General features: G+C 34.8%; 1 protein-coding gene across 1 annotated transcript; it reads left to right on the forward strand.

Annotated features, from left to right (window-relative positions):
- Positions 1-35,647: 35,647 nt before the first annotated feature.
- LOC137398852 (serine-rich adhesin for platelets-like) lies at positions 35,648-45,362 on the forward strand. Its single transcript, XM_068085026.1, has 4 exons — positions 35,648-35,876; positions 40,347-40,457; positions 40,812-40,925; positions 41,062-45,362. Exons 1-4 carry the CDS (start codon positions 35,648-35,650, stop codon positions 45,360-45,362), a joined length of 4,755 nt encoding a protein of 1,584 aa, XP_067941127.1.
- Positions 45,363-72,089: the final 26,727 nt, after the last annotated feature.

The following is a 72,089-nucleotide window of genomic DNA, read 5'->3' on the forward strand; positions in this document are numbered from 1 at the left end:
TAACAATTGACGTTTCATTCTGCATTATGACCTAGCCATTGCCTGCACATTAGGCTATTGATTTTCTCTATGAGTATAGCAGTTAAAGTGCTTGGAAGCGGTCTGACAGCTGATATTGTCAGCAATGTATATAATCATGTATGTAGTATACACTGCGTTTCCATGACGCGCATAATTCACCAATTTGAGCCAATCCGCAAGTTATCCGCGTCATGGAAACGGCATAAATTTGCAAGCTAAGCGAGTTTTGCGATTCGCAAAACTTTATCGAATCCATCGTGCTTGCGAATCATGGAAACGACACTTGCGATTAAAACACATTAGAATATCGATGGCTGTTACATTAAAAATGTGTTCATGCTTCAGTCGTTTTTATGTAGATTTCAGCAGTCTCGATGTATTTAGAGAGTCATTAATTAGGCTAATACTTGACCTATGAGGTCAATTATGAGGCTGGCGTTAAATCTGCATCTGCAGGTGTTCATTGAAACACTCCATTGCAAAGTAACTCAACTTGCAAATCATTCGAATTATGTGAATCATGCGAATTATGTGAGTCATGGAAACAGTGACTGTATTATACATGTAGTTGTATAGTTGAAAGGGCATAAATGAACTGGTAATACATTTTTAGCGCTGTCTAATAATGAATCTGGGCATAAGATAGTCAACAGTAAAAGACCTTTCTGTTACGATAAGTCAAAGTTACTTAGTCATCATATTACTATCTTATCTTCCTTCTGCTCTCTCGCATTCTTCCTCTTGCTCTTTTCGTCCTTTGCACTTTCTTTCCCTATCTTTCTTTCTTTCACTCTCTCTCTCTAGCATGCTTTGTCAAAGCTTTCACTATTTCTCTCTCTCTTTCTCATTCTCTCTCTCTCTCTTTCTCTCTTGCGCTCTGTCTCTCTCTCTCCCGCTATCTCTTTCGCGCTATTTCTTTCGCGCTATTTCTTTCGCGCTATCTCTTTCGTGCTGTATCTCTCTCTCGCGCTATCTTTTTTGCGCTATCTCTCTCTCTCTTGTTATTTCTCTCCTTCGCACTATCTCTCTCCCTTGCGCTATCTCTTTCTCGCGCTATCTCTCTCGCGCTATATCTGTCTCACGCTATCTCTCTCGCGCTATCTCTCTCGCACCATCTTTCTCTCGCGCTAATTTTCTCGCGCTATTTCTCTTTCTCGCGCTATTTATCTCTCGCCCTATTTCTCTCGTGGTATCTCTCTCGCGCTATCTCTCTCTCAGGCTAACTCTCTCTTGCGCTATCTCTCTCATGCTATCTCTCTCAGGCTATCTCTCTCATGCTATCTCCCTCTCTCTACTGCTATCTCTCTCTCGCGCTATCTCTCTCGCACTATCTCACACTATCTCTCTCACGCTATCTTTCTCGCGTTATCTCTCTCGCGCTATCTCTCTCTCGCGCTATCTCTCTCTCGCGCTATCTCTCTCTTTCTCGCGCTATCTCTCTTTCGCTATCTCTATCTCACACTATCTCTCTCACGCTATCTTTTTCACGCTACCTCTCTCACGCTATCTCTCTCTTGCGCTATCTTTCTCTCACGCTATCTCTCTCTTCCCCTATTTCTCTCTCGCTATTTCTCATGCTTTTGCTTTGTCTCTATTTTCTCGGAAAAGTTTTTATTGCTATTTTACATATTATAATATATATATATTTCACAAAGTATGTACATGTATGCGCATCCCTCCCTCCATAGATTTTAAAATTTTGATATTAAAATTCTGCATTAGAAGGATTCAACTCATGACTAGCGCATTGACAAGGATCTTATCCAGACGAACGCTCTACCACTGAACCAGCACAAGATGGTTATCAGTTGCGTTATCTTATACTGCATACCCCATGCGCGTGCTAATTATTTTAGCCTTGCATCCACGAGTTACGATGCTTCTGTTCAGAAATATTTTAAGACCTAAGTATACGCAATGCGATGCTTGATCGTCTTTTTTTGTTAGGGCTAATTTATTCGGCCCCAGGATATCGACAATAGTTTAGTTCGAACTTGAATTTTGTGTACTGATTATATACGTTATTAAAAGATATACGCCGCTGAACTTGCCATGGCAATTTATCCGTATCCGTTTTACAACATGTCTGGTATTCGTTAAAGTAATAACGTTTCGCAATGATGAAACTAATGTGAAAAAATTGAGGTTTACTAAAATTCATACTAAAACTTCTTCAAGTGTGTGTTTAGTAAACTAAATTCATTTAAGTTAAGTTCCGCATTTATATTAAATGTCTGTCTGGAAGGTAAAAACTCTCTACGTAGTACATTGTAATGTTATATTATCTTGGGCGCGCAGAGCTCAACCACAAAATTCCCTAAAGTCATGGTAGGTAGGCTTATTTATAATTACCAAGATTAACATAGTATTTTGGCACTATTTTTAATCCACAAGTTACAATGCTGCTGTTCTGAAATATTTGGGAACCAAAGTATAAGCAAAGCAGTGCTTATTTGTCTTCTTTCATTAAAGGCTTCGTTAATTTATCTCGAACTTAAAATCTGGCGATTTTTGTACTGATTATATACCTTTACAGTTTTATTTTTCTTCCTAATTCATTTCAACAAAACACTTTTTTCATGATATGAAATTTAAAAGTTGCAGTTTTAACCTGTACCTGAACAAGTAATAACCAAATTAGTTCCCACGCGACAAAGCAAAAGTATACCAACTGAACATAGTCAAAATAGAATGGAATGACCAAGCAAATTCTACACTGAAGTTGTTTGTGGATTCGGATTAGTTATGCATAACATAAATTCTCCATATCCACTCATAACAAGGTTCAATTACTATATCTGAGATCAAGATCAATTTTTCTCACGCGGGCAATTATATTGAAATTTTTTGGGACCGAAGTATATCCAACGTGATGCTTCTTTGTCTTCTTTCGTTAAAGCAAATACATGTAGTTTATCTCAAACCTAAAAGTTTGCGAGTTTTGTAGTGATTATATATGTTACCACAATATATAAGTTGCATCGACATTTCGTAGTTTACATACTTGCTATTTATTCTACATCTATATTTAGTTTGCTACTAATTTATTCCAGCTGCTCAGAAAACTTTTCCCAGCTAGATTATGTTTTTGGATTCTGATTTGGTACCTTGCATTGCACAATCATTAAATACGAACAAAAGCTTTGTTCGTTTAAAAAATCGTTTAAATTATTTCTTTTAGTTAAAATTAAAACATCTTTGTTTGTATGAATATTTTTAAATTCTTTATTTAATGTTTATTTTAATAGCCATAAAGTATATTAACAAGCAAAATTTCCTTTCCTCAACAGACAGAAATGGCAAGTTTGCTAAACATGCGTTTCACAAAAGTTTTTATCAGTTCTCGCTTTGAATAATATATATTTAGATTCACATTCTCTTATTACACTCATAACCTTCTTATAACTTTTTAAGTTTATAATACAAGTTTTAAAAGTTTGTTTCATTATGGTTATTATTTCAACTTGCATTTCTGAAACATAATTTGAGTATCATGTTTGAAGTTTAAACATTATCCATTTTCCTATCACTGTTATTATTGCTTAGTTTTCAATCTTTATTATTAATATTAATTTTTCATTCAACCACTTTTGGTAGACATTGGTCTAATAAAATTTTAACTACAAAATACTACCATATTCTGTCATATTTTTTGTTAATCTGTTAAATACATATATTCTCAGAAGTTACACATTGTCTAATGCTTTCAAATAAAAAAACCTGTTCTGCACAAAATCATTTTCTCATGGTATGAAATTTGAAAGTTACAGTTTGACAAAGTTTTAAAACCTTCACAGTTGTTTTTATTGTTCTCCTAATTTTTTTCAATTACACAAAACGCTTCTCTCGTGATATGTAGTTTAAAATCTAGAATGGGAAATGTTGTTTTATGTTAAATACAAATTCATTTTCTGCCCAAATACTTGTTTATTATTCGGGCAACGCCGGGTAGCACAGCTAGTTTAAACATAAAACATTAAAATCTCTGAAAATGATGCAACAGCTAACACTTAGTTTAAACTAATTAAATTGAGTTCTATTTTAGCAACTGACATAAATTTACATACAGCTCACAAAATAACAATTAGAAAATCTTTTACGCCAACATAAAGATCATAGGTTTAAGTTTAGAATCAATTTTAAACATGAAGAGAGTTTTGAATTCAACTTTACTTTACTTTACTCCACTTTAATAGCAACAAGTGATCAGATTTGCTATTATCAGCATCTTTCGGTTAATCATTAGATTTGCTTATTGAGGAGTTCCTCAGCAATCAGCCAATAATCCAAAATTGTTTTAGACAATTGGAAAATATGCCTTTAGAAAACTTTCCGCAGAAGCAAAAAATGAATGGCGCTTAGCCTAGCATGATCTTTATTAACTTTTGTAATAAAAATCCGATTTTATTGCTTTTTGCTTCAGCAAAGTGTAATTGTCAATGATGTACAATGTCAAACTGTCGAAACAGTGCAGTATTTTACTTAATTTTCTTCTAGCAACTTCTCTTCTTTAAAATCATTACATAGAGTTTAAACTCAACTGTCTACTTTAATTTTAGCTACTCTCTAATCAGGTTTGTTTTGTACTTTTTGTTCACCAGTTTCTTCTTTATCAATCTATTTTTTGACAGTTTAAACGCTTTAAGGCAGTTTTTTTACATTTGCAACACATTACTAATATTATTATGATTACACAAGTTATTTATCTATATCATTTATTTAAACAAAATTTCTTTATAATCTCTTCTTTTATCTCTTGTTTAATGATCGCAGTGTCACATTTTTACTTTTTCAAAATCTTTTGCTATACTTGTGTACCTCCTACTAATCTAAAAACATTGTGATGGTCTTAAAGCAATGATCACAAGATGTCCTTGACCTGAGATATTGTCTAGACAGGAATGGTAGTTTTTACTTTCATCAAGCATATTGACTATTAACTGTTAACTATTAACTATATTAACTATTGTAGAAAAGACTCAATTAGCACAACATTATATTCATCATTTTGAGACCTTTTGCTAGTTTCTGTTAGTTGAGCCCTATTTAACCATCCCAAGTTTCAAAGAACAGTAAACAAAGAGTTATACAATACTCTTTCACATTTTCTCTCTCTTTTTCTCTTTCACATGCTCTCTCTCTCTCTTTCACATGCTCTCTCTCTCTTTCACATGCTCTCTCTCTCTCTTTCACATGCTCTCTCTCTCTCTTTCACATGCTCTCTCTCTCTTTCACATGCTCTCTCTCTCTTTCACATGCTCTCTCTCTCTCTTTCACATTCTCTCTCTCTCTTTCACATGCTCTCTCTTTCACATGCTCTCTCTTTCACATTCTCTCTCTTTCACATTCTCTCTCTTTCACATTCTCTCTCTTTCACATGCTCTCTCTCTCTCTTTCACATTCTCTCTCTTTCACATTCTCTCTCTTTCACATTCTCTCTCTTTCACATTCTCTCTCTTTCACATTCTCTCTCTTTCACATTCTCTCTCTTTCACATTCTCTCTCTTTCACATTCTCTCTCTTTCACATTCTCTCTCTTTCACATTCTCTCTCTTTCACATTCTCTCTCTTTCACATTCTCTCTCTTTCACATTCTCTCTCTTTCACATTCTCTCTCTTTCACATTCTCTCTCTTTCACATTCTCTCTCTTTCACATTCTCTCTCTTTCACATTCTCTCTCTTTCACATTCTCTCTCTTTCACATTCTCTCTCTTTCACATTCTCTCTCTTTCACATTCTCTCTCTTTCACATTCTCTCTCTTTCACATTCTCTCTCTTTCACATTCTCTCTCTTTCACATTCTCTCTCTTTCACATTCTCTCTCTTTCACATTCTCTCTCTTTCACATTCTCTCTCTTTCACATTCTCTCTCTTTCACATTCTCTCTCTTTCACATTCTCTCTCTTTCACATTCTCTCTCTTTCACATTCTCTCTCTTTCACATTCTCTCTCTTTCACATTCTCTCTCTTTCACATTCTCTCTCTTTCACATTCTCTCTCTTTCACATTCTCTCTCTTTCACATTCTCTCTCTTTCACATTCTCTCTCTTTCACATTCTCTCTCTTTCACATTCTCTCTCTTTCACATTCTCTCTCTTTCACATTCTCTCTCTTTCACATTCTCTCTCTTTCACATTCTCTCTCTTTCACATTCTCTCTCTTTCACATTCTCTCTCTTTCACATTCTCTCTCTTTCACATTCTCTCTCTTTCACATTCTCTCTCTTTCACATTCTCTCTCTTCCCCTCTCTTTCACATTCTCTATTTCACATTACACCTTCCACATTAAAGTATAATATAGCTGCCTTTTGACATCAGACAGTTTAAGTCTACGCTTCAAATATATTTTCAACTACATTTGCATTGCTTCCGTAGTTTGCATGTCTGTGTATATGTTTAAAATTAGTAGCCTTAATTACCTTGACAATTTTGTTTAGCTGTGTGCATTATACCTGTAAAAAGCTCAAAACTGCAGATATGAACTGCCTGCTCCTAACACCGCTGAGCTGTTTATGTATTCAAGCATATCAAGGAAACTCCTTAAATAGTTAGCTTTGTTAGATATAGCTCATCATCTAGTGTATCTACAAGCTTTCGTGTAATCCGCTAAGCGGTGCGTAACGTAGTTAACATACCTGAAGTCTAGAAACTAGTCAACCTTGGCATTTCGATCAAGTCTGGTAAGTACAAATATTACAACAATATTTTGCAATAGAATCAAGACAGAATAAAATTTAAGCTATTTAACCCTTTTGATGCCGTAGACGCATAAATACATGTTCTATGGTCAAGTGCCGTAGATGCATAGTTTCGACTTTCTCAGCAATTGCGTATTCACCTCATTCTATTATTTGTTGACGACATAACCCACTGTCTTTAGGACTTTTATGATATTGGCAACGTTGTTTGAAGATATCTTTATAAAATTAGCTAAAAATAATGAAGCCATTTTAAACTTTTGTTTGAGAACTACTAGCCTAAAAACGAACAATTTTTTTGTGAGTTCATTAAGTACCGCGCTCGAGTCAGAAAACAGGTAATTACTTACGTTCATGACGTTATAACCAATTCAGATTTAGATTTTTGTGATTATACAGATAATTAAAGTATCAGCAGAAACTCTGATAGTGGTGAAAGTAATATTTTCGTAAGCGTAAGGAACATGGTGGAGGATCATCTTAGCTTCATATCGATTGCTTCACATAGTTCTATCATCGCACAAAACATAGATACATTGATTATTTTGCATAGCAGTGCTAGTTAAAATGTTGGCAAAATAAAATATTTTACAAAAGATTTTCTAGACAGAGTTTGAACTTGAAAAAATATTGTATACATATCATGAAGCAATATCGGCAATTTTTGGTGAAATGGCTGGCACTAGGCCGACAGCTAAAGTTGTACATGGATGGCACTGAAAGATGGGCGGCAGTGAAGGGGTTAAAATAATACGTTCTTATTGTCAACTTAAAGAACAAATGCTTTGTAAAAACCCAAGGATGAGCCTAAAAAACTGGGGTGTTATTACGCTTGTAGAAAATATGAATGTTGGGCAACAATAGACTTCCTGATAGACACTATAAACAGGATAAAATGAAAATTGGAACTATTTACTAATAATTCAGCTAGGCATTATTTTTGAAGAAAAACAAGTAAAATTTTACAGAGCTACTTGTAATGTTTCTAAACATCTTTACTATCTTCCTTAGCAGCTATTATTGCCATTGTCAATATAAATTATCTTTATTAAAGCTTCAGCTTCAATTTTTGAAAGCTGTTTTTCAAAGGTTGTCTGTAGTATTTAAAATTTAATTTAAAATAACATTTCAGATGTTTTTAAACTAACTTTAAAGGGCTTAAACATGTTTTTTCAACTTTATGCTGTTCCTCTGCAAAAAATGCTACTTTTTAAAAAAGTTTCTGGTAATATTCACTTCATATTCAAGGAATAAATTTAAGACGTTCTGTGAGCTCGTTTTACAACTAAGCATAGTAAAACAATTTGTAATATACTCGTGCAAGCATTTTTAAAAATCTGCTAAATGTAAAACTGAGAGCTAAAGTTTTCATAGCACAGTATGAGACAAGCCCTGGTTTTGAGTTTTGGGTTTTTGCACCCAAAACAAAAATAACTCCATTCCGCTGTTTTATTGCTCATCAGTTAAAATATTTTTGTATTGTCTCTACACTACTAACATATATAATAAAGTAGTTTATTGGCTATAGTGCTGACAAGTTATTAATGTATGTAAGTGATCACCTTAGTAGATACTGCAAGGTATAATTTATATGCTTCATTTTTTTTTCATTCTTAGTCGTCATTGCAGAAGAATATGAAATCAAACCCTTAAAATTCGTCAGCTGGAAGATCAAGGATCTGCAGGTTAGGTTTGTGAAACCCTTCACAAAGATGGCAGCTGCTACACATTTATATACACCCTAGCTGTACAACCAGGCATTGCTCGGGTAATAACAAAGTCATTGGACAGAAAATTTATTTGTGTGTATTTAACATATAACAACATTTGGCATTTAAACTTTCAAACTACATATCATGAGAAAAGTGTTTTGTGTAATTGAAACAAATTAAGAGAGAAAATAACAGAAGTGTAAATGTTTTCAAACTTTGTCAAAAAACTGCAACTTTCAAACTTCGTATCATGAAGAAAATGTTTTGTGCAAGTCAAATAAATTACAAAAAATAAAACAACTATCAAAGGGCTCAGATATAAATGTGAAATTATTAGCAAGTAATAGCTAAATTAAGTTGATTTTGCTATATACAATTACAATAAAGAATGATTCGGTAATGATACAATTATTACGAACTGAAAAAAAACAAAATCAAAATCCTGAATACTTTGAATTAATAATAACGATTCTTGCATAGAAGTGTGTGTTTAAAAAAGTTACTGTTCCACCAGAAGATATCCATTAAAACTTTTAATACGACGATATTATTACCTTTCGATACTGGTACAAATGTAAAAATGAGATATCGTACTTTGTCTGACCAAAAGGAGCAAGAATGTCGAGGCTCTTCTCACAAATACAATATATTTGTCCGCATGAGAAGAATTGACCTTGACCCCAGATATAGTAATTGAACCTTACAAAAATATTTGTTAGCAGACGCATCGTAATGCGTGGCCACATTGGTAAAATAATCAGTGTGCGTTAAAGCTATAGCTATAGCCATAGCTATAGCCGGAGAGACACACATACGGGCAGACACATCAACTTTGAGAAAGATATATATAGATCTAAGTGAAACAATTGTACACGCTATTACCAAGAAGGAGAGCATAGGAAATTCAACCAGCAACACATGACTCAAGCACGTAAGCAATTTTTTTCAGCCAAATGGAGAAGACAGAAAAAATTGAATGAAAAAGCAAGTAAACTTTAACAAAGCTCTGCAACGTGTCTTGGATTCAAAGACCCTTTTTTGCCTAAAAGCAAATCAGGCGCCATCTTGAATAATGATTGTTCGAATAAATACTAACTATGCCAGATAGAAAGTAAGATAGTACATTTCTTCACGTTGGCTAAGGTTACATGCACACTAAGTCAACTAAATTGCTCCTTCCATATTTATGACACTTTTACATCAAATTACATGCGTTCTGTAATTGTACATGTACATTAAAACTACAAGCGTGCATCCTTTATATATGAAAATGAGGGTTAAAAGCATGCACATGTATTATGTATATACTGCAAGAATTTGTGTGCATGTTTGTTTGCATGTATATGAACACTGCGAACATTTATGTACAAACAGGATGCATGACACTAGTGTTTCATTCATATTTAGTGAATGTATGTTTTATGTTTTATACACATCTGTCCTGCAAGTTGTTTACATACCATACATTTCTGTTGACTAAATGCATCCAAATTGCCTGCATGTATGTAAATTTTTAAAGCAATTTTGTATTCATGTAAATCTTTTACATTGATGTACAGTGCCTGCATAAGCAATACTTAGATGAATATAAATTGATTATATAAATTAATGTTACTTGCATTTAAATATATGTGCAATGCATACATGAATGTTCATTACACACATACAGGTGCAGTAGTTACAAACAGCCTTAAAGTAGATAATAAAAATTGGAGTCATTAAAATTAACAGTAATTGAAGTCGTGAATGGATCAAATTAACGCATTACTTGTTCAGTATTCTTACAAATTCCAAACTATCTCTAGTATCATTACTGATAGTAAGGATACTTCCTAGTAATAACTGACCAACTACGTGTGAAATATCAAAGTTTGCCTACTTCACTGATTGAAATAAATGTTGACATGATTTTTACTCTCTCCCTCCCTCTCTCTCCCTCCCTTTCTCTCTTCCTCTCTCTCTCTCCCTCCCTTTCTCCCTCCCTCTCTCTTTCCCTCTCTCTCTCTCCTTTCCTCTCTCCCTTTCTCTCTCCCTCTCTCCCTTTTTTTTTCCTCCCTTCCTCCCTCTCTCCCTCTCTCCCTTTTTCCCTTCCTCTCTCCTTCTCTCCCTCTCCTCATTTCTTGTGTTTTTCATTTTTTACGTTTTCCATTTTTTGTGTTCTCCATTTTTTGTGTTCTCCATTTTTTGTGTTCTCCATTTTTTGTGTTCTCCATTTTTTGTGTTCTGCATTTCTGGTGTTCTCCATCTTGTTCGCTTGTTCTCTTTTTTGGTCTTTTTATCTCTTGCTTTCTATGCGGTTTCCTCTCTCGCTCTTTTGACCGCTTAGTTTTTCGCCCTTTCGACATCTTGCCCTCTCATTCTCTTGCCCTCTTGCCTTTTCGTCCTTTTTCTTATCTCTCTTTTCTCTCTCATTTTCCTATTTTCTCTATCTTTCTTTATCTCACTTTCTTTCTCTCTGTCGTTCTCTCTTACTTTCTTTCTCTCTGTCGTTCTCTCTGTGCTATGTGGATGCAGCCTTAGGGCACAATTTTGTAGCAATTGGGGTATACAGCCAATATGATACACAACTGGTAGTCGAAAATATATCAGTAAGATAAAAAAAGGAAAAGATAACCTGATTTTTGCTAGTGAAAGCTACTAGTAATATACAGGGTGCGTTAATTGCTCAAATCCAATTCTTTCACTCACTACTATTGAGTAGCCTTAGGCCATGTAAATATTTACAATTATAGGGCATACCATGAGAGTTTCACACTGGATTGATACAGCTTGAGACAACCAAATTGATAATCTAAAGATAGTAATTCAGACAAACCTTCAAAATTGAGCAAATTTTAGCAGCGCGAGTAAGGTATGCATTCCTAACATATATACCTAACATATTTGTATTTGAAATTTCTTAACAAAAGGTAAATAAAGCATCAGACTAAATGCAAATTTATGTCAGCAGAGTACTGAGGAATGGCTGGTAAAGCTTCGTCTGGGGTTTAGTAGCATAGATGCAATAAGTAATTTTTAAAATGAGCTTTTTTGTGTGAACTAAATGGACCATCTATGTAATAAAGTTTTCTTATATCCATCGTTTTTTTACATCATTAAGTCATTTGTACATGTGCTCGTTCACAAAAAAGCCGCCATATTTGTAGAAAACAATCGTTTTTCTTTTATTTACTAGTACTTTTAGGTGTTGTTTTGATACTTTAATAAAAAAATTGCAAACAAAAGCATCGTTTTCAAAACTTCATTGCAAAAGCTTTGTGATTTTAACGAGAACATCGTCTATAAAAATGGCTGACAACGATAAAACGACGTCACGAAAAAACAAAGGATAATAAATCAGTAGATCTAACCATGCTCTATATGGGTAATTTTGCAATCTTTACTATAATAAGAGCCTGTCTGCTTGTTTATCTGTAAGCCTGTTCAATGTCAAGGTTAGAAGTTTAGATAAAATATTTCGATAATCGTTATTCGAATTCGTGACATACTGCTTGGTAGATCAACACTCTAATGTCCTCCCCTATTGACTGCCTTGTAATTCAGAATAATTGCTGCCATAGTTACTTTCTGTAAGTCAGTTTCGTTGAAAGAAGAAAATTTTTTCTCATTTTTGAAATTTTTTATTTAGTTTTTAGGTGCTCGTTTTCTGCATCCCATCATGCATTGCGTCTTTTTTTCTCTTCGATCAGACTGTTCCTTATGTAAATACATCCCAAGCATTTAAATCAATACAAGTCTATCAAAGAATATTATGTTATCATAGGCAAGTTTAATTTGAATATAAATGTATAAAAATAAGTCGGAGGTAAAATAATGACTCATCGAAAGATATTTCAACTTCAATATACATAATTAATTACATTTCGATTGTTACTTTTTCTTTTGTAGTCATCAGTTTATCAAGTTATCAGATATTCTTGTAAAGAGTCATAGTGCTTTGTTTGATTAATTGCAGAGCCAAAAACAATAATAAATACTTTAAGTAATTACGTATACCATTAAGACAAACAAATAATATAAATTATATGCTAAAGCAGGCCCGTATTCCCTGGGGCGGCTGGGCAGCTAAGCCGCACCAACCTTTTAATGTTTTTTGGCGGCTAAATACTAAGAATTGCAGTCTAAACTCAGTCACTTGGAATTTCCAACAACTAATTTACTAGCAACTAGTGTTTTATATTGTCTCCGTGGGATCTCGCCAAATGAGTGATCTTGTGAGGCTTTGTTTAGACTTGGAAACTGAAGTTTATTGCTTATAGTGGGGTGTGGGGAAGACTCTCAAACTTGCATTTCTCTTATTGTATAAAACCTAAACAACATAGAATCAAAACATTGATGAGGAGCACTATGGGACAGGCTCATCTAAATAATCTTTTAATATTACACATATATAAAAATGTTGATATAGATACAGACTCAGTTGTGAAAGATTTCTGCTATGGACACATTGATAGAACAAGAGCTATTGTAATAAAGAATTAATAGCTCTTGTTCTGTCAATTTCCCTTACAGAAATCTGCCGTGCCATGTGTTTTATATCATTCGTTGAATAATTAAAAAGTTTTGCCTTCCTTGAACCATAAACAATATATTTTTGTAGATTTTGATGCTTACAGTTGATTGCATTTGTGCATACTTTGATGGTTGGTCCAGAGCTTCAAGGCACTGCCCCGAACCCCATCGGGAGGCTTACACCGCTTCCCAAACTCCCAGGTGCTCATAACTAGTCGCCTAATATTTGCCGCCCCAACTTGCAACTAGGTAATACAGGCCTGCGCTGAAGCTTACAGTAATACTTCAACTTACGAGTGCTCCAACATACGAGACACTTGAGATACGAGCCAGCTTTTAAGCAAGTTTTAGCACTAACATACGAGCCATGTTTGAGATACGAGCACGTGAGTCAGTTGCCAAGTATGCCGGAGGTGTTTTATGAGAACAGCATCACTCTGTATTTTTCAACTGCTCAGGTTATACTTTTGTACCGTGTTTTTTTGTGTGCGATTTTGAGTGCAGAATCATGTGAATTAAAAGTACTCTGCGTTGACCGAAAGTTTGCCAGTAAAATGAAAGGTTATGCAAAGAAAAGGCGAATGATAACAGTTGATATTAAATGGAAAATTATTGAAAAATATGCAAAATGTGTATGCGTGATCGAGCTAGCTCAGCAATATGACAGAAATACATTCACAATTATCAAACCGAAGGATTATATTCAGGGCATTTAGTTTGCAAAAAGGACTGGCCATAGTTCCTAAACGGCGCAGCGATCTTCACGACCGCTGATGGAGAGACTGCTCAGGCATTGGATAAACAATTGGCCGGTGACAGCGTAACGGAAACGATGCTATATGAAAAGGCCGGTGCTATCTAGGAACACTATAAAAATAGACTTTCGGACAAGTTGGCTAGTGCTCGTGCATTAACCTTTTGTGACAACACCTGCGTTCGTCCTAATCGCAACATGTTGAAAGGGCGACAAAGGCAAACGTCTTTAGATAGGATTATCTTAAAACGGCCGGTTAGTCGTGAAAGCAAAACAAAGGAAAAATTAGCTAACCAGCGAGAAACTTAAAACTACGAACGCCAAAGAAATTTTAATTACTTTAAGTTAAAAATGAAAGTTTGCTTTTAGGTTTGCTTCTACGTTTGTCTTTTAAGACATTGATAAATTCCAAATTTATCAAAGTCAACTGTTGTAATGAAGAATAACTTATATCTCCCTCTCTGGCAAATGCTAGCATTAGCTGCTATTGTATGTATTAAATTTTACATTTTAATTATTCACATTTCCTTGCATTATTTTTAATTGTTGCTTTTTGAAGGCATTTGATAAATTAGGACAATAACCAACATGTTATTTCTGTTACAATATCTTGTTTTGAGTGTTTAATTTGCATTTTTAGAGTATGGAAACCAATCAATATATATTTAATGGTTCTATATATAAATAAATTGCACCAACATGCGAGTAAATTAACATGAGCTCAGTCTCGGAACGCATTAAGTCGAAGTATGACTGTATTTTTAAAGCTGAAAGCAATCATACAAAATAAGGATGTTTTTTTACTTTATCATAGAAGTAGAGGTGTTAGTAGAAGGGTGGACAAGGCAATGCTTAGTTTTGTCTATAGAGTCACAGAAATACGCTGTATAGCTCTATACAGCCATGTTATATATATTTGTGTAAACATCAAAAAGAGATGTTTCCACAGTTTCTTTGTAATGTTGATACGGAGCTAGTTAATTTATAACAAGCTTAATAAAAATATGGAGTTTTGCTAGCCTATGTACAGGGTTAGTGTCACTATTGTAAACAGCTAATACTTTTCACCTGCATTGCAACAGTGGCTATGCAGATGTTTTAGTAAACACCTGCATAGCAACAGTGGCTATGCAGATGTTTTAGTAAACACCTGCATAGCAACAGTGGCTATGCAGATGTTTTAGTAAACACCTGCATAGCAACAGTGGCTATGCAGATGTTTTAGTAAACACCTGCATAGCAACAGTGGCTATGCAGATGTTTTAGTAAACACCTGCATAGCAACAGTGGCTATGCAGATGTTTTAGTAAACACCTGCATAGCAACAGTGGCTATGCAGATGTTTTAGTAAACACCTGCATAGCAACAGTGGCTATGCAGGTGTTTTAGTAAACACCTGCATAGCAACAGTGGCTATGCAGGTGTTTTAGTAAACACCTGCATAGCCATTGTTGCTATGCAGGTGTTTTAGTAAACACCTGCATAGCAACAGTGGCTATGCAGGTGTTTTAGTAAACACCTGCATAGCCACTGTTGCTATGCAGATGTTTTAGTAAACACCTGCATAGCAACAGCTGCAATGCAGGTGTTTTAGTAAACACAACCAGTTAAAACACTGGTTTGAGTAAAGAAATGAGCCACATCCTTGAAGTCTCACCTATTAAAGACACAATAATTACATTACATGTGATATAATAAAGTTATTTATATTTTAATAAAGATGTTCTTTTGCGGATGGACGCAAGGCATTATAGTACACCTATGTTCTTGATGGTTCATTAGCGATGTTGAGGAATTCTGTCATTATGCATTTGTAGGTTGCATGATACCAGCTGCTTGTTGTAGCTATTGTTATAGCCCAGGAGGTTTAATCTATATTTAGCATCATACTTTTGATATAATGCTGCAGTAAGAAAAGCTTAGGTCAAGCTAACTTTGCGCTATATATTTATTATAATTTGTTCTTTGTTTAGCTGTTTATTACACAACCATAGCTTATGGTTATATAAACTAGGTTTGGAAGGCAACAGTTCATTACATACTATGAAAGTGAATAAACCACATTTGTTATAGCTTGTGTTATTATTTATACATGTAACTATTATTACTGTTATACTTTCCTTGTTGTATCTACATTTTAATTCATTACATACTATGAGAGTGAACAAACTACATTTGTTATAGCTTGTGTAACTATTCATACAGAAGCATAACCACTTTCATAGTTTTGTTTCAACTGTATATCAAATAATCAACAAACTGTATCATAATTGTATATTCAATAGATGTTCAGTAAAAAGGAAAAAAATATTTTTATTCATATAAATTAGGTATTTTTTACCTACCGATGAGCATTTCTTTTGTGAAGTAAACCTCTGTACTCAGTTCTTATAAGCTGTACTATCTTTTGTGTACCAAATCATCTGACTGTCACTACAAATATACACCGCTATAACTTCAACTTTATGAAGATTTCAAACGATATGAATAAGTGAAAATAACTCCTCAGCTTGGCGAGAAATATCTAGTCAAGCTTTATTTAATTCTAATAGAATTTAAAAATTAGCCTAAGTAAAATTAGTCCAAGTCTAAAAATTCATCAAACATTTGTGTGGTTTAGGAGTTGTGTTATCATTCTTTAAATAAGTTTTCCTAATTGCTTTTGAAGTTTGTACATTTTAATCGTGTCTTTGTGTTTGTAGATTTATCACTCAGATTTAATAGTTACTGCTAGTTTGGCAATTGATGAGTTTTCACAAATTGAAATATAGTTTTCAAAATATTGATTGACATATTTTCTTTTTAATTCTCATAAAATCGTTGTTTGTAAATTTATTTTGTAATTGATAGTAGAGTTTTCCACTGCCGATATTCACAGACGTGAAGCGCACCATAATAGTAAAATAGGTAAGTGTTGTTTTCACAAAAATAGAGTTGTTTACACAATCTATTTGTAATGTTAATACATAGTTATATAATATACATTTATTGAAAATATGGAGTATTCTACACCAAACTTATTTCTAAAACAGTTTACATGTGATAACATGCAAATGCATGAGTTTTCTTCCCATAATAAACTGTCAACCATGAGGGCGGAATAAGAATATTGCAAGTTATCCACTCTGGTAAAAAAACATGATTTGGATCAAAAGTGTTAACAAATATGCTTCGAGTAGTTTGTCAAAAGTAAAATTCTAAATATGACAGTTTGAGCAGATGAGAGCAGGTGTGAGCAGTGATATGTAAGCCAATAGTATTAATTGTCATATCAGAGACTGTTTTCTGTACAAATGTAATGCTCAGAATTAACGGCTAAAGAGGTCAACGTCTTGTGGATAAATCACCTACTAATGAAATTTGATATTGGTACTGATATAAAAATTATACTCAAATCCTCAAATCGTCATGTTATTTTATACTTTTGAAAAAATATTTTTTCTGCCTTTTTTCAGTTGCAAGCCTCAATTTTAAAGCTTTAGACGCCAACTTGAATATTTTTTGCATCGTAATTTTGACAAGTATGAAATGTAATAAAATTATTTTACTTTAAAACGGGAAGCGATGAGTAACATACGATATCTGGTTATGCCTACATTATTCATTGTGGATATGAATCAGCTAGATCCGCATTGACCAATCGCGAGGCTTATTTCAATCAATATATTAATGGCAGACTATTTATCATTGTTTACAATTTCACATTTTTGATAAGTTTTATTGGCCTTATTAAGTTTTATCATCTTTAAAAAAATTTCACGTTCAACTTTCAAATTCCTTAGAAAGACTTTGCTGTATTTTTTATAGGTTTTCTCTCTTTTAGCGGTACCCTATATCACAATACTGCGGGATGTGTTCTGTAGTTTTTAGCGACATCCGCTGCAGGTAGCTTTAGTGAAATTTACCATGAATAATAGCTTTAAGCTTTAGTAGTATTTATTGCAGGTTGTTTTAATCGCCAGTGGATTTTACTGCAATCCATAGTTTTTTTGACGTCATCAAGCTATTTGCACATGCGCTCATTCACAAAAAAGCTGCCATATTTGTAGAAAACGATTGTTTTTCTTTTATTTAATAGTACTTTTTGATGTTGTTTTGATACAACAATAAAAAAATTGCAAACAAAAGCATTGTTTTCAAACATTTATTGCCAAAGCTTCGGGTTTTTAATGATAAAACTGTCTATAAAGATGGCCGACAACGATAAAACGAGGTCACGAAAAAACGAATGATTATATTTTAGCTTTAGTGACACGTACTGTGGGTAGCTTTCAGCTCCAGTGACAACCACTGTAGGTAACTTTTAGCATTAGTGATATGTACTACTGGCAACATTTGGCTTTAGCGGCATGTACTGCAGGTAGCTTTTAGCTATAATAGTGGCATCTGCTGCATGTGGCTTTAAGCTCCAGTGGCATCTATTGCAAGCGCCTTTTATAATAGTGATTGGCATGTTTATCTCACTGCTTGCTCAAGGTTGCATTATCAAGCCGATTGCGAAGTCACATGATCAACTGACTTGCACCACTAAGCGCTGCGCACGTCATGCCATAGAAACTAAACTGAAAGTCTTTCAAGTATGTGCAAACAGCCTCGACACCAACCGACAAGTGGTCAGGGTGACTAACAAGAGAAGTGAGCTTCTAAATTGTGTCAACTGATATCAGGAGCTGACTTACGTTTTTCTTTTATGCGTCTGCACATCTCATAAGGAACTTGTTTTGTTAACAGGTAGGTTGCTTTCACTGTAGAGAGTTTATATTCAATGTTCCCTTTTCACCTTTTGGGATCTGCTAGCATTTGCAAGTACATGTATAACTGGTATCAATGCTTTTAAAATTAATCTGGTGCTACCACATGAAATGACTCCCGCTTGCATACTTGCAGATGTATTTAGTTAGTACTTGACTATTGACCCTAGTAACATCTCTTCGTGATGTGGCATGTTAACGCTTGAGTTGATTCAGGCTAATTATCGTCTGCTTAAAAAATTGATCACACTAAATTGACTTCATCGTGCAATTCGATGATGAGCCCCTTGCCATCAAAAAGTTGTATGGATCGTCTCCAAACATTAGCTTGGACCTCCCATTATGTCTAGCTAAAGCTTCTAATCATGTAAACCCTTTGTTGATCTACCTTTATAAGAAAATGTTTGCCGACTATTGGAAAAGCATTGGTCAACAAATATAATGTTTGTTGACCAATGCTTTTCCAGTGTATATTATATACTGCTTAGTTAAATAATTTTGGGTCAGTAAATAGGCTATTATATCCAGTAATATAGCAGAGAAAATTTGTCACAAAACATACAGCTGCTGCTAGAGTAAAAATTGCTGCCTCGATAAGTTCATATTAAAAATTAGCTTTCCAGCTGTAATGCCGCTTGCAGCAGCAGCGGTAGGCTATCAGCGGTCACCTTACACATATCAAAGCGTTATTTCAATTCAAACAAAGATAAAGCCCGCTGGCGTTGAATACCTTTAGAAATGATTTTGAAAGTCAGTGAGTGTATTGAATTGTTAAGTTATTTCTTAAACAAAACTGCAAGCAAATATGTTGATTTGTTTTCAGATATAAGTCATTACTCGGTATTCAGACAAATCAATGTGGAAAAGTTGAGCTGTGTGATGTATTGCAATTATCTAAGTAACATTTTATAATCCACAATGATAAATCTCACTTCGTCATTGACTGTCAGTTAGTCTGCGTGAATGCTACGGGTTTACACATTTTTTGGTCAGTTTTGTCCAAACTTCACACGTGTGTGCTCCATGTCTTTCGCAGAGCCGTCAAAGGTATTTGGTATCTGCTTCTTAGAATCCTCTTCTTAAACACTCACTTGCGATCTCGCATGCGTGCGTGTGTGTCGGTTACATCGTTTTGGCCGATTTCGTTCAATCTTTACGCGTATTTACTCTGAGCTCCCAGAGCAGCTTTCCACTCAGACCTCTATCACTTGTTTCTAAGAACCAGCTTCTTGAACACCGACCTGATTAAAAACTCAAAAATGCGTCTTGGTATGCATTCAACACAATTGTCCTCAATGAATACTGATCATACATTAGATTAGTGTTATGAAAGCAGTTATACATGCTGTGAGCAATATAGTTGACAATGAAGAAAATCCCGGACAATGCCTCATTTAATACTACTTGAAGTATTAAATGAGGCATTATTATTATAATTATTATATTATTACTCGAAATAAGCCATTTTAAATTTATAAAATTAATAATCTTCAACCCTACAGACTCCGTCTCTATCAAAGTTGTTTTTAACATTAGGAAAACAGTTGAGCAAACTGCAATTAGTTCAAAACAACCTGAAAGTTGGTGTAATAAGTTATGAAGGCAGCCATTGGTTCTTGTAAGACTATAAAACCCAAACAGACAATCTGAAATTGGTTTTAGCTTACATTGGACAGAAATAAAAACTTTTTATCAAAAGCAAAGACAATGTTATACCAAGCTACAGAGCTAAAAAGTACAGTCAATGCAGTCCGAGACTGCCTAGCTGTATCGTGGTTCCATTTAGAGACAGGCCCTGTCAGAGGATACGCTAATGAACAGCAGTTCTTTTAACTCTAAAGATGATAGCATAAATTTCTACAATTTCAAATATGGGATGTGGAATGCGGGATTTATTCACGGCTGAGCAGTTCTTACTGCAGCTTATTCAATCATGCGTTATCCAGGATCTGTTGCTGGGTCAAGATATTTTGTTAGTCACGGAATAGTGCTCAACTTTTAATGTTTTAATTTAGACATAGCGTAGTGACACGCCCGCCCCGTATGGTGCTGAAATACCACCATAGCGTAGTGACACGCCCGCCCCGTATGGTGCTGAAATACCACCATAGAAACAGCCGTGCCGCTCTCGTTCTGTTGGGATTCAGTGCCACTGTTTAGAAACGAAAGACCCGTGTGATGCGCTTTCTTTGTACCATGGAAATGACCTTCGCAACCAACAGAGTTGCACTTGCGCATGCGCATGCGCATAGGCATAGGCCTTTTAATGATGTCCCACAACCGGCAGCTTTGGTACTATCACTCCCATGTATCGTTACACTATCACTGTATAAAAACCTAGTGATAATATTTCTCTCTGCTAGAGAGGCGTAGCAACTTGCTGACCAGCTTATAGCCCAAGCTGTTGCTTATCAATTATTGATATTATTCCATACATTCGTTCATTTGCTGCTTGGGCTATGAAACAACAGAGCAAGCAGACAGCAAATTTCTTATTGATCGGGTACTGAAGCTGATGCCGATGGAGTTCAGATCTTAGCCACTTCCAGTCCTTATCCTAGCTCAGCCTTCATTATTTTTATTTAGCCAGCAAATCTTTCCTACTATTGGCAAAATCTTCTGTGAAAATACACTGAAAGGCAGTTTTCGTAAATCCTAATAGATTTTTCGTTATAAAACCAAATTATATAAATTCTCATTAAAATGAGGAAATTATTGTCTGCGGAGTAAACACAGTCATGAACTTTGCTCATTGCAAAATTAAGTGCGTAGGGCTACAAGCTGTCAGTTTGACGGAAGCAAAACAAATAGTCTACACTTGACGGTGGACTCGCCTAACAGTGACTTGGAGTTGAGGCGCCATGTTCAAAACTATGAAAAGTATCAAAAACAAAAGTTTATGATCTATGGTACATACGATTGGTAAATAAAAAGAAAATGTCAAAAACGTGATTATAAAAATAAGTCTAAATGTGTAACATCTACCGCTGTGTACTTTATGGTCAACTAACATTTTTTTACATGCAAAAGCTAAAAGGTATATGAAAAAGTTTAAGTTTGAAATTTTATGAACTTGTTAAAAGGTTTACAAATACCATTACAAGCAAATAGAAAGGAAAGAAAGAGAAAAAGTGAAGCAGTACATCACAGTGTAAATAACCTATAACTATGCAATACAGCAACCTACTACCAAGTAGGTAAAAAACCATGAAAAATTACATTTTACTTACCTGAGATTGTCTACTTTTAGCTATCTATTACCAAATAATGAAAGTAAACACCTGCCATCATTTCCTATGAACTATAACTGGTGTGAAAACACTCAAATCTCTGAAAAAAGAGGGGTGTTCACTGTGCCCCCCCCCACGTTACCCCTATATTGTTTATCAAAGTATTGGACTTATTTAATGTCAGAATTGCTAGATGAAGGGCTCTTCAGAACGTAACCGTGTAGTTAAGCAAGGACTCTGTACCTGTACTCTGTAATTCTGTGGGCTGTGTAGATGTATATTCAAAGCTCAGGCTACAAAATGCTAGCTTATGTGCAGGGTTAGTTTTAGTTTGGTAACTAACATGACAACAACTGCTTGTGCTACAAATCAATTTGTACGAAGTGTACAAACTATTACTGATTTATATGTGTGCTCAACTTCAAAGAAGATTTTGCGCAACAATGTTTTAATTGAATGCAGCAACCTACTTTAAATCTACCAGAAAGAGAAGATAATTCTGCTAAGGTTTTCAGGTTTTACAAAACATAAAAAAATACCAAAAAACTTTTTAGTATTGATTTTTTGTATTTAATCTTTTAAAAATACATGTTTCATCTTATTCAGTTCAAAATAGCAACTTTGATATTGTAATAAACTGCTAACAGGTAATACATGTAGGTTAAAATTCTAGCTGAAAATTTGTATATTTTTAATATGACGTTGATGGTATAAAATGGTCACAGGAGTTGTGGTTGTTCCATGAGAGGTGATTTCTACATCAAAAATCGTTCATAGCTCAAACCAGTCTCAAGTATTTTTCAAATTTGGCCCAATCACACTGACTTTGAATTCTGAAGCTTTACGACACCAATCTCGGTAAAGGTGATCAAATATCCAAACAAAAGTTCAGACATAGCGACCTCGAAACAGGACAAAAAGCATTATAAATAATAGAACCAACATAAAAAATATTTTTTTTGCGTTTCATTGAACTTTGTTTTTTCTTATACATGTTTCAATAATTTACTAGTTTATAGAATATGTGTGCATGTTAGTCAGAACTACAAATTACACCGTACGACTAAAATTTGCCACGTTATGCAAGCTCATCGTTGTAAAAATTCTGTTCCTGTCTGGACCTTAGACGAGTGCACATGAACTCCCCAGATTATCATTGTTTTGATTTATTGCGTTATGAAAATAGTAAAGAAATTAAACCTCATTTTGCCTTACTTCATTTGCATCCTTAACGATGAAAGCAGTTTATATTATGAAAAAATATGAACAATAATACAGATAAATATGCTTTGTGACCGTGTCACTAAGTTTTAGGCACTCGGTTTCAGTATAAATTTTCACCATATTGATTATGTCTGCGGGTTCTTTCTCTCACGTGTTTGATCAGTTTTTCAATTGAATTGTTTTTTTTCAACATATACTATTTGTTACATTTGAATATAGTACAATACTGTGCAGTTCATACACTTTAGAGTAATTTATTTGTGATTGTCCAACTTACACTAAAATTCTGGCTCCCTACCTCTTCAAAAACGATCAACATTGTTAGTCAGAGATGTCCTGCATATCGCATCTGAATTTTTATCGAATATAGCTACTACACGTACAATCATCATAATAATGAAAACTTCTGTTTAGCCTACCATAAAACCTGTCACTCCAACAGGTTTTTCATGATATTTTTTCTTTCTGTATATTATCATTTATAATGGTCTCTTTGATGAGCTGTTGTCCTATGCAGTAATGTAGGTATCTAAGAGTGGCCACTAAAATCTGCATTTATAAAATGTGTATTTGAACAATGCCCTTTCTGTTTGCTAAAATGTGAGAGCATGTTAATAATCATAACAGTGTATTATAAAAGTAATGCGATTTGTTTACGCTATAAACAAACATTTGGTATTGGCTCCCACCGTTGATCAATGCCTATGGCAACCGCGTTACCAATGGAGAGTTGATTATGGCAACCTAGCACATTAGGAGATAAGACTCTTTCAGTTCCAGTTAGTCAACCACTGCCTTCACACTGTCTAAGCAATAATTAACTGACAGCTGTTGACTGCGTTCCCTCTACAGCGCCAAATGCATTTTTACTAAAATTTCAGAGTTGTTCACCAATCTCCAGTTGCCTAAATCACTAAGGTTAGCTCTTCCTGTGCGCAAAATATTATTTTTATTATATTAAAAATAATCTAGAAACCCTAATTTTTGGGTTTTATTTCAACTTGGGGATGCATACATCTGTCAATTGAAAAATTATTTTTTAAACTTTATAAAGACTAACTATAAAAATAATCTGCCGAGTACTCGACGCTTCATGGGTATTAAAAATTTTTTTACTAAAATATTTTTTAGAAAAATTTTAGTAAAAAGATTTTTTGCTAAAAGGTTTTTTTAACTAAAATCTTTCAATTTTTAAAATAGTCTTTGAAAAATTAAAATAAAAGATAAATTAATAAAACAATAATAATAACAGAGGATTTTATGATTATTTTTTTGGGAACTGGGGAATTGATGTATTGGTTTAGATGTAAAAATTGGGGTACGTTTTATTTTACAATTTTCGCTAGCTATTTCAGTTTGCTAAAAAGCTTTAATTTTTAAAAACTTCAATTTCTGTCTAAAAGAAGTTTGCATATCAAGAAAACATCAACTGTACGTTATTTTGCTAAATTGGCTGAGATTTGGTGAGTTCTGTTCAAAAGTTATTTGTAAAAACCTAAACACCAAATTCATTGGAAATACAGATGAACACATCTTTCGATAAAGCTTGATATGAATTAGTTGACAAATTTGAAAGGCTAATAATCGCTGGAGTTATTGCACCTTGAAGTCAACGTGTGGCTGATGTTTAATATATTTCCGTCTGGGACTAGCTTCTGTGTTATTGGTTGATCATGTTATTGGTTGGTTCTTTTTTATCATTTTTATAAATTATGAAGAGCATTGGACTGGCCATTAGAATAGTTCTTGATTGAAGTAGAGCCTAATATATATACAAAATTAGTGCCGTAAAATTCTTTAAAATTCAACTTTATTGGTCAGTGTTCAACCGGTTTTTACGATTTTGAAAAAAAGTGATTTACTATCATCTTTGAGCCCATAATGGTTTTTCACTGTTGCGCGAATGCCTTTACATTTTGTTTCGATATAGCTTGTCTTCCGCCTCTTTCCAAAACCTGTCTGTTTCATCTCCCCATCTCTTGTTTGGCTTTCCTTTGGTTATCTTTCCATGTTTCGGAGTCTAATCTGTGATCCTGAAAGTCCGTCTGTTATTTGTCGTTCTGCTAACTTCTTTCCTTCAGTTTGAAGAAGGTACTTCCCTTTAGTTTGTGATCGCACCCATCCCTTCGCTTTTCTATCCTTGTATGTCATGTCTAACATGGCTCTTCCCATCCTTCTCTAATTCAACTTCATTAATAAGAATCTTACTAGTAGTGGAGCTAATGTATTCACTAAAACCAGATGGGGAACCAAACTCCTATTCATGCAAACATTATCTTGAAAGGCTTATAGATCAAACTGTTAACTTGGGGAAAAATATTTCCCCCTCTTCGGAAAGTACAAACCAATAATGAGGAAATTGGATTTTCCCACAACTTTCCCTGGAGCAGTTTCGCTATGCGGTTGATGTAACCAGAACAGCTGAAATGGTTTAAATAAGCGTATGAAGCACTGCCAAATCCTAATATAAGCTCGATGCGTCAAATCAACAGTTCGAGGTGTGCATGAGAAATTCCATGGCTCAATACTAGCAGCATCTAAAGTTTGCTATAAAGGAATAATTTGTTTAGAAACTGTGAAAGCTGGCGAACATTTGCATTATAACTTGTGTTTACGATGATTTCACTTCAGGAAGTAGGTACCATACTCTATGGTGACACTTGGCATCACTTTGATTTACACAAGTTTAGAAGTTTGGGCACAACGCTTTGACCAGTTAGTATAGCAATAAGATAAACTAGTTAGTTTTTGATTGAACAAAGTGTTGAAATAATTAAATATGTATTTCCACAGTGCTGCGAATGTTAGTTGCTCTATAGGTTAGTAACAGTATGTGTTAGTACTAGTATGTGTTAGTAACAGTATTTGTTTTTAAGAGTGTATTTTAGTAATAGTATATGATAGTTAGCCACAGTATATGTTAGTACCAGTAATTGTTAGTCAAAGTATATATTAGTCACAGTATAAGTTAGTCGCAGTATGTGTTAGTCACAGTAAATGTTAATCACAATATATGATAGTCACAGTAGATATGTTACTCACAGTATATGCTAGTCACGATATATGTTAGCCACAGTATATGCTAGTCACAATATATGTTAGTCACAGTATATGCTAGTTACAATATATGTTAGTCACAGTATATGGTAGTTACAATATATGTTAGTCACAGTGTATGATAGTCACAATATATGTTAGTCACAATATATGTTAGTCACAGTATATGCTAGTCACAGTATATGCTAGTAACAGTATGTGTTAGTACTAGTATTGCAAACATATACATAGTTTCTCAGTCTTGTAAAATTGGAGCTCACAAAAGAACAGTAGTCCATATCATGACTTAACATCCACAGATTATTGTTTTGAGTAACCATGGAAACACTGGATAGAGTGCAAAAGACCACCAACAATGAATAATTGAATGCTAATGTCAATATTGATGAGGCCCTGACGTCGGGTGGAATGATCAGTTTACTTGTACAAGTTACGAGCCTCATTTCTTGGACTATAGCCTCTCTGTTGCTTACCTCTAAGGCTACAGAAGTAGAGTTGAATGTTTGTTTCATTGAACTCTGTATAATTGACTTTTCTTATTGCTTCATTACTTGTACTCTTACCTGAGCCTAAAGAAATCCCTTTTAATTTCTACATGTATAACTCAAATATGTATAATGTATAATGTATAACTTAATCAAAATGTGACACGAGTCAGTAGAAGAAAGCACTCGTGGTCATTAAATACTATAGCTACCAAAATGTATTTTCTAACTTACAATATGCCTTGGGACTGGCAAGCTTACACTTGTTTACGGTTTAGCAGTCAGTGTAACTATCATAAAAACAGAGACGCATTTTCGACGTTGATTCCACAATACTTCGGTGATTATCGATGATAACGATGTTCGCGCTATCGCAAACCCATCCACGTTTACATCAATGACGTACTATACTCTTTTTTTTTTTAATTTTCACAAGGCAACTTTTTTGTTTTTGCATGCTGGAATCAATTAGTAAATCCGCAGCAGCTATCATAAATGGAAATAAATAAATCACGCTATCTGCGACTGCTAATTACTATCGCTGAAATGGTTCACATTGTAAAGGCTGTCATCGATGCTCGGCGAAATATAAGCATTTTTTAAGCACTTAAGCACTTCGACGATAAACGTCGAAGTGGAAACACTGTCATATGGAAATATAGTATGAACCAGCATTTAGCTGTCTGCGTATTAACCAAAAATTTGTTATTAGCTTTCAACTCATCACATGCTACAGTTTGCAGATGTAAGCATTGGGATGAAAACTAACAATGACTCAACTTATGCCAGTGCACCAACAAAAACATGCACATAATTAGGATGTACATGAGAAGACAACTCTAATATTGCAGACAAACACAGCTAACATTTAACTATATGATGCCTCCACCATTTCCTTGTTTAGTTAGACAATTATTTAGTTTTTTTTAAAGTCTTTAATTAGCTCTTTTCATGTTTATGCAATTAGGCTTTGCGGTAAAAATTGGAGTCGTACCATCTTTACATTATGCCAATATTGATTTTCGAGGTAGAAAAGCTGTTCAACATCATGAGAACAATGGAAAAATGACGCAGTACTTTTGCATAATTTATGGTTGGCTAGAGATGAATGCTAAAAATTTAAACCATGGGCTAACTCGGTGTAACAGGGAGGATTTCTTTTCATTACCTAGTTATGGGGCAAGCAAGATTTTGTCGGGTGTATAGGCTTCAAATCAGTAGCATTTTTTATCAGCTTTTGTTCACTATGACAATAAAATAGTCAATTTTATAGCAGTTTGTCAAAATTGTGATATCCTCATCATATTTGGGCGTGTTCGAAATTTTCTCTGTCACTGCAAGATGTGAGGAGCTTGATTTATCTACGCTAGCCGAGTGCCATACGGAGTTTTCGCTAGGCTTAGCCAATCCATAGTTTTGGCCACAAATGTTTTTACTAGCTAATAAAAATACTTGAATCTCTCAAACAACATGACAGATGCTTACCTTCAGACAGGATAGTCATAAAACTGAAATATTAATCATGATTTGTTAAACGTGTATTTATAAATGTTAGTTAAACGCTTATTTCTTTAGTCAGTTGCTTTTTGCTGGGGATAATTTTCGAGGTCGAAACATTGTAAAGACCTATTTTTAAATACATGATAATTTTTACACAAAAAATTTTTAAATAAATAAATTTTAAATACTTGGGTGAAACGCTCAATTAAGATGTAATTTAACTCAGAGAGGAGGTTGAGTGCTGGTATATGAGAACAAAAAAGTACATTTATGATTCATTTTTTGGGATTTGTATAATTTTGAATTAGGCAATGTTTTATAATTAATATTGTTTTGAGCATATGATTTACAAGACAGATGAAACCTTTTTGTATCTGTTTTCATCCCTTTTTCAACCCTTGTCAGTTTAAATATTTTGTTCAAGTAGAAAGTCAAAACATTTCATCATATAATTATAAGGACAGCAAAGTATTCAGTATCTTTAGATAAATGTATAATTGTTCATTACTTCGTCAGCAGTAGGTCTGGCTGACTACCGGAGCTGGTTGTGTTACGCTCTGGTTCACACAGTTTAGGAGCTCCGACAACTATTGAAGGAAAACACCACACACATGAAAATATTTTTACTCAAAATGTTCTGGTTCAGTATATAGTACTAGCAATAATGCACAAATGATGTGTTTTATCAAGCTAAACATCCCAGTTTACATTTTGACGGTCACAGCAACCAGTGAATATGACAACCACACAAGTGGCAAAACAAAAGACCAAAAACTAAAAGAAAAATCATGCATCCGATGTGTGGCTGTTTTGACTAACACTTTTTGCCGCTTGATGTGTTTATTGTAAAGAAAGTATTTATGTAGAAGAAGGCAGCCAGCTCGGCCACTCATTTCATAAGCCGAAAGGCCGTCATGCGTAACGATGCGTCACGCGTAAGGTGTAATGAAGCTTGATGCCTTTGTTATCAGCGGCTTAGAACTAGTTTAGACTGGTTTGTATGTAAGACTAATATAATTGTAATCTGAGAGCCATTAGTTGACCCCAGGGCACTAGACTGTTGGTCTGACTTTTTCGACACAGGTTATATTTCCCCTCTCACTTTTCGCTTAACTGTTGTTCGTCATGTGACCTTACCAGCTATCTTATTTACCAACCTTAGATAAGGCATTGAGATAGCATATACTTTAACAGCATAGCCACCTGCTTTTGCCTTTCAAATCGGATAACGCAATTTTCGTAAGCCGACATGAAGCAGAAAGGCTACAATGAGTACAAGTAGCAGTAGGCCTTCATGTTAATAAAATTTTCTTAGTGATTTATGTAATGTTTTACAAAACCCAGCCTTGCCATGCATGTTATCGCACTTTCTTCAATCTGTTGTTGTTCCGGTACATTGCTGGCCGGTCGTAATGCAGCGATGAACAACTTTTATAAATGTACAAATAACCAATGATGCGCGAGCCACTGGTGTGTGAACCAATGAGATGACAGCCAATAAGGTGTGAGCAATGAGATGCGAGCCAATGAGATGCGAAGTAATGAAGTTGGAGCCGGTGAGATGTGAGCCAATGAGGCTTGAGCCAATGAGATGTGAGGCAATGAGATAATAGTTGCTATGGTATGAGCCAATGAGGTGTTAGCCAATAAGGAGTGAGCGAATGAGGTACGAGCCAATGAGGTGCGAGCGATGTAAGGGGTGAAGCAAATTGAAGGTAGGAAATAAGCAAAATACATCAAAGCATAATATTTCGTTGACATTTAAAATTATTTTTTGGTGTAGACTCTGGTAATATTAATTGTATTTTTTTTGATAGTCACTTTTGTTAAGTTTATTCGGAAAACAATTTTTAATTAGATTTCTGGTGCATTATTTTAGACTGAAGGGATCAAAATACTTATTATGTCCAAATTATTTTTTTCAGTTTGTTTGAGGTTTGGTTTTAAAACCTGCGGTCAGCTACCCTATCATGACCCAGTAAGCAAAAATCGCGAGCGTCAATCATGCAGGGAAAAATACTGTTTGTCGCTAGTGTCAACGCTTGCCAATGTTCGCGTGCTTCAGTCCTAAAACAGCTCTTAATAAATGTCGCATATTCAACCTTGCCATTTCCATTCTAAGCAAATGATTGACATGTCTACTTCCACACTAGTTGCAGAGTCGTATAGCTTCGCAGAGTCCCGCAACCAAAACCAGAAAAAAAACACTTGTTTCCAAACAAACTCGATCGACACACGGATCTCTAATGGAATATTCATACCTCGCTCTAAATACCTCAATTTTGTTGCATTCACATTACTTTTTTTCAAAGTTGTTGGTACATTCTTGTAGGGAATTTTGTTCTCTTTCAAATGGTGCATAATACAACAATCAATTTCGGAGTGACTTCCAATGGGTCGCTCTGAAATTTATATAAATATATATAAATTTAAATAAACATAGTAGGCGGGGCCAGTTTGTTTGAAAACGAGTAAGCTCCCATATCCGCGGTTCTATTGGTCGCAGGATTCTCTGAAGCTATACAGCTCTGACTAGATGGACCAGACATTAGTTGGCTGAGGTCCAACTTGCCCATCGATCAGGTCCCTGCTAGCACTGGGCCAACCCTGTCTCGGTCGTTTATAGCTCCCATTGGCACTGAGCCAACTTTGCTATCTTCACCGTAATGTCTCCTGTTGGCACTGAGCCAATTTAGTCAACTCACTCTTACAAGCTTAGGCTGGAACTGAGCCCAATCCTGTCAGCTTGCTCCCTAACCTTAAAGCCAACTTGCATAAAATTTTAGTAGATGGTATTAGAATGTATTAATAGTTTTTTACCAGGTGCGACAGTTTTTTTTATATTTGGCATAAAATGACTGCTAGAATAATTCAAGATTTAATTCGCAAGATTTAAATTTAGAAGAAATATACGTGAAATGACGTACCTAGTGGATATCGTTGCTGCATTTGATATTGGCTGTTGTGTTTAAATTGCAGCGTTGCGCGTCTCTATTCTGTCGGTCCCTTTGCAACTTTGCAGACATCATAATAGCATTTCACTTGATCTAATCAGAATGTTTTAACCATGATCAAGTTTTTTTTCGATTTTATCTTTGGAAGATCCTAGCAGTCAAATAATCTCAAACATCAAAAGTGATCACAAATGATAAAAAATACTGACATTTTCTGATAAGATTTACTAAAATATGGTGCAAGCGCATCATTAAGGTGGAATTATGAATATTTCAACCGAATAAAGTTAACTCAACTTATTAACTCAAGTTAACCTTGTTAAGTTGAGTTAATTCAAAAGGCAGCACTCAGTCGATCTGTTTAAACTTAAAGTAAAAATAAATTTGCCGGACATCATTATCTTATTTGTAATGTCATTTTGATAGTTAAGTTTAAATAGATATGCATTTAACTGCTGTCCTACTATGAAGAAAAAAGTTTTACACTGAAGAGATAAAATGGAGTAGCTATTATGCAGGCTTGTCACTGTTTTGTGTGTCATCAGAGTCACTAATGCTACCCTGGACATGGACATTGTTTTCCCAATTGTTATAATATATACATTGTTCATAAGCTTTGCAAAAGCTACTAACAACTGTGGGCAAATTGACACCTGCTCATTAGTGTCTGAGAAAATAAAAAGTGTCATTGAAGGAAAGGACATCTAAATATAGAGAGCTCTTGAAGTTCAGTAGTTTATCAAATAACTTCTGTTCTGTTAACTTTTGTGGAAACAGGAGTGACCTAGTAAGACCTACAATCACATTTACAGTATGTTTCTAATTCTCTTTTGAATGACTTCGACATAAAATTGTCATTAAAAATAGTAACACTAATAGTGGCTGAATATTTTCTGTCATTCAGCCCAACAATGCTTTGTTGTACATGAATAACTTTAAAATTCTATGCTAACGTTAAGTTCTTTGTTAAAAGCTGTTTGTACAGAAAACGCCTTTTTTCGCTTTCCCGTTAACGCCATTGTAGCATATTTAATCACATTCTTTGCCATGAACAATAACAATTGTGTCACAATGCAAATGCGCTGATGCTGATCGCCACCAAACTACTGGATAGCCTTTTCATAAACTCTGTTGTCTGGAAGGAACGCATTGTAAAGTTTGCCCTTATTATCTGAGGGGTGTTGATATCACAGCGTCTGTGCGCTAGGCAATGCCTCTTTATCGCTGTCGGTATGCTAATGGAATATCAGCCAGTAAAAGCCATACCCACTCTTCTGTTGTGGTCCAGGATAAAAGTTGGTGCAGTGTGGGATTCAAACCTATGACTTTATGCTCACTATCCCGATCCTGTAACACATGGGTTAATTTTCTACCCTCCAGTATGCTCTACTAACCCTGCGCATAGTCTCTGTGTTTTTTCTATCTGTAGCCACAGTTACAGGTTACTATAAAATATTGCTTTTTATGGGATTCGAACTCGCAATATCAAGCTTAGCATTCCAACACTTTTACACCTGGGCTCATCATCTACCCTCGAGTATGTCAGAATAGTTGTGCGCATAATTATTCTCTGCGCTTTAGTGGCATGCATGATGATCTCTCACAGCACCCAAGACTGCCAGGGTACTAGCATGTGAATGAGCTGTTTCTGTGAATCCATAAGTTTTCCACAAGTATAATTGGAAGTACGTAGTCTCATCTGTGGTTGGCATCGTGCATTTGTCGCTCAAAGCTCAATCGAAATTCGACCTTTCTCAATTTCTATCTATTACTAAGAACAAAAGCACAAAAAAAGCCTTTACTTCATCAGTATAGCTATGTTTGCGGCACTTGTTTATTCAATGTGTCTTTTGTCTTACATAAAAACTGTTCTATTTTAGGTATGGCAACCTACTAGCAACCTAATGGTATAGCAACTCTAGCTTGTGCTCCGTCATTCCAACTGCCTTCTACCCAAAATACATAGCTGCTGTTAGCTATAATTGGATTTTTTAGCTTCAGGTCGTTGATTATTCGTTATTGCTTGCTAGTTGGTAGGAATATAAAAACTTAAATGATTGAAGTTATCTGCCCTATTGGTCAACCTTGAATTAATTAGGAAACATCTTTCCTGTCCTATTCAAACAACAAACGTGAACACCAATGAATATATACACTGAAGAAACTAAAGTTATTAAAAAATAAATAAAATTTTTTGCTAGATATTTATCATATACTTTCCTAAAATCCAAAAATCTTTAGCTAAAACTCAGTCACAAAGTTTTTTTAGCAGGTCATACATGTCACTCGCTACGATTTTTTTCATTTTCATTTACAAAAGTATCATATTTTCCCAAGAATTACTTTCACATTGAGATGGTGTTCCGCTTTCCATCATTCTTTTCTATTGGTCAGTTACTCAAAACTATTGGCCAATCAGAAAAAAAGGAAAGACTTGTTACTATATGTAAATCTTTGGTAGACCTTCCTGTTTCATATTGTCAGTACCTAGAAGTCTGGTGTGCTGTGAGATAGCGCCCACTTTAACATTATAGCCACCTGCCATTGCCCTTCAAGCCCGCGAACACAGTTTCACCAGCGAACACACCTCGCCAGCTGATAAACCACAGAATATAGTATGTCCACAATTACTCAGGAAGATTAGCGGTTTTCAGAGCGAAGCATATGAAGCAATCTTCTATTCCAGGCTTTGGACAAACATGGCTGTTATTCTAGGAAAAGTTTTGATATATTTGAGAGGTGAATGATTTCTTGCAAGTACTTGTATGCACTACACTACTCGAACACCTAAAGGCTGTTTAGACTACCTGTATAGCTGTTTTGGTAAAAGGTTAAATTCGTAAGTGGTCTACTTCAAACTAGTCATACCAAAGTTCACTCAAAATTAAAACCAGGAACGCAAAGGTTTTAAGTTAACATTAAGCATTTTATGCCCTTTTTAGCTAAAGAGTTAAAACAGTTGGAATCGAGCACTGGTAAGCCGATCGTGACAAAGCCGGCGAGTAGCCTTCCTGTTAGTGTTTCACCAAGTAGTTTGTCAGCTCAAGAAGCAAACAAATGGCTGATAACAGAAGCTCAAAGTTTCCCACGCTCTGTTTTAGTCAAAGAGCAAATTTAATGGAAGCCCTGATAAGACTTGATAAATGCGCGCTTGCTCTCTTATCACTGTCAGTCTGTCAGTTGGTTTTAGAATTGATTCAAAGTTTGAAGGGTCAGCAACTAGGAATGTCACATGATTGTCAAAGTCCAAGTTGAAGTAGTTATTAACTTCTGGAGTGAGGGCACTTCATGGTGACATCTGAATAGACCAACTAAGTTCATAATACTCTGAGTAACGGACCTTGGTAGATGTCTAGGTGGATGTCCAGCGATAGATCGTATTTTATTTTTACATTACCTTATAGTGTAAAGTTTTCAAACTTTAATAAGGAATTATTAATGTTTGGCAACTAAATAGGAAAACAGATGACGAATATATAAGTCAACATCTAAAACACCAACAATAAAATAGGTCAACATATAATTGAAACAAGATTCAAATTGGTCGGCCTATAAACAGGTCACTGTGTTACTAAATCAACATATAGCTAAGCCAACAGATAAACCGATCAAAATATACAATGCACCTCCGAGTTACGGCAATACCGTTTTACGGTTTTTACATTTTAACATGTAAAACACATTTTTTGTCCCAAAAATGGCCATGACATTTTTTTGTCACATGCTATCATCAAAAAAGTCTCTGAAGTTTTATATTTGTCGGCTGGTATGCTGAATACGTCAGCATTGCGAAGATGTTGGTATGCTAATCGCCGAAACCTTTTCCGTAATATTTCAGAAAGATATAATGCTCGCGCCCTTTCCCGCTAATTTCTTTGTGTTTTGTAAATGCTTGATATTGCGTGGGTGAAACGAAAAATAGTGAAAAATAAATGAAAGTAGAAATTTATTGTACATTGTAGCGCTTGGTATAATATTTACTATAAATTTAATTTATCTTACGTATATAACTACATGTACAACTTTAATTCATAGCCACATGTGTTGAGATTGATGGTGACATTAAATGAAGAAATAAGGATATGATCTTGTTAAAAGAAAATGTTTATTGCAGATCATAACCAGTAAATACACTAAAGCTACTGTAGGTAACTATAGTTATCAATGTTAACATTTTTTGTTATTAATTTTTAATATGTACAGTACTTGAATGAAATTTTGTTGTTTTTTACTAGGAGGTTTTTGCATTAGATAACCACTATGGGTTTTTATATCTTTCCGTGTGAAATCTTTGCCTTATTGTGCCAACACCTGAACAACTCAATGTCCTATGGCAGTAGGCCCACTGCAGCTCAGTCAGCTCATAAGTAGGTCAGTATTTATCTAGGACAACACCTAACTAGGTAAAGTTATAGGCCTTCATGGGTCAACATATAACAACATAACAGGTTCCCTGTTTCAAATATGTTTCTCAACTTAGCATTTTAGCAATTGTAAAATGCTCCCTATTGACAGCTAACTATAGATGATAGGTACTAGAGCATATGATATGCAGTCATAGAGATATTTATAAGCACTATCAAATAGGGCATGCATAGAGAGCACTCAGTGAATCATGTGGTCTGTAGAATTTTTCTGTCAACAGTTTCCTTCTGGCAGCCCTAGTTTGTAAATTATTTGAACCGTGAAACAAACAGTCAGTCAAGCAAGTGAGCCCAATAGCCGCTGAGCTAACAAACAATAGACTTATGCCTTATTCAGGACTGAGCGACACGTCAGTAGCGACCCAGTACAATAGAACTATTGATCCTGACTCGGCTGAGTTGTTCAATGCTGTGTTTGCCAGTAGGACTGCATCAAGTGTGCTTACAGAAGCTGACATGGATATAGAGATACTGGAGACGGAGTCAGATGAGATTTGGGGAATCGTAGATGATGATGACTCAGTATCAGAAGGCACTTCTGATGACACTGAAGGTAAGTACATCATGAACTTACAATAAATTATATTTTGTTAAGATTCTGAAAATATAGAATTCCATATATATTTCTAAGAAAAATACATTATAAGAATGAGAAGATAACTTATCAATAGATTTACAAAGTTATTCTTTAGTGTATTCACTATAGTAAACAAACTAATCAATATTTGTTAATCATGAGCAGCATTCATTGTATACATTTTTAAAGTAAGTCAACTGAACTGTCTACCAGCTGGGTTGGATTAACTGCTGTGCAGCGTTACTCTATGGAACATGGAAGTCTACAGCCTATCCATGCATACAGTTTACAAATCTGGAGAAAAGTTCACTTGATTATTCATAAATAGCTATGAACTCTATGTAGAAGTCTGCACGCTGTTGGCAGAAACTAACATTATAAAAAATATACCAATAAGCAACACGTCTTCTTCATTCAAGAACTAAGCCTGTGTTCCTCCAGTTTGATTTTAAAGCATAAATTAGCATCTCTCTGGGTTTGCGGTACTATTTTGAGCTGCTAACTTTATGTTGTGGTGTTTTACTTTATTCATAAAAAGCTTAGTTACATGCTTGATGTATACTTGCATATGCAGTTCTGTTGGTTTTAGGCTGGGCTTCTTCACTGAACAAAATTCATTAGTAAGTGAAGATTCTTTAAGTGCTAGCAATTGTGGCTCTAAAACTATTTTATTGACCAATCATATTACAAGCTTTGTTAAATCTACCAATCATATTACAAGTTATGTTATATCTACTAATCATATTACAAGATATGTTATACCTACCAATCATATTACAAGGTATGTTATATCTACCAATCATATTACAAGGTATGTTATATCTACCAATCATATTACAAGGTATGTTATATCTACCAATCATATTACAAGATATGTTATATCTACAAATCATATTACAAAGTATGTCATATCTACCAATCATATTACAAGGTATGTTATATCTACCAATCATATTACAAGGTATGTTATATCTACCAATCATATTACAAGGTATGTTATATCTACCAATCATATTACAAGGTTTGTTATATCTACCAATCATATTACAAGGTTTGTTATATCTACCAATCATATTACAAGGTATGTTATATCTACCAATCATATTACAAAGTATGTTTTATCTACCAATCATATTACAAGGTATGTTATATCTACCAATCATATTACAAGGTATGTTATATCTACCAATCATATTACAAGATATGTTATATCTACAAATCATATTACAAAGTATGTCATATCTACCAATCATATTACAAGGTATGTTATATCTACCAATCATATTACAAGGTATGTTATATCTACCAATCATATTACAAGGTATGTTATATCTACCAATCATATTACAAGGTTTGTTATATCTACCAATCATATTACAAGGTTTGTTATATCTACCAATCATATTACAAGGTATGTTATATCTACCAATCATATTACAAAGTATGTTTTATCTACCAATCATATTACAAGGTATGTTATATCTACCAATCATATTACAAGGTATGTTATATCTACCAATCATATTACAAGGTATGTTATATCTACCAATTATATTACAAGGTATGTTATTTCTACCAATCGTATTACAAGGTATGATATATCTACCAATCATATTACAAGATATGTTGTATTTATTCAAATTTATATAAAGTATTTCGCAGGCAGCAATAGCGGGGCTAAAGTGTACCTCCCATCTGCTCAACTGTGAGTCAAGGGGGAGCAAATCCAAAAAATCTTTAGTTAAATCTTTAACACTATCAATTTTTAAGGAAGTCCATCAATTGCTTCAGTGATTTAAAATCTTTTTCTTATTTGAAAGCTTGTTAAAAAAATTTACATTGACCTTGATAGTTGAAAAGTGACTAACTAGATTCACCAAATGAAAACAACTCTTCAACTAATCGATAAAGTATTGATTACTTTTGCTACGAGTTTGTATAATTTCATTTCATCATCGACAGGGTTTAGCTGCAAGGTGTTTGTTCTAAATTCAGCTGGAATTTAATGAAATATTTACAAAAAAAAACACGCTTCTGTACTCTGTTTGTAAACACAGCCACCTTACATTGCTATTCCATTACTATTCTCAATTGCTACAGTTTTTCTACTTAAATTGTTTGATCTCGGGCTAGCCACATTTAGTTATTGTAAAACTAGATTTGTTACGTGTTTACATCTATGGATCGCTTTATGAAGCTTTATAAATTTTTAATAGTTGTCTTGCTATGTTACGGCGTCACTCTATCAGTTCAGCTCTTGGGACATTATGTAGAGCCTAGTCGAATATTCTAGAATTTGACTCATTTTATTTATGAATACCGCAGAAAGAAAACTATTTTGATCTGTTGTTTTGGACAGGATGAAATAATTTTATGGTGTGTATAAAATAAAAACAACAATGCAATATTGTTTTAATCACAAATAATACATTACAAGGTGATTGTGTAATTGTTAATTTGAAATGAGTAGCATCTCAAACAGAGTTTTGCTTTTTTCTTACACTAGGATATGTGAACACTTCTATCAAAGTTCAATATGGCAACCACTGCGGGTCCTTGAAGCAGCTATGTAACAAGCTAGACTCATTGCACACTCATACACGCATTCATGTTATGCTTGTTATGCAAGCTGACACTATTTTGTGAACTCGTGCATATATCTGCCTACACTGAGCACGGGTACACAGTTTATGGGTACATGTGTACTTAGCCTGGGTTCCATACCTGTATGATTATATTTTAATATAGAAACATGTGCTTAAATCTCTTTGATTTTCTGTCAAAAAAGTAAATGGATTCGAAATTTGGCCTTAGAACGAAAATATAAACTTACAGTAAGTCACATTTTATTTTTAGTAACTTCTTGGTTTCATCATGTCGAGACTTATATCCCGAATTCTGTAGGTGTGTTTGCTCTTTGAATTAAAATTCATGAAATATAAGATTTGCTTTAATTTAGAGAAAAGGTTTTCTTAGAGTTCGCTCAAATAAATGATCAGTGAAAAAAGTTTACTTTAAATGCTCTTTGCCTGCACAAACAAATCACAAAAACACAAATTTGAAAATCTAATGGCGTATTGTTCTGGATTACAGGCTTTTTTAACCTTTCCGATATAATAACTGTTAGAATAACAAAGTGACAATGGCCTTGCCTTCTACCGTGTTGCGTACAAACAGCATAAATGAACTATATATAGTAGGGCAAACAACTCCAATTATCGGAACAATCAAACTCACCTGTGCTCAGAAACCTGTGTTGAAATACACAGATAAAAAGCTCTCAAATCGTAGTCATTAGAGTCCAAAAGATCACTTAATATAAATAGTTGTCAGCTCATATTAATAATAGCCTGCGTACCCCTTGCAAATGTTAAAGAATTACGTTGAGTGTTGCTATGAATTGATTACGCAATAATTGAGTCATGTACATGAAGGTTGGTTTAAAAGCCAACCTGAAATGTCTGTTAATGTTTGTAGACTATTTTAACCATTCGTTTCTCATGCAACAGACAGTTCAGTAGATGTTAAAAATGTTTAATTTGAGTCATTATTGTACCACCTTCAAGACAATAGAATAATTACTATATAATTCACATATCATAAAACACCTTGAAGTCTATAAATAAACTCATATATTGTCAAAACAGCAAATCATGGTTTATAACAGATTCTACTCAAGTTACTTTTTAACAAATTTCAACGAGTAACGTAGAGGAACATAAACCAAACTCACTGCTAACCAGAACTCTTAACTGTCTTCAAGAGGCGACTAAATCACTTCTTCCAGGGTAGAAAAATCACATCTGTATGATTTACACAATGAGTTGTTGAGATTATAGAGAACGAGTTCAAATCGCATTTGCTGCAATATTTTGTGCTCATGTGTAACCTTGATTTTGAATAGACAGATACCGCTTTTATCGCAGAAATTATTAGAAACCTGTCAAAATGAGTTAGTCTCCCCTGTTTATGTCATTCTTCTTGTCATTTGTTACAATTTGGTCGTGCTTATTGTGAAATGTTCCAAATAGAATAAATTTAAAGTTTAGTATTTGTTTCAAAATTACTTTGTTGACTACAAGATGTGTTCATAGTTTTACATTACACCATACTAAAAACTCTCAATATCAGAAATAAATATATTAAGTTGTTGTCACACGTATCTTAATCTAAGACAACCGGAAAAGTGAACTTAACATTAGGAAATGTGTGTTATCTACAAACTATTAGATAGTCAAGCCTTAGCATTTGGTTGCACCCTTTCACATCCTTTGGAGACCATAGCATGCTGCAAAGATGAGAGTTGCCCTCTCTATGTAAAATAAAAGTGCTACAAAAGAACAAAGTCAATGATGAGTTTTAACTAAGATCATATTGTGCCAGTATAAATCTAATGGTAAGTTGATTGGTCTGCTGAACAATTTACTATCATCTAATGTTTTTCAGATGAAAAGCACGCTCGAAGTGTAAACCAAACTCCTCAGCACAGTTTGTCGGCTTTCATCTGTACCCAAACTAAGGATGTAGTACAGGAGAAAAGCATGTCAAAGAGCAAAGGTATGCCTTAAAACCTAAATTATCAAAATTCTTTTGTAATTTCTTTAATAGATCATTAAAAGAAGAAGTAATCTACTCAAAGCAATAGTTTTCTATAAATATATTTGCATAGAACATATTTACCGCTTGTTTTTAGTTCATATTTAACTGTTTTAGCAGTTTTTTACTTGTTGGAAAAAAACAATAAATGCCTTCTATTATTAATCAATGGTATCTCAAGTAAAAAATGCTGAGGAGCAAATTTATGGTACACAGGTATTCACTGGTAAAACTAATTCCTTAAATGTAGAAAACGTTTTACACTATTATAAAATAATTTTTACGCATTACAATTGAAAATACATTTACTTTCAGAGGCATATTTCTGTGACAGATGTGAATACAGCACGGAAGACTTCATGGTATTTATTACACATAATAATGAGCACAGAGAGAGGGAACAAAGGCCTGCCAAAGTGTTCACATGTGGTATGATGAATCAATTAAATTTTTCTCGAAGCAATGCCTTTGTGTTTTATAAAACTCGAATTATAAAATTACTTCCATTGTAAAGTATTTTAGCAGTGCTATATCTCATGAAGTTATTGCTTGCTGTCTCCTTTAGGCATGTGTACATATGAGACTCCAGAGGCGGAATTAATGGCGAAACACATACAGCTTCATTTGTCTACTAAACCTATATCATCTTCTTCAATGTCCGAGATTGAAGAAGTCAACGAAAAAAGTGATGATGACGAAGAAACTTTAATCGAGACTCGAAAAGATCGATCAAGCTTTTCAGATTCCGAAAACACTGACAGTACGTCTGCAGCAAGTATGACTATAAACCATAACTTAAGTAAAATCCATGATGACACTGGTTCAGATATGTCCCCGAATGAGCTGGAAATTCATTTAGCAGAAGATTCAGAAAAAAATCAACTGGCTGATAGCAATGACAATCTCCACGTCTCTGCCGAAATGTCTGAGATAAATATGGCAGAGAAAGGAAAATGTCAGTTGAACACACCAACAGAAACAGAGGAAGCAGTGCAAAAAGCTCTTGATAGAATACTGCTGGAAGTAAGTAAGGAAGATGATTTGGTTGTCACAATTGATAACAGTAAATCAAGCACACCACCACTTGAAGCAGAACCTATGCAAGATGAGTATGAATGTCTTCCAGAAGTGAGTCAACACGTATCAATAGCACAGACACCGACTTCTATTGACGAGCTTGAAGAAACTGTCATCTGCTCAGGAGACACACTAGAAAAAGTTGACAAAGAGATTAAATTGGTTGGGAACAGCACTGAGCATCCAAACAAAGAAATTGGTTTGGCTCAATCTGAAACCGAGACTCCCACCGACACCACAACTATAGGGGTCCTCATTCCTGAGCTCAACCATGAAAATTCTTCTATTTCAAGTGAAATGCATCAGATATGTCAGAACACAGGGTCTAGAGAACAAAACACTACTGTAACTGTTGGCAAAGCTCTAAAACGCTCACCCAAGTTTGCAAAAACTTACACTTCAAAAAAGAAGACTGTTTCAGGAAATGTCCAGTCACTGTCCTCCACCATAGAAGAAGCAGATGAAGATGAATCTGCAAATAAAACTCAACTATCTACATCTGCCATGAAATTTGTAACTGTATCTTTAGCTCAATACCGAGGACCAGCAATTTGCATTCCAAGTGAGATTCCAAACGCCCCCTTGACAGCTCCGACAAACCTACCAAATCCTGAGTCAATAGTTTCACATTTACAAAAGTCAGATCTAAAAAACTGTAGCAAAAGCATTGATGCTGAAATTTTAGAACAAACATCTACTATGACAGCGTCCTTAAACGACGAAAATATATTCGATACGGAAAGTCAAACCTCTTGTTCAAGTGGTGCATACAAGTATAAACATAAGAACATAGTTTTGGCAGCATTTTATTCAAATGATAATAATCTCACATGTGAAAATATTGGAGTTCCTATTTTAAAGGAGTCAAAAGGCGTGAAACTTAGTAACTTCAAATCATCAAAGTTGAACAATGATCAGAGAAAGAGAAAACTTGCTCCAAAAGCAATAAAGAAAGGTCATAAAGCTGCTGTCAAAAGAACTAACAAAAGCAAAAAAAGTCAAGAGCAACCAAAAAAGCAAGGCGAGGTGCAAGCAATAGGTGTTAAACTTGAGGCTGCTTCACACCAACATGCCAAATCCCACGAAAAGCCAAGAATTCTGTCAAGTAAAGCAATGGAAGAAAAGGTAAAGGAGATAAGTGAGAGGAGGACGCGGAACAGCATCAAGTCGGCTATGATTAAAGCACCCTCAACAAGTCCAAGTGTGAGAACGATTCCAAACAAATCGGAAGTTAAGCAGAAAATTATGAAAGACGGCAATCAATCAGAACCCGGGAGTACCACAAAGGAAAAGATACAAGTGCAAAAAGATAGAAAAAAAGACATCATGAAGCAGGTGTCGGTAAACACACAGGCGTGTGTTGACAGACTGAGAAAACCAAAGCCAACTACTTTCAGCTGTGTTGCTATTGATTCCTTGAAACAGTGCACAAAAGAAAACATTAGCTTTGACTATGAGAAAGTGCTTTCCAGCAGTAAGTTACCATTGGAGCTCAAAGTTTCTATACCTACGACTGAAGTAAATGTGCTTGACGATGGAGGTTGTCTCAGCCTTTCTTCTACTCAGCATACGCTCCTCACAGAGCAAACCACTGAAGATATCAATGAGCATGATAGCGAAATAGATGTCAGCAATGATTCAGCAACAGTAAATTCTGTAGAACTTCCAAGTCACTCAAAACCAGAAAAGCATTCTTATTTGCCAAACTTTTTCAATTTCAACCCAAGTAAAGATATTGCTACCAGGATCTCATCACAAGCAGCTCACTCTAATCTTGAATCCAATGCAACGCTAGAACCTGTGACGAGTTTGACTTGTGATCAACCTAAAAAGAGGCAAGCATGTGAACTTAACACTGATAATGAAGAGACAGTAGATATAAGCTTTCCAACAAGTATTAAAACAATGTCCATTTCGCCTTCTGCAGATAAACCTCTAAGCAGCACTTTAAACTCAGAACAGATTTTATGTGAAGCCAACGATTGCACATCAAAATCTGCAGTTTCAAACAGTCCTAAAAAAGAATTCCTCAACGCTAGTTCATATACAATCGAAAACCTTCTGTCAGAGATACTAACCGAAAGATCAGTTTCACAGCAAATAGTGCACACCGACTCTGCTGCTTTGGAATCTCCAGATGAAATCACTAACTCTATTTCTATTACAAGTACGACAGTTGCTGAAGGTGAAGAACCACATGAAAATGAAACAATATGTGAGATATTTTCTGTTCAGTCACTTCTTGATCAAAAAGATTGTAGCAAACATGAATGCAGACCATCCTGTCAGTCAGAAGAGTGCACCAGTGAAACTCGAAAGCTTTGCTCTGATCATAGCAATTCAGGATTCGGTGCGTTTTCTCAAGACAAATCTCCACTTGATGAAAGAACGCAGCAAAGTGTCGAAACTATTCCATCTCTTAAAAACTTCTCGAAGATTGATGAACTAAATTGTTTGCTGCAGACTCCTCCTAATTCGAATATTTTTTCCTCTAGGTTGAGTGTTGATAACACAGTGTCTGGCATTTCAGCAGAACCAGACTATTCAAAAGAAACTGCTCGAGCTGTGGAATCTATAACAGAGTGTTATGATGATCTGTCCTACCAAAATTATGATGCAGTTAGAGACCAACCAACTAAAGCCATCCACTTTGACGCAGCGGTCATCGATAGTGATTATCACTCTTTCTCTCCTGAGTGTCAGAGTTTTGATGAAACAGTCGAGTCCGTGAAACATTGTATTGATAAACTGACTGTTAGTGGATTACAGCTCAGATGGAACTTGCCCCAAATCATTTGTGAACGAAGGCTACCAATTAGTCGATCGATCTCTTTGCAAGTAGAGGGCTTTCGATTACAAGAGGAAGAGACTTCTGATGAATGTGAGATGGCTTCGGACTCGAGTGACAATGAAGATACTTCTTTGCGAATGAGTGACCATTACTTCCATAAAAATGGAGTGAGAATGGGCATGAACCTTAACGATGAGAACCCTTCCGAATCATACACTGAGACGGAAAAAGCTTCTAGTTTTTTTAACCGAAGTTTGTCCGAACCTAACCTCTCGGCTCCTTCGAGCTATAAGAAACCTAAACGCGATATTCTACTTCGATACCAGAATGATCTCAACAAAAACCTTTTCTTAAGTTCTCCTGAAGAGTACCGACCAGTTTTTTCAATCAACTGTTGTGACCTCAAAAGTAATAAGAACCATTCCAACAAAGCATCTAAAAGCTACCACAGAGAAAAACTCCATCGTAGCAAGAATAAATTTTCCAAAAAGCATAAGCTAAAGAAGAAAGCTTTAAGTTCAGTTTTTGCCTCAGCTGTAAGCGCCTCACAATGGGAGTCTAGCACAAAGAAGAAGAAGCATTCAAAACCAAAACAAAAGAAGTTATACACTCAGCTAGAGCCTCCTTACACAAAGATATACCGTTGTGAGTTTTGTGATTTTTCTACCAAGGTGTCACCAGATCTAGTTGCTCACACTAAACGAATGCATACAGAAGATGAGAAAGTATACATGTGTCAAGAGTGTGACTATATAACTTACAGACAATCAAAGCTGGTAGCTCATGGTAAAAGCCATACAGTTTTTGAAGAAGAGCTCGAGGATGAGCAAATACATTCAGAGAAGTCATTGTATCCTCCTTCAGGTGTCGAAGCTCAGAAAAGAAACGTCAGCCACACTTTTGACAATGGAGAAATCGGTAATTTTATTAATAAGCTTCATCTCATAAAGAAAAGGAGACTCAATTCGCCGACGCCAGTGTGGCAAAGTTTGTACTAGGACAGATAGCAGCAACTCCCACGTTGTCAGAGCACGACTATCTAGTGAATTGAATGTGTGATGGCTCTTTTTGGTATTGCTAGTATTACACGCCTCTAGAGCAGCCCTCTGCTCCGTCCATTGAGATTATCGTTGTTATTTCTTTAATATTGATTTCTTGAGATTGCTCTATTTCATGTTGTTCTATCGACGTTATTTGTTAAAGATCAGACACTTTATTACTTTCATTGCTGTGTTTTGAACTATTTATCTGCTTATTTTATATCCTTTAAAATGCTTTAGATGCAATTTTTAAAACTCACTCTCAAGATGTACACCATTGTTTTCTATTTATGCTGGAAAATTGCAATCTTTGTTGATATTACAAACATTCTAATTTGTAAAATTGTCTTATTTAGTGTTGTATTTTTAAATATGAGATGAATGCCCTATAACGTCAATCTTCTTTCACTTAAATTTCACATAAGGTAAAGAAATTATGTAGAGTTGTTGCAGCATATAGCATAAAAAGTTTTGTACAACGTAAAGTATCAAGTTTGCGCAAATTCTCAATTACGGTTTGAATCATGGAAAACCTACATTATAGCCTTACAAGTATCATTTTCTCTTTTGGTAAGTGGGAGAGACTAGAGTCTCAGAGCTACTGGAGGATCTATTATATACATGTTTACTTAATTTTAGGTATATGCAATAGTTTTCTTTTTTGCATAGACCTTGCTGTGGAGGAAACAAGTGAAAATTTTGACTTAAATTTACAGTGATGATGCACGCTTTCCTTATTTTAACATAAGATTACTATTATCATGAATTATAAGTAGGTGAAAGCGGGTGAAGACCTCAACGGAAGAACGATCAATGCCGCATTTGCTCAAACATGAGATATAGCCATTTTAAAGTTTAAAAACTTGGACATTGATCAGTATTGCAAAGAGCTAGTTTATTTTAAGTTGGGATATCTCTTGACCTGAATTATTTTTGCTGAAAGTTTGTCACAGAGACTAAACTTTGTGGCCAGAACTGTCCAATGGAAATTGAACCTAATATTTTGAGAAAATGCGACATTGATCGTTTTTCCCTTGATGTCTTCAAGTGTAAGTCATGAGAAAAATGGAAAAAGATACAAACCAATAAAACCACAGCTACTGTACAGTCATTTAAAAAAAGCGAAGATGGGTTTTTTTCGTTTTGGAAGATTTTTTTTAATTCGGAAGGATCTAGCAATGGGTTGAGCTATTTACATGGATTTTGCTGTTCATATAACATAAAATAACTGAAATTTTAATGCTTTTCAAATAGATTATTTAAATGGTATGGAAGTCTACTGTTTAGTTGAGCGTTCATGTAGCAATTAGAAGAAAATCTGGCTCACATTGGATGACTGCTAAATGAATTCATTGCTCTCAAAGTACTAGCTTGTTTAGGAGTGTAAACGTGTCAGCACTACTTCTCACATATTGAGCCCTTTTGACGTATTTTAATATCAACAATCCTAATAAAACAACATCCCAGAGGAATTCATTGACCGTCAGCAGAATAAATCTCTCAAAAGAACTAATCAACTTAGCAAAAGGTGAGCATAGTAATGATCAATTATCGCTAGTTACTAATTATCAATAAATTTTAGAGCTTAAGCTGAGAATTTAATAATACAAAATTCAAGGTGAAAAGAGATGCTTCAAGATGGAAAAGGATATCCGCCTACAATGATTGTTGAGCGGCGGAACCAGGTGTCATTACATTCAATCACAGAGCTTAAATATCTTTCAAACATTTTATGCGGCAAAGGTTTATAAATAACTAACAAAACTATGTACCGTGTATAATAGTAGAATATAACTCGCTATATTACGTCATATCATTTTAAAATAATTATTTATAAAATGTTATATTAAAGTATAGGCTACCATGTTACAATATATTGTTATAGCATGTTTTAATATTTTATACCATATCTATATATAAATATTAAGATTTAAGAATGAAATATTTGTTTTATGCTGGATTTGATCTCGGCACCTCCTGTTCGCTAGGCAATATCTTACCAATTAAGCTACGTGAGATTTGATAGATTTCATGGGTGATATGTGTTGCAATGTGAGTGAAAATACGTTATCGCTCTCCATTATGGCACAACGTCATCCTATGCATTAATAAGAGCTGTAGATAACTAGCTTACTCAAATTAGCCATTGGAAATGTGACAGGGTAAAGGCAAGTGGCAGGCAACTACATTACCTGTCACTGTTTATAGGCTTATTTTCAATACCCATGCAATGTCAGGCATTCCGCTAGTTATGTTATAATATATATATATATATATATATATATATATATATATATATATATATATATATATATATATATATATATATATATATATATATATATATATATATGTATTAGCAACAGCTCTGGTGATATACGAGAGTTTTTTAATTTCCGATCAAATGGGTTATTGGAAAATAGAACTGATCAGTAATTTTAGGAGGGTGGTTATTAGGCTTGTTCTCAGAAATCAGATAGAGTTTTGAAATCAAATACTTTTAGCAACTTGTTGGAAGGTATGGCGCATATGTGTTTAAACTGAAAGGTATGGCGGATATATGAGGAAGGTAGAAGGTATGGCGCATATGTGTGGAGGGTAGAAGGTATGGCGCATATATGAGGAAGGTAGAAGGTATGGCGCATATGTGTGGAGGGTAGAAGGTATGGCGCATATGTGTGGAAAGTAGAAGGTATGGCGCATATGTGTGTGACATTTAGATGAAATCAGTCGAAACATGTGGAATTTCATAGGGTTTATAGAGACTAACATATGCTGCATACTCTCGTACATACCATGAAAAAAAGAAATTTAATAATATAGATTATAATATGGTATATTATTTTATTACAATATACCATAATACATAACTTTATACTTGTTGTCTGAAAACGTTTTGTCGTAAACTTATTCTCTCTCTCTTTTTCTTTTTCTCTTTTTCTCTCTTTCTCTCTCTCTCTCTCTCTCTCTCTCTCTCTCTCTCTCTTTCTCTCTCTCAAGAGAAAGAGAGAATACATCCATTTTACAGGATGTATTCCTGCCATCTGCACTCTGTTAACTCGGATTGTTTTTTAGCATGAGTTTAACTTGTATTTTTGTAGACGTATAAATCAAACCGCCGTCAGATGTAGTAAAATATTGATATAGCGAATGAAAAAACAAATGTTGTTCAAGAAAATTTTGTGAGTTTTCCAGATGATAATTTAGAAAGAAGAGCAACAAGGTCAGCATAGGTCAACAAATAATAAAGGTTCATGGTTGCTAACTTATTAACAAAAATCAAATACTAGAAAAGTACAGAAAGCTGTGAACCACAAAATGGTTCTCATGTCTAGGCCTTATTTGGTCAGAAGAAATTATGACACATTAGTTTTCATTTTCTCAGGGTTTATGAAAAAATGTTAGAAAATTTACGATTATTGAAGAATAAATGTATTATTCATCAAGTTTCTGTGTTTTTTATAAGGTTTTTAGCTAGATAAACAACTGAGAACCATAATTAATTAGTAACATGACAAAACTACCTAATTCACTAGTCCCAAAGCAATAAGTTGATTATCAAAGAAGCAAATACGCACCAAAGAAGTACTATTTTATATTAATATTAGCGTAATTTCCGGTGTTGCACAGGTATGAAAAATCAGCTTATAAACAATGAACGGTAAAGTAGTTGCCTGCCACTTACCATTAGCCAGACACATTGTCAATGGCTAATTTGAGTACCTTTATTAATAAGAGCTAACTACTTGCTCCCCTGGTTGAGCACGCATAAAATTACTCTACCGCTCTCCATGATGTTGCGCCATAACGGCGAGCGGTCGCGTATTTGCACCCACATAGCAACATATATCGCTCAACCAATCAATCAAGTTCATATGGCTTAATGGGTAAAGGATAGGACTGGCAAATAGGAGGGTCTGAGATTGAATCTTCCGGGATACCGATTCTTCATTCCAGGATTTAAATAGCTATAGCCGGACATACCGAAGGACAGGCAAACAAACTTTGAGAAGTATATATAGATAGACTAGCTGGAACACCCAGAGTTGTTTGACGAAGTTTTACTTTGAATGCATTCTTTTCTTTGTTTTAGTTTTCAATAAAGATGTTAAAAATAAAAATGATAAAAATAGTTAACACTTGAGCTCCAATGGTGCAGTAGCAGTTTGATGCGCGCATTCCATCATCGATGCATCATTGCTTTGCTAAAATTGCAATTCTATTTGAGTGCACACCTTATATGAGAGTCACTAAAACATAGAATTGTGTTAAAATGTTTACATTTTACCATTTTAACGTAATTAAATCAACTTAATTTATCTTTTTTACAAACAAATGGTGCTTTAAAAATCTTCAGTCCTTAGCCAAATTCTGAGTTACATGCAAGGGCTCATCATCTGTAACTATAACAACAATTAAAATAAATACGTTCTAAGTGTTATAAAGGTATTTTAGACCTAAATTCATTGGCATGCACTTTTTAAATAAGTAACTAGCCAAAAAAGAGTTGATGATAAAATTTTGAAAAATCAAGATGAATGAAAAGTTTATACGAAAATAGCTTTTACTCAAGATGATAGAGATAAATGCATAGAGAGATTCAAAAGATATAAAATGAAAACATTGCTTTCTGCAATGAGTCATGGTTGTAAAATAGTTTTTTGCAAAGTGAGCAAGACCCTATCAGGGGTGTAGATCTATGTTTTCAAGTAATGGTGCCATTTAGGCAACTTATCATATACAACTGGGGGTTTGGGGGGCGTTGTGAGCCCCCAAACAATATGGTACATTGTAGACTACTTACAACAGCTTTCCTGAGTTTTGAAGAATGGTCTGATGAGATGGTGTGTAAATGATATGAACTATAAATGATCAATAAGAACACAAGGCAAAACACAATATATCTATGATAATGCATGACGTAGTGTATTTTCTGTCAGCACCAAAGAAATATCATCTCATATCACAGCAAGAAAACCATGTGCCCAGAAGTAAAGCATTAAGGGTGACAGTACTACCCTAAATATAAATGGATAACACAGGTAGTTTACTTGTAAGTGGCAATAATACGTTCTCTACGAGCAAAGTCTCTCACATATTCAGAGATGACTTGCTGTACATCTAAGCTGTCTGTTTCTGTTTTGTAGGTATGTAATCATAGAAGATGATTCAGTCTCTGTTGACCCATCCTGTTACACATGGCTATATTTAACCTTTTTAAAGCACTGAATGACTTTTTTCTACTAGCATTAGTGGCTGGCAAAACAATGATGATGACAAGCAGGTCATAGATGGTGGGAAACCAAGTTTTGTACACAAAACAATCTGCTTTAAATATAGAGATAAAATCAATGATATTTTCAGCTTCGATTGTCATATGCAAAGAAGGCAACCCACTCTCAAGAGTAGGTCTGTCTATCTGATATAAAAAGCAGAGCTTGGTGATCACCTGCATATCACAATAGGATCTATAAGCACTCGCTCTATATCGGAGTAGACAGCCATACCCTCCTGCCTAAGCCTATTCTTAATGCCATTGATAGCCAAGTCCAGCACTTCTTTGTAGTTCTTCCTTAGCGTTTGGTCAGAGGTGAGTTGAGCAGTGGTATAATTGGCCTCATCGTATAGGTGCTCTCCTAGCCGTGGCTCTTTAGGAAGATTGATGCCTAAAAGTTAACATGCAAATCATGAATGACTAATTTGGGAAACTGCTAAGTAATAAATGAATACCCCACGGCTGGGTGACAAAAATAAATAATGTTGATTTAATGACTTACCTAGCTGTTCTCTTTTCTTGTCTACTTCCTCCTTGAAGCTTAGGAACTGCTCCTTCATCATCTTTAGCACATCTGTTGTCTTTTTTACCAACTTCTGCGCATCAACAACAGATAACTTACTGGTCTGCAGTGTTTTGGACAATTTGTCTGTAAGTGATAGCGCCTTGATGCCAAGTTTCAATCTTAGACAACAATAATGATACAAATTAGCCTAAGAATGTAGTGTGTGATAGGTAAATATTATTCACATAATTCTTTTTTAGACATAGCTAAAGCAATATGACTCAGTAGCCATTGCAGATCAGATCATTGCAGTACGAAACTCAAGTCTGAACGGCAAAGAGGTAGAGGCACATTTCACTGTAAGGGCATCATTATGCTGCAGCACTACAATATATTTATTACTCAACCAGCCTTACCAAATATAAAGTTATAATCTTCCATCTTTGACTCCACTTGAATCACTCGACCTATCGATGTTGGGTCACTGGACTCTGCTCTCACTGAAGGCCACAACTCCAGGAGATAGCTGTAGTTTGCCAAAACCTTAAATAAAGTCTCTGCACGAACAGTCCATCTAAAATTAAATTATTTCTTTATCTAATGCTCAAAAATTTGATGTCATTAAATCTTTCCAATTTGAAGTAAATCCAGGCTTGTACATATACTAAGGTCACTCAATCACAAACATCTACCAGCATTTGTACTTTTAATGGCCTGCTTTATTTCATCCACTCAGTCAGTGACTTAGTCAGTCTGAGTAAGAATACTTGGTCTGAGTAAAAGAACTAGTAGTAGTAAGTGCAATGACTGTGGGTGTAATATAAATTAAATAATTATAAAAAATATTTGATTTATATTATATTCGATTTAAATGTTTGTTGTATAAAGAATATTAAAATCATTATTGTCATAGGAAAATTGCAGTCTGCTACAAAACCATGCGATTACAAGAAAAATCATTAAAAAAACTTTAACGTGCTGCTTTTTCTCGCCCAGAAATCCATGAGAGTTTGTGCCTTTCTTTTAGGTGCCATGGCGCTGACTTCAAGGACATAATATTCGCGCCAGGAGGCTGACTTGCTATTGTTCTCAGAGTCATCCTCAGCCTCTACATTTAATTTTCTCATAACTCTGCTCTGCGGGATGCGGGATCAATGGGAACTATGCATAGTGTGTGGCATTGTGTGATTGTCTCTTGGCAACAACTAGCAAAATGGCGGCCTCCATGAAAACTAACTTTTTTTCACAACTCTCATTTTTAACCACTTATTATTGTTTCTTGCCAATTTTATGACAAAAAAGGGGTGCCAGGCACACTTGACATCTTAGGAATCTATGACTCTAGACCCTATCCACTTTCAAAAAACTGGTGCAAATCCAGAATTGCTCGGAATCACATTTTCAATAACATTACAAATACAGTCACACACAAAATGAGTTCAACGACCATCTCAAAAGAAAAACTAGCTTCTTCAAAAGAGAAACTACTCAAAAGAGAAACTACTCAAAAGAGAAACTAACTTTTTAACCTATTTTGTTCATCTCTGTTGAATTTCGATTTAAATGTTAGCCTGTGTAACAGAACCAACCGAGTTCCTCTACTTGCTCCACAAGAACTAAACTTCTCAAGTGCAAGGCAACGAATGAATGTTTCGCAGTAAATATACATAAGGGTATGGTTCAAGATGCAAGAAACATACAGTAAACTGTATGATGGAAGACTTCTAGGTGCTCTGCTTTTGGTTGCTTCTGCAGTGTCTTTTATAGCGTGTGCGGAGGATTCAGCTTTATCTCTCGGTAGTAAAGTGGGCTCGGTAGCCGACCTTCGGCTGACCGAAAGTGTTATCGAGTGCTGCGCTGCCTACCGAGTAGAGGCTAGACCAAGTTGTGGTGTCGGTTGCTTACTAGCTCAGCACTGGTTGTCAGACTCTGGCCAACACACCTGACAAAGTATTGATGAAACTATGTTGTTATTGATAAAAAAATGTAATATTAGTTGATTGTCTGTAGCAAGGTTGTAGGAATTAATTAATAAGTCACTTTATCATGTTTTCAGATGTTTAACTTTTCACTATGGCAGAAAACTTAGTGATATGCAAAATAGTTTATTGGTTACGGCAAGACAATATAGAAGCAGCTCGGTACATCTTTATGAAAAAGTGGTATTGCTGTACTTGTACCTGAAGCAAACCTACTGTTTCCTTTTTTTAAAGAAAGAAAACTGCAATTCATCGAACTCATCAATGGGCTCATTTTAAAACTGCAAGTATGAAAAATATATATATGTTTGATTCAGTAATTTTTTTCAATATAATTTATTTTGATGGTGAAAAAATTGTATCTCAACTTTGTGCTGTAGAGATGCTGCAAATATTTTATTTGATTGGTGCTCTGACTCCTTGTTTAGTAGTAAAAGTAGTGGTAAATTTGATGATTGAGATGGTTACTATGATTTGAATCTAGCTAATACTTCTAGAAAAAATATAATCTAGAAAAATATTTTATGGCAAACTTTCAATTTTTTTGCCTCGAATAAAAGAGTTTGAAATGCTATTATCATTACCTATACACTTAAAAAGCTAGTTTATGATAAAATGAATATTCTAACTTTATTCCGTAGCAATTAGATTAGTATTTTTTCAAATTATGGTCAGAATGGTCAGACCTAATAAAAAAGCAGTTTCAGAACATTAATTAAAAAATTATATAATCTTTTTTATTAAATAAAATAAATTATATAAGGAAAGATTTGACCGAGTTTACATCGTAATGATGCCTAATGTGTAGGGATCAACGTTTCACTATTATAAAACAAACTTTCGTAAAAAAATGTTTTACAGACAAAGTTAATTTTAGATGTAATCATAAATGGCAACAAAAGTCCTCAAAATCAGGCCACTGAAGTTTAGTTATTTTGTGATACCATTTTGGAACCACTTCAGCAGATTTACTCAGCTTATAGACTTCACGTGCTTATATACACATGTTGCTCATGTCGGTTATTAGCACATCACAAAAAATGATGTATTTTCTATTTTCATTTGTAAAGTTACACAGAGCTTCATCTGCATGTGAAAAAGAACCTTTAACAACTGAATCTGAAAACAATAATAGTCGATAAACAATTATTGTCTTTTAAAGAGTTTTCATAAAATCTACTCAATTTATAAGATTAGCTTCAGTTAGACTCTGCTTATGAGTTTAAAGTTTAGTAAGCAAATATATTTAAATGTAAAAAGGTGTGCTTTTCATTACAAAAATATTATGTAGAAAAACTAATTTATAATGAATTTATATTCCGTGTGTTTGGGTTTAAAACATTTAGCTTTTTTTGTCAAAATGACCGCAAAAGAATATGAGTTTTATTTTCATTTTTGTCAGAATAATAATATCTATATGTCTTTTCAACTTGAAATTGTGTTTCTATAACTTTTACTAGTAATATTTCATGTACTTTAAAAGTTTTTGAGCCAACACTAATTCAGATCGTGTTCCGCATTATGAGAGACAAACAAAAAACTCTTTAGTTTAGTCTTAGTTGTTCAATGAAATGATTTCACATCAATAAAAAACTGTAGTTTTATGTGTTATTTAAGGTTTGAAACAGATTGTTACAACTAAATAAACATTCTGCACTCCTTGATATAAAAGAAAGATTAATACTCTGAAAAATTCTCTCTCTCTCTCCTCTCTCTCTCCTCTCTCTCCTCTCTCTCTCTCTCTCTCCTTTCTCTCCTCTCTCTCCTCTCTCTCTCTCCTCTCTCTCCTCTCTCCTCTCTCTCTCCTCTCTCTCTCTCCTCTCTCTCTCTCTCCTCTCTCTCTCCTCTCTCTCCTCTCTCTCCTCTCTCTCCTCTCTCTCCTCTCTCCTTCTCTCTTCTCTTTCCTCTCTCTCCTCTCTCTCTCCTCTCTCTCTCTCCTCTCTCTCTCCTCTCTCTCCTCTCTCTCCTCTCTCTCCTCTCTCTCTCCTCTCTCTCTCTCTCTCTCTCTCTCTCTCTCTCTCTCTCTCTCTCTCTCCTCTCTCTCTCCTCTCTCTCTCCTCTCTCTCTCTCCTCTCTCTCTCCTCTCTCTCCTCTCTCTCCTCTCCTCTCTCTCCTCTCTCTCTCTCCTCTCTCTCTCTCTCTCTCTCTCTCTCTCTCTCTCTCCTCTCTCTCTCCTCTCTCTCTCCTCTCTCTCCTCTCTCTCCTCTCTCCTTCTCTCTTCTCTTTCCTCTCTCTCCTCTCTCTCTCCTCTCTCTCTCTCCTCTCTCTCTCCTCTCTCTCCTCTCTCTCCTCTCTCTCCTCTCTCTCTCCTCTCTCTCTCTCTCTCTCTCTCTCTCTCTCTCTCCTCTCTCTCTCCTCTCTCTCTCCTCTCTCTCTCCTCTCTCTCTCTCCTCTCTCTCTCCTCTCTCTCCTCTCTCTCCTCTCCTCTCTCTCCTCTCTCTCTCTCCTCTCTCTCTCTCTCTCTCTCTCTCTCTCTCTTTCTCCCTTTCTCCCTTTCTCCCTTTCTCCCTTTCTCCCTTTCTCCCTTTCTCCCTTTCTCCCTTTCTCCCTTTCTCCCTTTCTCCCTTTCTCCCTTTCTCCCTTTCTCCCTTTCTCCCTTTCTCCCTTTCTCCCTTTCTCCCTTTCTCCCTTTCTCCCTTTCTCCCTTTCTCCCTTTCTCCCTTTCTCCCTTTCTCCCTTTCTCCCTTTCTCCCTTTCTCCCTTTCTCCCTTTCTCCCTTTCTCCCTTTCTCCCTTTCTCCCTTTCTCCCTTTCTCCCTTTCTCCCTTTCTCCCTTTCTCCCTTTCTCCCTTTCTCCCTTTCTCCCTTTCTCCCTCTCTCTCTCTCTCTCTCTCTCTCTCTCTCTCTCTCTCTCTCTCTCTCTCTCTTTCTTTTCTTTTTTCTTCCTACTCTCTCTCTCTCCTCTGAATGAGGGAAAAGTCCAGTGTAATTGTGCATGGCTAATGGCTAAAAAACTAAATACTTGAGCTTGATTCCAGTTTAGTGCAATATTTTTTTCAAACACTTTCAGCTTGGCTTAGGACAAATGGACACGGTTCTTATTATAGTAAAGGTTTGGTTTGTTACGGATATTTTTCTCATAAAAACTAACTTCATCTGAAATGTTGTATATGATTTTTGACACTTTGTCAGGTTTTAAGCCCACAGAAAATTGGGTTACTACCGGTAAAAGGCATTAAAGCATTTTCGTGTATGAAAACAATCATAAATAGGATTTTAAAATGGAATGACTGAAATTTCTACCACTTTTTGGCTCGAACCTATACCACTTAGCCTATTACAGCAAACATCTCACCAAATGAGCTATTTGGCCATTTACAAGGCCTCAGAATCATTTTGCTAAACAGAGATAGAGATTTCACACTTGGATTTTTACTTCATTTATTTGTCTGCTAGATTTATTTGAAAATTACTAGAATTAAGTAATACAAAATATAAATTCAAGTTGTATGTTTTACTAGGGCAACACCAAGATGTCTGCCTGTAACATATACAATAGCTGGGAGCTTAATAAGAGCTGCAGATGTTCAGGATACAAAATGAAAGCTAAATTGATGTTAACAGCAAATTACTTGTTTCCTTTTCTGTTTCTTTTCCTTATGGTGTTAGAACTATGGTGGACATATAATATCATCACTATTACATTTCTTCATGCGCTCTGCTACAGAATATTAATTGTTGTAACTAATTAAATTTTAGAGTACTCTCATCGGACAAAAGGTTTTTATACTTGAGTACTACTTAAATCAAATTATCTTTTGTTCAGCTCATTTACAAAAATGTACTATTGCTGTCATTTGCTGCCAAATAGACAATGTCATCTTTCTCAAACAACGCTGTATCAATCTTTCATCATGGTTTTAAAAAAGATATTTGCTTTCAGTAAACAATTTTTATACTTTTCAGGCTCTTCATATTGTTTTATATTTATATATGTTTTTTAAATGGAGTTTTATTGTAATAAAATCTTTCCTACCAAAACTTTCGATATAGGAGGTTTGAGGCAGTGCAAAACTAGCCAACAGAGTTTTGGCCTTTGCCGAGGTCAAACAGGTACATGTAAGATTTAAAAGGCAACAAGTGACTTATTGTATTACATCAATAATATTGTTTTAAAGTCTTCAACATTAGTCCAAAGGAGCCGATGTGAATAAACCATGTAAGCATAAATCTTATGTTTCTTCAACAAAAACCATAAGATTTTATCAGCTTTAGGTAAACAAAATGATGGAAAACCAAAACCGTTGAATGCAAAATAAAAAGTAAAAACTCCACATAAGCGTGTGAGAAAATTAAAACATAGCATATGAGTGAGCATTGAAAGGATCATCTAGCTAAAAGCATCTGTTTATATATAAAACAATCTTATATCACACAAGTCTTTTTTCAATGCTATTGATTTCCCATGTTATTATTTTTTCCACGGCTTGATTTTATTATTTTTACTATATGAATGCCCGGCGTTAATCGAGTAATAAAGCCTTTCCACAGAAAATTTAGTTGTATTTAACATATAACAACAGTTACCATTCTAACTTTCAAATTTCATATCATGAGAATGATATGAACTGAAATATGAGAATGATGTTTTGCGCAGGTTAAATAGATTTAGAAACAAAACAAAACAACTTTAAATGTGTTTGAATGTGATTTTTTAATGATTAGTAAGTAATTGCTAAATTAAGTCTGGAGTGATACGATTACAATAAAAGATGAATTGGTAATGATACAATTAATATGAACTGAGAAAACAAAATGAAAATTCTGAATATGATGAATTAATAACAACGATTTGTGCATAGAAGTGTATGTGTATACAAGGTTACAGTTCTAGAAAAAGCTATCCATCAAAACTTTGAATATGATGATACTGATAGCCCACGATGCCGGTACAAATGTAAAAATGAGATATCGGACTGTTTTTGTCTAGTACTTTGTCTGACCGAATGGTGAAAGAATGTAGAAGCTATTCTTACTCAAGATAATATAATGGTCTGCGTGAAAATATTGACCTTCAGTGCAATTTAGCAATTGAGCCGGAAACAGAAGTTCATGAAAACCCAAAAAACCATTTCATTTCATGTGTTTCATCGAGTTCATAGAGTTTAAAATAATACATCATTCAGCTTGTGCATAAATTATAAGGTAAATGATGACAACCATTATTCATTATGCCTTGTATGGCTCAGTGGTAGAGCGTCTGGATTTTAAACTTGCGATAACAATCACTGTGAGTTCAAATCTATCAAAGCGCAGAATTTATTTCCAAAATTTCAATGACTATTAATACACATTCACAGAAACACAGACAAACTATGAGTAATATATATATTAGCTGTGCAATCCGGCGTTGCCCCAGTATTAAAAATCAGCTTATAAACAATGAGAAGTAGTGACAGTTGCCTGCGACTTGCTATTAGCCTTGCGGATTGCCAATGGAAAATTTTAGTAAGCTAATTGATGACAATCACTTACTTAGGCTATCACCCTGCCTGGTATGCAAAGGTATGCATACCCAGTATACCGTTGGGTATGTGCTCCCATATAGCAGCTTAGATCAGTATGGTAACAATTCATTCTCTGTGGCCTATTGGGTAAGGCGTTCAGGCTGGTGAATGGTAGGGTTTGAGATCAACTCTTCTTCGATATGGACTCTTTATTTCAAGATTTTGATAGTTATAGCCGGAGGATACACACGTATACACATACTTTGTGGATATACATATACTTTGTGGATACACATGTATGTGGATATACACATATCCACATATATATATACGGTATATAGATTGGTCAGTAAAGTTCAGATCAAATCACCTATTTTCACAGCTGCTTGGAAATAGCCAGTCTCTTCACTGTCATCTGTTTTGGCTTTTTTGCACCGATTTCAATTTTTTTCATAAAAACTACTGGGCAAAAGCTTTAATAAATAAAAAATGAAGCTGGAAAAATAGAAGCTACTGATTTTATTTTTTTACTAGGTGAATAGCTGGGTAATAAAATTATTTGCACAAAAAGTTTATTTTTATTTAAAATATAACAACAGTTACCATATTAACTTTCAAACTTCATATAGTGATAAAAGTTTTTTGTGCAGTTTAAATAAATTAGAAAACAAAAACATTCATAAAATAATTCGGAGAATTCATAAAAAAAAACTAATCCAAAATTGATTGCTATTGTTTGTTGCTGTGCTTCCTAAGAAAACATTGCATTGTTTACTTTCCAAGAAGAGTTACCACTTACACTGGCCTTCCTAAAACTTACCACCATAATATTAAAAAAGAAGTGAGGAAGAAGGAGTCATCATACAGAGACAAACTACTTAATGGAAGCATTATGTTATCCCTTTATTTTGTGCATCATGCAGAGCCGCAATGGGACATCACAATGATGTTACATTTGTGACGTCCCATCATTTACGCATGTTGCACTTCATAGCTCCGGAACTACTATTTTGAAAGCAGTAAATTTTATATTATCTGAAAGCCAAAAAAGTAATGCATCAATTAATTTCAAGAATTTTATAATGGGAGCAAATGTGCATGCGTAGTGGTTTCAAATAACTGTAAATGTCAAATTATTTATGGAAACACCCTAATGGAAGCATTATGTTATCCCTTAATGTTATGCATTGCGTCATCACACAGTGTTATGTAGTCTGCTAACAAATTTAATTTGCATGTTTTTTTTTTGGCAAAGTTAGTATTTAAATTCAGAAGATTGTTTACAAGGTCATATGCATAAAATGTCTGCATCACCTCACATAAGAAAATCGATATCTGGTTATCTATCTTTATTTGAATTCGTTCAGCAAAAGTTTAGATGTTTCAAAACAGGTGTCAATGACACTATTAAACAATGGTTGAAAACAGGAGGACTAAAAGAGATATTTGAAAAAGAATAAAAACAAGCCACTACTGCTTGCCAGGATCGAACTTATTTTTTCATCAAAACCAACATATGTCTGCAAAGAGTGGAAAGAACCTAGAAATTTTGATGTGGCTGTTTCAACAGTAAAAATCAGGTTTCTACTAAAATAATGTAAAGCAATAAGAAAACCAAAAGCCCATGAGAAGCGGAGGAAGACACGATTAAACTGGGTAAAAGAATATGTGACGTGGAGGCAGTAGCAGTTAGCAAGTTTTGTTCAATGATGAAAGCACTTTTTCCATCCAGAACCAAACAGATAACATTACGCCAGAAAAGGACTAGCTGAAGAATTCAGCTCTCAAAAAATATTGCCAATGATCAAACACCCAATTAGTGTTATGGTTTGGAATGCAGGGTAGATGGTAGGTTTAGCCACCTCTATATTTGTGATGGTATGATGAATTCCACCAAATACAAGGATTTTCTGTTGACCTAAATGTTGCCAAGTTCTAAAACACTACTTCAAGAAAATTTCTGGATGTCGCAATATGACAAAGCACCTTGTCATCAGGCAAGATTGGCGAAAAGATGAGTATATATGAATTGGAGTATCAATCATGTTCCGTTCTGGCCTTGGCTCTAACATTTTGGCATACTCTAACATGCCCAGCTCAATGTCTATATCTAAACTCTAAATCAGTTTTATGAGAGAGAACGCACTGTATCATAGCAAGAAACAAACCCATCAACAAAAGAGCTCTAATAGAGATGATAATCAGAGTATGGCACAGCAGTAGGAAAGTTAGAAAAACCGGTAGCAAAATACCAAGACACTGTCAAGCTGTCATCAAAAACCAGCGCTGACATACCAAGTATTAATGGTAATTCAGCCACTCTACATACTCCAATGTCACTTTTCAGGGTCACTAATTATTACAAAAGGGTTTCAAATTATGCTGCTTTAGGATCACAAAAATAATTAGAATAGAGAATGCATTAAGTAAACAACTAAGGTATCTTTTGATTCGGTTCAATTTCAGTCGCATACACATTTTTATCAATAAAAGTAATTGTCAATTGCCGCTTATTAGAAACCTACTGCATATTAACTGTTGGAAAATTTGGCACCTAATAGTATATGGTTAAAGGTAGGGCCAAACGTATCGTGTAATTTCAACTAACCTGGGAAATTCCATTCGTACGAAATTTCTGACCTGCCACACGGAGTTTCCCCACCACGGATTCATACGAAACTAACTTTCACCTAGCCAATCAGAACGCGGTGATAAATTGAAGCTGATTCCGTTTCAATCATTTGCTTCAGTACACGAAAAAGTTTTAAGAAAACGACCTTCAACATTCAACTAACCTTTTCAACCGACCAATCAAACAACGATTTGTAAGAATTTCTGACGTTTCGTCCAATTCAGGATTTGTTCATCGTGCGCAACCAACGATGGACGAATTTGTCCAAATGTCAATTTGTACGAATCGTTCCGTCCAAATTTTGCCGATTCCGTGAGAATTGTGTCTCGTGTGGCCCTACCTTTAGGGTAGTTTCTAGCAAAATTATGGCAGTAAATCATTGCTACCAGCACGCGTTGCTCATAATGTGAAGTGGCCTCATAACTTTTGATGGTAGTGTGTCTTGTCTCGAGCACATACTCCTTGGCTACAATATGCTACAATATGCATATATAGTATGCATGAGAAAGTAAATTGTAATTATACCTAAAATAGGGTACAGTGTTTTTAATAGCAGTAATAACAACAAACAAGAATTACAGTACAACACTCGCATGCGTTCCTCCAGTCACCTGCGCAGTATCCACCTGTTGGTGACAGTTGTCAATCTTCAGACAGGTATGGCGGCGCCAAGCAATAGTTTGTACCCCATACGTTGTCAGGATAATTGAAGACAAACTTTCCAAATCCAAATTTGGAAAGTTCATCTAATTTCATTTTTCACAATGGTGCTGGATAGAGCCACAGCACCCTGAGTACCTTGGTCTGTGGGGCTGGCTGTGTGAACACCGCTGAGCAACCTTTAGAACCTTATTTAGCTCCCTGGCTAGACCACGAAATGTTGTTATAACTGTAACTCCAATTGCTCTGGAGATCCAGAGGATGCTAAATTAGTGTTGTGCTAAAGTGTTGATCTACCCGCTTAAAGTTGCATATTTCAATCGGCTTGATGCAATCTTTGTTTCCCAACTTCCAATTGTGGCTTTGAAGAGGCTTTTATTGGAATAAAGCCTCAACACTAACACTTTTGCAGTCTTGTGTGTTGTGAGAGATAATCAGGTGAATAACTATACATACAACGCCTCAGTTGAGTGACGCAGTTGCTAGAGAGTAGGCCTACCATGCCGAAAGTCAGAAGTTAGAAAGATGAATAATGTTACTCTTTTTCCAAATCATCATGGCTTTGGACAGATACAGAGAGTAATGATTGAAATATCTTGCATAACTTCTCTGTGACATCATATGTATTTTATCTATCAACAATTTGTTCAAGAAATCTATGCCGAATATTGAGTCATTCAAAGTAATTCCTGCTTGCTGCGGTTACACGCAAATACATCTCTATTTAAGAGTGAGTCCTTTCTCAAATATTGATTCTTAAAAAATATCTTATATGTACAAAATTCCTACGAATTCCTACTGATTTTCAGCCACAATGCCACAGAAGTTATGACTGGTTGCCCTTCCTAACACCAACAATGGTTCTTCTAATATCACCTACTGATAGTATTCCATCACACTAATCACTGAACCACTGCCACTCCTTCGATACCAACAAGCATACCTCACTTGAATATGTAATATTAATCTCCTAAATATTGATTACTACTAGCGTATCTCACTTAAATATTGATTATTTGGTGCTTGTATCACTGTATGCAGCGTCATTTGTGAACAACTACAATTCACATTTACTTTCTCTCATGTCTCAAAGTTTTATAGTTCATTCAAAGTTCTGTAAGAAATAAGAACTTTCTAAATTTTACTCTTCATAGTTTTATGTAGGTTAGTAAAATACACTGTGAGCAACTAAGTTCTCAGCAATTCCTTTAAGAAATGCTGCCTCACTGCATATACTGTACCTATATGTGTACCAAGGGTAGTAGTACTTGGACAGTCATTGGTTCTAGCGACAAAAAATTATTTTCAAATGACTCAATTCATAGTGCGCTCTAATATGGGGTGCCTTTAAAGTAATATTGTTACAATAAACACCATTTAACTATAACATTCACTTACCTTTTAAATAGATGATTAACTGTTGGCCCTTGACTTGCTTACCAGCAATATACACTGACAAAAAATCCTCGGCTACATTCTAGAAAAAACTTTTGTTGTGTCCTACAGCGCGTTACCAATCAGTTTAAAATTACCATTTATTTATTGACCTATATGTGTAATAATACTAGATGAATGCTCAGCATTCAGCTTATAAACAATGTTAGATAATGTAACTGCCTGCTACTTGCTATTAGCCTGGCACAATTCCAATGGCTAATTTGAGTAAGCTACTATCCGTATTGCTAAACTTACTAATAAGAGCCGTGAGAGCAAGCTTAAGTAAAATTGCGTAACACAGATTGCTAAGCGTATTTTAATCCAGATAACAAATTAACAACTCATATCACTCAATGAGTTTGTTGCATCATGCATAGCTTAATTGGGTTAGGTTATCACCTGGTGAACAGGTAGCTCTGAGATCAACTCTTCTGCAACACCAATTTGTCATTGATAAGTAATAAACGCTTAGATCACCGCAATGATGCTATCAAATAATATGCCATAAAACTGCAAATTTATAAGTTATATAGTAATAACAATCTATCAAATGCTGCCAGTATATGTTGAAGAACAAGTGATCTAAACAAACCATATTTATAATGCACTAAATGAATGCCCGGAGCTGCTCGGGTAGTAAAAAAGTTTTGTCACAGAAAACTTATGTTTGTTTAAAATGTGCAAAATTTACCATTCTAACTTTTGAACTTTATACCATGAGAAATCCGTTTTTGTGCCGTTCAAATAAACTTTAAAAAATTGAGTGCATGAAACTGTGTATAAAAGAAGTTTCTGTTGTAGCAGAAGCTCATTGTATTCAAAGTTTTGATGGATGATTCTAGTACCTCTCGAAAATGGTACAAATGTAAAAATGAGATATCGGACGACATTCTTTGTTGGATACTTTGTCTAACCAAATGGGAAAAGAATGTAGAGGATTTTTAGATCCCTACTCTAGAGTATACAATTACCCACGCAAAAAGCATTTAGCTTTCACCGATTTATCGAAACCGGCAAAATGAGTGTAAAAGCACATTTGAAATTGAAACAGCACATTTAAAAGTTACTAATTAAAAAATAGGATGTGATGGTAAAAAATTAGCTTTTAGAAAAATTTCAAAAGAAATCACAAACCCGAAAGGTAATACAAATTAATACACACGTTGACCCTTGCCATATGATTTTAATTTGTTCCAGTGTTGTTGTCTTAAGGCAGAAATGTCATATAGAGAGGTGTAGAAACTTATAATAATTATCTAACGCAAACACTCCCTAGTAGAAATCATCCAAATTTTATATACGTACATATTAAAAATTAGTAACAAAATTATGTGTTAATCTTGTTAAGTATAATTACCTACTATAGCTTTAGTGTGGTTAGTATATTTAGTGGTTATGATCAGCAATAAAATGTAACATTACAATGTAATATGTGCAGTGCATACCGTAAGGAGTTCTTGCCTTCGAGACAGATGTATAACATGAACGTTCAAAATAACTTAAATGAAGTTAACTTACTAAATACATACTTAAAGCTAAGTTTTAGTATGTATTTTACTAAACTAAAATTAAATTAAAATTAAATAAAATTAAATTTTGTCGTTAAGCTAAAATTTTATCACTTATCTGTTTCCAGTTTCATTTTCAATATGGGTTACTCCAAATAGGGCTGAACTGAAACAGGAAACTGAGAAACAGGAAACAGTGAGCATTGTATCTTTTTTATATGCAGTGAGAAGGATGTCAGCGAATAGCATATCGGCATCTTCATTATTCCAACGTATTCAGCATACCGACTTCCAAATGTGAATTTAAAGATAAAGTTTGTTGATATCGTTTGGCGAAAAAATGAATGGCGAGGGCGGGAAAAACATCTTGTTCCACACCGCAATGCAAAAAAATAATAATAGCAGGGTTGTCACTGTGCATTCTTAAAAGAATATACAGTATGTGGTAAGAGCGATGGTTGTGATAAAAATGGCTTAGCTTTTTGGTTACCCATGTATGTTAGTAGACTTGCGATTTGAATGTTGGGAGTTCGAAACTTGTACGAAGGTGATTTTTGTTGTTATTGCGACTCTTATTAGTAAGTTTAGCAGTACTAGCTTATTCAAATTAGCCATTGGGAATCCACCAGGCTAATGACAAGTGGCAGGCAACTACATTGCCTGCAACTGTTCATAAGCTGTTTTTAATACTCATGCAACGTCGGACATTCGGCTAGTAAATACATATAGCTCAATAAATAAATGGAAATTCTAAACTAATTGGTAACACGCTGTAGGGGACACACAAAAATATTATTTCTAAAATGTAACCTAGGATTTTTTGTCAGCGTATATTGCTGGTAAGCTGAGTCAAGAGCCACAGTCAATCATCTCTTTAAAAGGTAAGTTAATGTTATAGTTAAATACTTACTTTTGTAACGATGTTACTCTAAGGGCACTCCATACTAGAGCGCACTATGAAATGCAATGTTTGGTGCCGCTAGGACCAGAGACTGTCCAAGCGCTATTACCCTTGGTACACAAAAAGGTACGGTAGATGCTGTAAGGCAGCATTTCTTTGAGGAATTACTGATAATTTAGTTGCTCACAGTGTATTTTACTGACCTATATGAGACTATGAAACTATGAAGAGTAAAATTTGGAAAGTTATTTCTCACAGAACTTCTAATGAACTATAAAACTGAGACGTTAGAGAAAGTAAATGCGAATTGTAGTTGTTGACAAATGACGCTGCATACAGTGATACAAGCACCAAATAATCAATATTTAAGTGAGATACGCTTGTAGGAATCAATATTCAGGAGATTAATATTACATATTCAAGTAAGGTATGCTTGTTGGTATCGAAAGAGTGGCGGCGGTCCAGTGATTAGTGTGATGGCATACAGTCAGTAGGTCAAATAGAAGGACCATTGTTGGTGTTAGGAAGGGCAACCAGCCATAATTTCCATGACATTGTGGCTGAAAATCAGCAGGAATTCTTAGGAATTTTGTACATATAAGATATTTTTTAAGAATCAATATTTGAGAAAGGACTCACTCTTAAATAGAGATGTATTTGCATGCAACCGCAGCAAGCAAGAATTACTATGGTTGACTCAATATGCGAATTCCGTATACAGTTCTTGAACAAAATGTTGACAAATAAAATGGGATATGTCAATCATCACTCTGTGTATCTGTCCGAAGACATGGTTGAAGACTCGGAAAAAGAGTAACATTATTCATCATGTTGTTCTGTTCATCGCTATAACTGGACAGATGTACACTAACAGACAAACGCTGAGATTCATCTATAGGCTACATATATTTTTCAAAGTTGGTCGTATGTCTGTTACAGTAGGTGTGTCCAGCTATAGCTATTTAAATCTAAAAGTTACTATTTTCCGCATTCTGATGGATTTGAAGTCACAAAGACTGCTACTGCAAGCTTAAAATCCAGAGACTCTACCGCTGAGCCATAGAAGGCAATGATCCACGATGTAATGATATTCGATATAATGTAACCAAACGCTAATTGTTTTAGTATTGCACTCATCCGTTACGATGCCCCTGTTAAGAAATATTTTTCATAAGGTTCACTTACTATATATGGTGTCAAGGCCAATTCTTCTCACGCGGAAATTTTTAGGAAAAGCTTTGACATTTTCTCTCTGTTCGGTCAGATAAAGACAGTACAACATCTCATTTTTACATTTGTACTAGTATCGAAAGGTACCAGTATCGTCGTATTCAAAGTTTTGATAGATAGCTTCGTGTGGAACAGTAACGTTTTATACACACCCTTCTATGCAATATATGTTATTATTAGTTCAACATAATCAAAGTTTTTATTTTGTTTTCTCAGTTTGTATTAATTGTATCATTTCCAAATCATCTTTTATTGTAATCGTAGCAAAGCCGACTTAATTTAGCCATTACTTGCTAATTATTGCACAATAATATTTAAACCCATTTACAGTTGTTTTATTTTTTTATTTATTGACCTGGAAAAAACATTTTCTTATGATATGCAGGTTGAAAGTTAGAATGGAAAATGTTATCATATGTTAAACACCACTCAATTTTCTCTGCAAAGACTTTTTTATTACCCGGGCAACACTGGGTAGTACAGCCAGTATATATATATATATATATATATATATATATATATATATATATATATATATATATATATATATATATATAGATGCAGAAACGGAACAATACCCAAAAATTAACAGTTTGGAAATATAAATATTTTGCATCATTTGCTCAGCCAGTTGCAATCTGATTGTTGCTTCTGTTTTGAACCTTACTCAATTCCTTGTTGAATTTTTTTCAGCAGTATCAGATGACCTCAACTCTTTTCTGTACTGTTGAACTAGTCAATATTAGTGTCGAATATTTTTTAGCAGAGCAAAACTTTCACATGCGGCTATTTAAAACATTATTCAAGGAAATAATGATCAACTTTTTAGCTGTGTGCTTAGCACAATCTTTAGCCTAACAATTCTATCATAAATATTAAACAGTTTTTCATACATGACAAAGTATCTAGACCACGTTAAGCAACTAACTACCATTAGCCTGAAATATTTATTAATTATTTCTGCAGTGTTGCATTCACATTTTTAACAAAAAGTGTAAAGCTTTGGAGTTAGAAAATGGATTTCGATATGAAACAGCATTAATTGTTAGTAACGTAACCGAGTCATAATTAGTACCAATTTGAAGGCAATTTTTTACGGATCATTCATAGGTTCATTGTGATGGTGTGCTGACCTCCCACTTATGGGTTCTGCGTAAATCTCGTGCTAATAAGGCTTTCACTTTAAACTTCAAGAAAGATTAAATATTTGAGTGATGTACACTGTGCATATAGCAATCACGTGTAAAAGACTGACTCTCTATTATAGCTGAGAGTGCTTCTTTTATAAAACAAACTATGATGGCATGACTGATGTCAAAACATAAACATTGCCAAACACAGCCTGGTATATGTGACACACAACATTAGACAAAAATATACATTTTATCTTTTACACACAGATGACACGAACCGAAGTTCACAGACAGATGTATCATGACACTGCTAATTTGAGAAGAAACCTTGAAGGCAGACATATGGTGAGAATGTTCCTTTTAGAGAGTTTATAGCAATGCATGTAAGCAATGACTGTTAATATGAATAAGTCCGTGAACATTGCATGCTTGTGTAAATGATTGACTTTTCTGGAAATGTCATCGCAATGTTGCTATAATGAAATAATAATTGTCAATTAATTGTCTAGGGGTGCAATTACTAGTACTGACATATTCAGGTCAACATTGATAGATGAGTCATTGGGTATAACTTGTTCTTCTTCTTTGAGATATCTACATACAGTGAAACTTGGATAAATCGCCCTCGGATATATCGAACACATGGTTAACTCGAATGGATCTGTTTGGTCCGTTCCCACGCAATGATAAATGGCTTTAGATAACTCGACTGAAACTCCATTAACTCTTTTAAAAGTTTTTTTCTGAACGGCTACTGAGACGGTTGTTACTATCGCTTTAGAATATCACTTTATTCCAAGCCACAGAGATAAACATCGACTTTTAGTAGTTCTTAGGCCTCGTTATTACCAACATCGGCAAATATTTTCAATAACGACTTTTCTAAAGGTTTGCAAAAATCAAATTTTACCAAACATCCGCTTAGCGATAAGCCCTCCAAAAGCAAGAAAAGCGAGGTAAAATTTGGATAACTTTAAAGTAATATCGGCAAAATTGATAATGGGTTTTTAATAGTAAAGCAGTTTTGTAATAACTGACTTACTGCAAAATTGATCTTGGTTCAAACGCTCGGTAGAAAAATACCTATGTATTTTTTTTAGCGTTTTAACCGCGATCAAGTTTTGCCAATTTTAATCTGAGAACGTCCTGGCAGTCACATCACTTAAAGCAACAAACAAATCTCAAATGATAGAAAAATATCTATACTTTCTAATTAAAAATATTTAAAACTTCACACGAGAGACCCTTTAACTTGCAACAAGCAATCTATGCTTTTGATTGATATATAGTTTGTATATGTACATGTATCTACTGATAAATACGTGCACTTATGACTGTCCTGATAACTTGAACGCTCTAATAACTCGAACGCTTTTGCTCGGTCTCTTGAAGTTTGAGTTATCCGTGTTTCACTGTATCTTACATCGCTAAAATTAAATAATGTCAAAGTAGTGCTCAAATAGAGATGGCGTTCAATTAAAGATTGGCTATTTTTCAATCCTTCTCCTATAACGATGCTCAAGTGAGAGTAGCATTCAAATAGAGGTGGCATTCAAATAGAGGCGGTGTTCAAATAGAGGTGGTGTTCAAATAGAGGTTTTACGACGTATCAATCATAAACTATGTAAACTGCAAGCGGCTTAGTATGCCCAGTAATCGCTTATGAGAATCATTATCTTCTCGCCTTCAACAGTACTTGTATATTATTCTAACTTTTGATAAAAATTGTTGGAAAAGGTACTTGAGTGTGCTTTTGCAATGTGTGGGAACTCACCCATGTTTTTGCTGGAAGAGTAATTCGCAGTATGATGTCATGTAGTAATTTTTTGCGTGCAAAGTGATTTGTCCTAATTATTGACCGCAATGATGTTTTATGAATTGTGGTCTGCATAATCTGATTGTTTGCTTTTTGCATGATCCTTCTGCTTTCAGTTGCATAGTGAAAGTAACAGAAAGCAGCTGTTTTCTGTTACTTATAACTTGTATTCTTTGTAGTAAGTTGAATATGGTTTGTTGAGTATTAAAACCGATGTAAGCGAGCAGTGATGTAGTGCTAACTTGTTTTAACCATAACTGTAGAGTTGAGATGAGTGGATATAGGCGAGCAAGAGTCGCAAGGCGACTTCACCTAGCTGTTCTAACTGCCACTATGTGGCAGTTAAAACAGCTAGGGGACTGGGGCGCTGTAAGCTCCCAGTGGAGTGAGGCTTACAGCCCTGTAGGCTTTGGCGGCCAGGGCTTCACCCGGCCGCCAAAGCGGATAGGCCTTTAAAATCATGTATACGATATGAGAAATGAGCACATCTGTAGTAATAAATAAGTTGAGAAAATAATACAACTTTGGGAATATAGTGTTGCCAAGCGCCTTGAGAAAGACAAGCAACTATTGAAGTTATGGTTCAAAGTATTTATTGTAAAACACACTCAAACACCAAAAACTGATTATACCTTAAAAATTGGCAAAGTTTAAAATTTTTTAACCCTAACTATAGTAATATTTAAAAAACACAAAAGTTTTCTAACCATAACTTAGTTAGGGAGAGTTAGCGTAGCACTACATCACTGTAAGCGACTTATAACAGCTTTGGCCTTTTAAACACTCTTGTATTTTGGACAAATAACACATAATTCATGCTTTATCCCAATAAAATATAAATATCAGTTTTTGCTTTAATTTGAAATATAAGCAAAAATATTTAAGTGTAATTTGTCTTTCTATATTTCATTTGCTATTACTATGTATCAATTTTCCTTTAAGAAAGGTTAGATGAGGGCAAATATTTTACTTGTAGACTTCAGTAATTTCAATAATATTAAGAACCACTGGTATAAACACAAATGCTTTGTAATTGCAGCTTCTTTGAGCAGGGTTGACGTCAATAAAATCTTTTTCTATTGCTGATTTGCTTTTGTCAGAATTGGTCGGTGACAAAGTTAAAATCAGATCAAATCACTGATAAAGCAGCTTTTAATAACAATAGCTTTCCTTAGTAACAAACCATGGGACAAAAAACACAAAAGTTTTTACAAAAATTTAGTCAACATTTTCATATTAAGTTATAAAATTCAAACTGTTTGTGATCCAAATAAAAATGATTTTAACCAAAACCAAATAATAGACTTGAAATCTCAGAATTCATCTGCTTATTTTTGTGTAAATTTTCTCACATGACGTTGCGGCCAAGAAAAACAATCCGCTTTTCGTTCCACAACCCAATACTGCCTAATCCACTGGCTTTATCTACTCACCATAATTGCATGACCACCTGCAACTGCTTTGAGCTCAGACGGCAATATAGCCTGAGCCCCACAAATCTCGTAATGCAACACTTATTTAATACAGAAGAGTAAAACAGCTCTTTAGTTTAAAAATCATCTTTATCTATATATTTAAATGTGAAAGTACGTGTGTCTCCAGCTATAGCTATTATTAGAATAGCGTAGCTGGACAATGCCGACGCAACGTCATGGCCTACCTTCTTTAGAAGCCTAGCACTTATTAACTACCTTACTGGAATTTTCCATTGGCAATGTGCCAGGCTAATAGCTTGAAAGGTACAGTTGTTTGACAATGTTTTAAAACCTTTACCGTTGTTTTTATTTTTCTCTTAATTTATTTCAACTACACAAAACACCTCTCTCATGATATGTAGTTTGAAAGTTAGAATGGGAAATGTTGTTATATGTTAAATACAAATCAATTTTCTGTCGAAAGACTTTTTATTATCCGGGTAATTTCGGTTAGCACAGCTAGTATTTAAATACAACGAACTGCTTAACTGATATATTGTTCTAACAGCACACATTTGTTTTGAAATGAAATTCTGAAATAATTCCAAACATTAATATAAATATAGTAAATAAAATCCAAATTTGAAAAGTTCATCTGATTTCATTTTTCACAATGATGCTGGGTTGAGCCACAGCAGCCTGAGCACTTTGGTCTGTGGGACCGGCTACTGCATAAGGCTTTCAAATA

The sequence above is a fragment of the Watersipora subatra genome, chromosome 6 (assembly GCF_963576615.1).
Source record: "Watersipora subatra chromosome 6, tzWatSuba1.1, whole genome shotgun sequence".
In the NCBI taxonomy this organism is placed as follows: domain Eukaryota; kingdom Metazoa; phylum Bryozoa; class Gymnolaemata; order Cheilostomatida; family Watersiporidae; genus Watersipora; species Watersipora subatra.

Coding starts and splice junctions, on each gene's coding strand:
- LOC137398852 (XM_068085026.1), top strand. CDS start 35,648: ATGCCTTATTCAGGACTGAGCGACACGTCAGTAGCGACCCAGTACAAT. Junction 35,877..40,346: donor CACTTCTGATGACACTGAAG/GTAAGTACATCA, acceptor AATGTTTTTCAG/ATGAAAAGCACGCTCGAAGT. Junction 40,926..41,061: donor TGCCAAAGTGTTCACATGTG/GTATGATGAATC, acceptor TGTCTCCTTTAG/GCATGTGTACATATGAGACT.